Below are 72089 nucleotides of genomic sequence, written 5' to 3' on the forward strand. Positions count from 1 at the left end.
CGCAACACTATGCTCAGCAAAAGAACTTTATTCTGTGTTAAAAAGATTATAGGTAATGAAAATAAATGAAAAAAATTACAAAATTGTCTACAAGGTAGCCAGATGGGCAGCCTACTTAACATTCTCATTTGATCCTGCACATGAAAGAATTTTTATTTATGTCCTCTTGTATATCCTTTAAATCAAAACTTTAACAATGGTTTTTGGTCCTATTGTGTATGACAAATAATTCCCAAGGTAATTCTTTTTCCATCAAAGCATTAGTTTTTCACTGTGACTATACCCAGCTTAAAATTTAAACACCAAAGTCAGACATTGTTTCTGTTACCTAATTAAGTGTGAAATATTCTAAATTGAACACTAAAGGAATAACATCCCTAAGTGTTTTCTGTAAATCTTCTGGGATTCATAGTCTTCATCACAAATACATAAAGGCTATTAAAGAACTCTCATATGTTAAGTGTTCAAGACAAGACACTGTGAACTGAGATATCACTTCTGCCATATTTGCAAAAAATATTTATGTGTTTTATTCAAGTAATATTGTTTCTGGAACCGTAGCCAGATTTGGAAGTTGACACAAATTAGAAAGCTAAAAGCTACTGAACGCATAGAGAGTTCTGAGTGCACAGCTCTACTCCTCTCACCTCGTGAAATCAACTTTTTTTGTTCTCCAGTGCCAGAGAACTGCCATGTTGAAATAAACAGATGAGAACCTACTGTTTTTTACTCTTACTGACTACTGTATACAGTACTTTGCTTACAGTACCCTGAAATTCAGTACAATTCTTTAGCCTGGAACACAGTGAAGACTTCTCAGGCTGATTATCATGAGGTAAAACCTTACCTGCCAGTGCAGGACAATGTCAGACTCCTGGGAAATGGAACAGAATGCATGACTTCTCTCATCATCCATGGTCACTAGGAAAAAAAAAACATCAGATTTGGGTCTTTCTAAACAACTGATCCTATTTCCTGAACATTTATTTACATTATTTTTATTGCCACAAGCATTTTCTCTTCCCTTTTGACTGTCTCCCTGGATCATGGAGTTTTGTTTTCAGAAGGAAAACATAGAATAGAGGGAAGAGTGAAAATCTAAGCTCTATATAAAGTCTAGGTTTGGTCCTATTTTCCTCATCTGTCAAACCGTCTCTTCTGCTTTGTCAGGCATTCATGTGCATGATCCTGGTCTCAGTGCCATGAAATACATCTTTTACAAGGTAACTTAATGGAAATATTCAAGTATGTACAAAGGCAAATAAAGTCAGAATCTGACTTAGAGCTCATATTTTTTGTATTTATCTCATTTCAGTTCCAGACTTGTTTTTTGGTTTTTCTTCCCTACGACACTCCAAATAGAATTTTTGGATTAGAAACCTTCCCAATTTGAATGAATGTTTAAGTGAAAGAAACTTTTTGGCTGTATTCCAGCTGTATAAATAAGATCTTTACTGACTTGAAATTGTTTTTATGTATGTATTGCCTTTAACAGATGTCACAGAGATTGCTTTTATTCATGAAATTTATCATGCAAAGAATATATGCTTCAACTCAAACATTGTTACACAATTTAAAAAAATTGTATGTGAAAAATAGCTTTGCTTACATGCATTTAGATAAGAATATATTCCAAACTGAGGAAAAATAACCATCTCAACAAGTAAAAAAAGAAAAAAACATATTTTCATTTTTTGATCTCTCTACCTCACCCTATTTTTGGGGATACACATGGAAATGGGCAAAAATTGTTGGTTTTTTTCTCAGATGTCTTTTAAATGAGTGTTTCTAGTATTGGGTGGCTTCTTATCTATTTTTTTTTTTAATAGGATGAGGTCCAAATTGTATTTTCCTTCCTTGATGACTGATGTGTATAAATATTCATGAGTCAACACCTGGGGTTGGCTATTTTCTAAAATCTGTATAACTGTTATTGCAGCTTTATCTGTGGACTGTGATGTCTCATTTGAATTCATGAGACCTGCTATAAATTATAAATATATATATGAAGTGATATTAAAGTCTCATGAAGAACCAGAATCCCACCTGCTACCTGCAATTTAGTACTACCTCCATAAGAGGGAAATAAGAATCTAAGCAGTGAAGATGGAAACTTGATTGTTTATTAAAACTTCAGATTTGTTTTGATCATTCCTTCTAATCCCTGTTGATAAAAATCATGTTCCAAAATGGCTCCTTTCCAGATTTCTGTAGAGATCTTGGAGTTTTAAGCCACTAAAACTTTGGCAGAGCATCTAACTGCCATATTTTTTTGTTAAAGAAAAAAACTGCTTAAATTCCCTGAGAGGAGTCTATTTTATAGGCAACTTTGTTCACATATCAGACTCTCTTGTATGCTCTCTTATTTCTGTGATCTGCAAGACAAATTTTATTTACAGTTTTCAACTTACTTTTGTGTCATGAGAATTGCAAACCAATTTACTTGTGCATTCATACCACCTCAAAGATGCTAGATATTTGTCATGGTACCAAGCAGTATATTTATTCTTGCCTTTAAATTCTTTTCGGAACAATTTTTCTACCAAATTCCATCAAGAGTTATTTCTGAGCTCAGAAAAAGAGGAACATTCAGCTCTCCAAAGTGACCACAGAGAGGTTTGTGGGTATCAGGGCTTTAGAACATGATGGTATCCTTGGTAGGATCCTGGTATCCCCTGCCTAGGGAAAACAGGACATCATAAGATGCTTTTATAATGCATTTTTAATTGCTCTATAAGATTAGATTTGCGGTGAAGGGAGGCAAATTCAGCACTGAGAGCAGCGAGGCTGATGCTTCACAGTGTGGCATCCAGCCTAAAGAGAATAGAACAAACAAAGCATTTTCTTTGTGTGTGTCTAACCCCAAATCTGTCTGAAATCTGCTATCAGGTCTCTGTGTGAGAACAAGCTCGTTAATGGGCTGTGACTGGATCAGTTCATAATCATCACCATCTTCCCTGGAAAAGCATGGGAACACAGGGCTGAAGTCTGGTCTTTGGCTATTATCACAGTTCTTACACAATCATTTTCTGTGTTTTTCAAACCAAAGGAAAAGGGAAAAAGTACTTGAAAGATTTCTTTCTTTCCTTCTTTCTTTCTCTGACGAGCAGAAGAAGGAAACAAGCAGAAATATGTAATAAGGTTATAGAGTCGTGCAGAAAATCTGGGGTAAAAGGGAGTCAGACACAGACAATACAAAGGTAAATATTTATTTTTTTTTAATTTCAGATTGAAAGCAGAATATCATAATGAGCCAAAAGTGTTCCATTTTCCCTAGGTACATCAATCTCCTTTACTAAAGACAAAAAACTGACAATATTGGCCCCTTGTTCCAGCCTCCATCATGGACCATAATTAAAGAATTTCTGTCTCCATGTCACCAAAAAATATGAAATCAGCTGTAGTATTTCCATTGGCAGCCAGTTAAGTGCTCCAGTGGTGCCACGCACTGACTGCCACAAGTGACTTTCTCCCTACAGCAAGAGGAAGGATACACCTCTGCAGAGGTGGGAAGAAGCAGCAGCAAAGCTGACTTGTTCCAGCTCCTGCCACTTGAAGAGAAGAAAAATGTCTGCTGTGCTAATAGAAATCTGAGTGTTTTACAAATGGCACAACAGATGCTGTGCACTGATGGAAACAATATAGACAGTGATGCTGCAAAAACTCTTCAGGCAGAAACATGGTTCTCATGTACTGAACATCTCACATATGAATTGCCACAGCAATGATTTTTGGGAACGTTTGGCCATGCCCTAAGCTAAGCTCCTGCACTGTCTGAAATATTCCTTGGGGTCTCCATTTCCAGATGGAGGAACAATAGCTCTGAGTTCATCATGTCATGCTCAGGATGACATCTTCCTCAGCGAAACACCCCCTGTCACCAAAAGGCAGTGCCAAGTGTTGGGTGTGAGCCTAGTACATGAGGTGGAAATGGAAACCACAGCCTTCTGCTGCCGAGACAGCAGCCAAGAGTTGAGTCATCCCAAGACCTTCCCATAAATCCTTGCACACTGCTTTTAACATTAGAAAACTGATAAAAATATGTGCTGCCAGGATGAGGTTACTCAGGATGGGAGTAAGGAAAAAAAAACACAGAAATAAGAATCCAGGTAATTTTCTGGATTATGAGCACTGTTTATGCTCTTTGAGCATTCCTGGAAGCTTACAAGACCATGACAAATATTAATTAAAACTGAATACAAAATAATACTATTCAGAACTAGAAATAAAGATCAATACTACCTGCAAGATAAATCAAGACCTTTCTTTGGCAAATAGGTTGCCAGAGGAATGACTGGCCAAGAATTCATTCAGAGCTAACCTGTGCTAGACATACTGTTTAGCTGCATTTTCTGATGCTACTACCTCTTCTTCTGATTCAAGGTCTGCTTCATTTGTCAGGTCCTGTCCTTTAATCTCCAAACACAATGGCAAAGTGATTGCCAGTGATTTTATTCTTTTCTGTGCCCAGGACAATGGGACTGTTCAGCTGTCTGAAAGAGCTAATACATACTTTATGATGAGAAAGGAACAGCCAGAGCCACCAAGGAAAGGTGGGATTCTTTTCATCATTCTATAGCATCTTCAGCAGCAAATAGCATTTTTAATACTATAACTTTAAAGTGCCTGAGGTTTTCTTAAAGTAGAAAAGCGTGGCACATTGAGACAGAAAAATTCTCAGACATTTAATCCAGTTAAAATATTCAAGATTCATTCTAAGTTGTATTAGACCACTGTGATTCAAAATGTTAAATGCTTCATCAAACACTATCAGACAGAATGATTTCAGTAGCCATCTGTGACAATGAAAGCGAAGTAATTGCACAGTGGGCTTCTACAGCAGCATATAATCTCCTGAAGTCTTAAAGAGGGACCTGTTTGACACTTGCCTAGCTTTTTGCAGGCAGCCTCTGTGTCTGATATGTTGATGCCTTTCACATTCATTAGGAACTACATCATAGCTCACTATAATTGAAGTGAAGCCTTCTTACTGCAACAAGCTTCAAAAAGAAAAGAGTGCATTTGCAGAAAAAGATGTGAACTTGGAGAAAATTAAACCACTGTTTGCAGAGAGCACTAAAGACTGAGGCACAAACCTGCAGTGCACCTGCATCCACCGTCCTTCCAAGAGATACCTGCTGGTCAGTGATGTCTGAGGGACAGCTTTAGTAAACAAAATAGGAAAAACTTCTTATTCTTTGTCTTCTCTTTTGATTTCAAAAGCTGTAGAAATTAAGCAGTGAAGTGCACTACCATTAAAGCCAAAATAATACCTCCTGCTTATTTCAAAGTAAGCTTAATTTCACCTAGTGATTTCATGTGAGACACTCATGATATAGGGAATTGTCTTACTCTTAATTGCTCTTAGTCATAATCCATTACCATTACTTTCCACAACTCTCCCAGTATGGATTCTAGCCCATAGAAGTTTTGGCATCTTCACTATATTCACTGTGACAGTGAGCTTGATTTGTTTATATCAATGATGATCCAATCTAATCTTAATTATAAAGATTAGTAAGTTAAAGATTAGTTTAAGTAAGTTAAAGTAAAGATTAAAGATTAGTAAGAGATATGTGTCCTTAGTGTATTCTGGCAGGTGAAGAGAAATGAACAGTGCCATCAGAACTAAAATAAAACCCTGTCTGTTTGCTCATGTTTTATTGCTGTGCACCTGCATTGTTGGTACTTTTTCATAGTTCTCCTCTTCTGCCACTACTAACCTTGCATTTTCATAGCTGGAAAGCAAATCACTTCTGCTCTGGGAGGAGTTCACACAGTTTGCTGAGGATATTGAAGATCACGCTCAGCCACGCACAGAGGCTTCAAGACTTAAGTGAGGTGGGCATGGCCATGTAGTGGCATAGCCTGCACAGTCCTCAAACTGAAAATCCTGCAAAAGGCAGAAAATGAAGCAACTGACTGAACCCTGCAAGGCTCACAGGCCAAGATCAGCATCCACAGACCACTGTTCCACCTCCTGTGAGCACAGCCCACTTGCACAGCTCTGCTTTGGCTCCTGAGCTGTGGCACCTCACTGCTTACACCAGAAAGAAGAGAGCTTTCTACCAAATCATCACCAACCTGCAGTGCCAGTAGGAGAAACTCTAAAAGAAGACTTAAACTACTATAGGAAAAACTTAGAAAAATGTGATCACGTCACACAGGCATGTAGCTAGAGGCTCTATTTATAATTTATGATTTACAGATTTATAGTGTGAAATTGCAGTATTATGCAGTATGATTTACAGTGTGAAACTGCTTTTCATACTGTCAAGTATAAAAAAGCGAGTTTCCAGATCTTTTTTTTTTTTCCCATTAGACAATGAAGTTACATAAGTGTGAACAGCATCTTCTAAAGTGAAACTAACATTTTCAGTTTGAATATGGGAATATTTAATAAGAGATGAATATACTCACTGTAGCTAATGAGCAGCTCAGCCATATTCTGCTCCTAAAATATCAGCTTGAACCTCATCTCTACTGGGATCAAATCCCAAATTTCCCACTTAGGAAAAAACAAAATAGGGAGAAAAGTGAAGCAGAGAGCATCCAGATTAAAAAAACAACAACAAAAACAAAACAAAACCCTTAAAAAAATAAATTTAAAGACCGAAGAGTGAGGGAAAAAAAAAGAGGATGGAGTCACAGCATTTCACTGGAAAATACAATGTTTTCTCAAGCTGAAATCTGTTAGAGCTGATGCAAAGTCTTCTTTGTTGTACACAGGCTTTGCAGTGATCCCTGTAAAAATGTAGAGAGTGAATTTAAACTAGTCAGTGTTTTAGGATTCATCTTCCTCAGTACATGGCTGAAAAATGTGACTTTAAAATGAACTTCCCTTTGGCAGGGGAACCATAAAAGATAAAAAAAGAAAGAAGAGAAAGAAGGAGGAAGAATAACCCCTCCAGAAAATAAGAGGTTCAAGAGCTTCAGAGAGGTTTGCAAGTAATTCACAAAAACTCAGTTACCACAGAAGAAATTACATCTGAGCACAAACATCTCTAGAATGATTTTAAGAATTGCTAGCATCACAGTAAGATAGGTGTTCTTCCTTCTGCAGAACAGGGAAATCTGAAACTAAAATGTTCAGTTCTAATCACAGTTATCTCAGTGTTTGTGCCAAGGCAAAATAAAGTCAACTGAGCCTCCAATGTTTGGCTTCAAAATTCTGGTAAATTGCTTGAAAGTGTCCTGGCTTTCACCAGTGTCTGGACACAGTCAGCCACAATTCACAAAAGAGGAAGTGACATCAAAAAAACTCCCACAATTAAAGAAATGTTTCCTGTGATCACTTTTGCACATGAACATAGACGCTGCTGCTGTTCTAATAGCACAGCTGAGAGCCCACAGATAGGTCTTTCACATCAATGACTATTATTTTCACCTGCAAGAAGCATTGAAAGCACATGGATTTTAAACCATAAATCACTATAAATCAAATACCTCGTGTTCAAAGTGGACATCGTTCACTTCTCTTCCAATGAAATATCTGTTTTCTTGAGTATCTGTTTTTCCTGCTGTTCCTTCTACTGTTCTGTGATTGTAGGTATAGGTTTATTCACACTTGTGGTGCCAAATTTTAGGCAAACAGATCCAATAATGCTTGCTAAGAGAGTCTGGCCATGTAAGTGCACAGTGGGGGTGATCTCACATGGCTCAGATGATGGTGACATTTAGAATAGTGTCTAGAGGCTGTAAACAGAGTGATAGATATTTTTCCTCATAAATCACAGAAGAAACAAAACTATGTGGAACTCCAGAGTATCTGGAAGAAAGGGAGTAAATGGTTCATGGGGAGACATCACATTTGCAAGACCATGCTGTGAAACGAACTCACTTCCAGCAACATTCACAGAAATGTTGTTCTTGGCTTAACCTTAATCTGCACAGCGTGTTCATCTTTCTGCTCAGCCTAACACCAGACACACAGCCAAGACACACCAATTATCTCACACAGCAGATGCTGAGATCAGATTGTCTACACTATTCTGAGGCTCAGATCACAAATACTGTCACCTTAGCTTGGTCCTGGATTTACAGATCCTAAGCATTTGCACAAACACATTCCAGATTTGGGTAACTTGGAGTTCATGAAGAAACGGTCCTTAATGAGGAGGTAGCAAAAAGCAATTACAGCTGAGGAAGAGGGGAGGGAGCCAGCCCCTCCTGCCCACCACACCATGGCCACGGATCCATCCCCAGACTTAGTGGGTGCTAACTCCTCGATCATGGTTTCAGGTATCTCATGTTAGAGCTCCTCCATGGCCAGGTGAGGAATGCAGTGCAGCCACACAGTAATTTGGACATCCCCACTTTCACTTTCTGAGCAGCTGCCTGTTTTCTGCTTAGTCATTCCACACTGCCAACTTTTGGTCTGCTTGCACGGCCTGTTCCCGAGGCAGAAATAAAATGAAGAGTGAGGCTCACAGCTGTTGGCATCCTGTATCTCAAGATATCTGATATCTTCCTCCCACAGGCAGACTTTCCATGGTCCAACTACGTATGCCAAGTTTGTTTAAGCTCTGGAGGCAGGCTAAAAAGAGTCGGGAAAATTCTCTTAATCCCAAGTATAATGTGTTTTGCAGGACATAAACAGTCTCTGCCTTCCTAAGCAACTCACACCGTTTAGTCATCCCCTGATGGGAAGGTGCTCTGCACAAGCCCATGCAGAATAACTCTCCTGGGTCCAAGCCCCAGGCTGCAAGGTGGAGGAGGAGCTGCTGCTGCTGCAGGTGAGGCTCAGCATCTGGCAGGCTCTGAAAACAGCCAGGCCCTACAATCTTCAGACCCAGAAGCAGCAATGATCCTCTGCTTACTTCAGTCTCCCAGTCACTAATGGCAGCACAGAACAGAACAGAATTTTTTTTTTATCCTCTGAAAAGTAAAACCACTGCACCTACCAATCCCTGTGTACTGCTTATGAGACAATGATAAAATGCAACTCTGATCTGTGTTCTACAAATAAAGCTCCATGAGAATTATTTACTTCCCCCCCCTTCCAAAAATCTACTTTGAGCAATCGGCATTTCACATGCATTCTACATTTCACATACGTTTCCAACTATTGTGTTGATCAGCCAACACACAGACCCAAAGGAGGAGATGAATTGCAACAATACAATAAACAGTTCACAGGAATGGATACAAACATCAGTTTTGTAGCTTTCCTGTGATTTGGACGGATTCCTGGAAGTTTTTATTTAACAAACAAGTAGCATGAGTGGAGTGAGAAACTATACAAGCCTTAAATTATTTAACATCTTTCTGAAATATTAAGGCTACTCCAAATGCTTCCTTTTCCCCACTGTTTTTCCTTAGTGAGCAGATTTCCATCAGGTGGGTTACCTGGGTTAGCTGCGATTGTATTTCAACTGCTGTCAGCGAGAAGAGCAGAAAACGCCCAGGATGAAATTAGTGCACGAAAGAAGTGCTGAGACTACAATGCCCTCTCGTTGTAATGGCCCATTAGTGCCGAAACATTACCCTCTTCTGATGGCAATCAGCCTGTACCTGCTAATTACTGGCACATATGGGTGTCATCTTGGCTTCCCTATGGAGGGATCTTTCGAGGAAAACAGCAAAAGAGTAAATAAGGAAGTTTGCAAATATTATTTTTTTCTGTTACAGCTCATTGGCGCCACACAATTCTTGTGTCATATCAGAGGTGTAAAAATCTGAGAGGAACAAAATCGGAGAGGGACAAAAATATAAGCGAAGAACGGCTTAAACACAATAAAAAGGAGGAAAAAAATCATAGGAGTGAAAAATAGCTTTAGTTTCACTGTATTATGTCAGTTGTGCCAGCTTTCTTCCCTTCACAGGGTATCATTCATAGCTGTAAAAGTCTTTGGTGAATAGCCCTATATTTATATCACAGAGAACCTGTAAGACACAGCAACCCTGCCTCAATTTCACACATTTCCTGAACCATCAGTTGAAAAGAACAAAGCATTAAAAAAATGTGTGAATCCTACCACAATAAGAAAATATCACAGGACCTCTAACACCAAAATTATTACAGCTGCAACTCTTGCTGCTCTCTGTTTACATTTGCAACAGAAAAGGACAGTAAAAAGGAAGTTTTATGTGTTTTAGGTGCTGTTTAGATTTAGATGAAAGCTTTTCAGCTGTCATCTCTTTAGAAACAGCATGTCCTGAAGACTTTCACATTTCATTGGAATACAAGGCAGGCCAAGACTATTTATGCCCCTAAAGTGCCACAATGCCATGCTGAAAGTAAAGCCATGTAGAAACCATAATGTTAAATACATAAAATGCAGGAAATTTTTTGCATTTTATTATCTATACCTCTGAGGATTTCTACCAGAAACCTACTGCTAGGAAAAGAGAAAAAAACTTGCTGATATATCACAGCATTAGAATTGTGTTAGTTTGTGAAACGTGTTTGGTAACCATGGGTACTAAACAATTTCATAAGGATTTCACATAATCTAGGAACTATAAATAGACTTGGAAACAAAGAAGTAGCTTAATGCCATATCCACAGGTTGGGAAGCATAATATTCTTTGTAAGATAATTTATTTCTATGTGTTCCAACTAGCATTTTTAAGGCATTTCTGGCAATATCATAATTTCTTTTTTTTGTGCATATCTTCTTTTCTAGCTTATCCTGCCCATCACTTGTGACTGGATCAAATTGAGCCTGGGTGATAATGAACCAAGGAGTAATAATAAAGCCTTACTTGATTCATTTAAATTTTGGAGGAAAGTGTGCAGAATAATGTGTTTTAGCTGTGCTAATGAAATTTAGCCAGGTGAGAAAAACACATAAGAGAGTATTTGATTTGTTCCATGTTATAAGGTTTTTTTAACTCTTTGCACACTTACCTAAAAAAAAGAATTGAATTTGTCATGAAGACATACTGACAAATATAGTAGGTAGTTCAATATCTAAATTTTGGATGACTGAACATGAGGACAACTCAGTTAATCAAATAATTAAACTCATGATCTAAAGCATTTTACAACAAGGCTAACAATAAATTAGTCTCAGCATTGCAGCTCTTGAAGAGAGCTTAGAATGTCATGCTAATACAGAGAACTCTGCTTTAACAGAATAGTGGCTGCTATAATTATAACTTCTATTCATATTTTAGCATTCTCCTTTATCACCTTCACCTCTCCTTTCAATGTGTGTGCTTTGAGAAGAAAAAGCACTTGAAGATTTTTGGGGAGATTTTTCTAGTGTCAACAGATAAAAAGTAAAGCACCATCTTGTTTCAGGGTTACTCTGGCACCCCATAATGAAAAAGCTTCAGCCTCACAAGCAGAATCTGTCATCAGCTTTGTGAACATTTTTGGTGAGCTGCTTACTCACATCTTTATTCAGCCTTCTTTCACTGCAATACAGCAAAAGCTGTAGACATCTATATTTTCTATAGATGAGCTCCCATCCAATCACTGATACCTCAGACTTCATTTTAATGCATGCTTCAAGTCTGACCAAGCCAACCCAATGGGGTCTGTGGCATAATATTCAAACTCAGCTGAGAATCGAAGTACTAATGCAGTGCGACTTCAACCACAAGCCACAGTTCAGGTTCTCATAATTCATCATCTGTTAATCAAATCACTCAGGGCTCCAAGCCTGTGGCTAGGCTGGGTGAAATAGCTGACAGCAACACTTGCAGTGAAGACAAAGGCTGGGAACACGCAGAGCCAAATCCACGGAAATGCTCTAGCAATTCTTCCCTGTCAAACTAATTTGTGTGTTCTCAGTTTTTAATGAGAAATTCTTGATGAATTTAACACAAATGGCTATTTTCTAAAGGCTAGCTAGCATATGGATTTATACTTGTAAAGCTGGAACTAATTGTAGATGTTTTTTGGCTAAACTTGTCATTAAAGAGGAAAAATATGCATAATACAACATTAAGGCAAAGAAATGTTTTTCTCATCCTAGCAAGAAGTTTTAGTTATTAGATTTATTGTTTTAAAATAAAAGTCACCAACAATCTTTTCTAGCACTGGCTGGCCACCATCATTGGTATAATGTTTTAATTGTCCAAAGAGGATTTTCACTATTTTCCTGTTAGTATTTTAAAAGTTTGTATTTTTGAGGGTTTACTCAGACTGTGCACAGAGAGTGGCAGCCCAATTTACTCAGACTGTGCAGCCCAGTGGATGTCCCAGGGGACTTCAGGGTTCCAAGATACACGCTGGGGCCCTCCAACCTCAGTGTCTCAGCAGCCAGCCCAGCTGGCAGGGCTGCAGAGACCCTGCCAAACTGCCCCAAGAAATCCATTCCTGCTGGGCAAGCCTCTTCTGAGGGAGAGTGGGACTCTGCAAGGATTTCAGAGTGTGAAATCTGAGATACAGGAGAAGGCCAGGAGCACCACTGCCATCCCACTCCGGAGGTGACCAGGTCATTTCCCAGCAGCCTTAGTGCATCCCCAGATGTGCCTGGGAATGCATTTTGGATAACTAGCCAGAAATTGCTTTTTCGTGCAACCATATCTCTGTGATCATAAAAAGAAAACTTCTGAGAACAAAGGTGTTTAAACAAAACTTAATATTTCCTTATTTTATTCCAAACTTGTGCTTGGCTTTGTATTCATTAGTAAACATCCTCATCAAGGGTCAAGCCCATTTTTCAAGGTATTATTGTAGTCTAGTTCCAGGACAGAAGCCCAGTGCATAGAGGGCTAAAAAGAATTTTTCATAATTTTTCTCTCCCTCCACCTCCCTGATACTGGCAAAAGGAATTCTGTGCAAAGGACATGAGAAAGAGAAGAGTATTCTCTCATTGTGGATTTTGCCACTGACAGTCTCTTGGGTTTCACAGGCTAAGCCACTACTCCATGCCTCAGAAGTCCATTCCTGATAAAACAACAGAAGTGCAGATTTTAAGGCTGACTTCAAAATATGAATTACTATGAAACCCAAACACTGTTTAAAAGGAAGTACATAAATAGCACAGCTTCCAGTATAGTATCATGAAAATCTGCATTTCACAGAGCCAAACTAACAAATTGAAAAATGAAAAGAAAGAGTTTACTCGCTCAGTTCTTCCTTGGGAAGCCGTTTGACCAGGTACATACAAGACAGTAACTGTGTGGAAACTTAGGGTTCTCTACTAAAATTTTGTTTTCTATTAAAATTCAGACCCAGTGTTTTCTCTTCCTCATAATCATCCTTAGGGTCTGTTTTGACTTTTCCAAAGGACAAGCAAAGATTCCACCACTCCTCTATTGAATTCCTGTTGCAAGGATGAATAACTCAAAAGGCTAAAGCTGCCTGCTGTTACTGTGGTTACCAAAGTTTCCTACCCACTGAATCTGTATATCAGTTCTGTTCCAGTCTGCATATTTCAAGCTTCTGTTACTGATAAATTTTTTTTAAATTTTCTATTTGCTGTAATGTAAACAACAAAGTATTGTTTACCTTTAAAGCGGTCTTTGACTTCCATCCTCTGTGTAGCATCCCAGGTTGCGCCCACTTCTCAGCTGTTATCCATTTCAGGTGTTTCCATTGATTCCATCTGACTCCATGATTCCAAACCCTACAGAAAAAAATCTCACATCTCTTGCAGTGGAAGGAAATTAATTACACCAAGCAGAGGACATGAAACATCTTACAACCACACATCTCCAAGGATGTAAACTCTGCACTCTTGCAGGAATGACATAGCTGAGAAGTCTGATATACTGAGCCTGTACATATTAATTGTGCAAAACTTGTAGGGCTCATGCTTTAAAGAAGCACCAGATATTCTAAACATAGATAATTAACTGAAATGGGCACAACTTTTCTTCCTTCTTCTAAAAATCCTTTTGGAGAAGACCAGCACCAGCAGCAGGATAGCACTGCTCCTCTGCACTGTTTCAATAACAAAAATGGACATTGTTTTATAGAATTCAAATTGGCAGCTTTAATCCAGGACGAAAGTGTGGTTGGACCAAGGTACAAAGAAGTTATTGATGCAAAACCATATCATAAGGTCATTTCTAGGTTCCATTTCTCCACAGATGGTAGCAAAACCTGTAGAGCAAGATTTTGATGATATCAAATAGCACCTTTGATACTTTTATATTATATACAAATATACCTTTGATATATGCTTTGCAATTGCTCACCTTTGAAAAATGCACTGCCAGTCCCACTAGGAGACACGCACAAATATTCATCTAATGTAAAAGATGACAACAACATGAAGACATACAATGTTTGAACAGCAGTTCCTTGGCTGCATTCCCCCTGTATTTTTTCTCTGCAGTGCATATACAGTCTCTGAAGCACTTTCTTTGGTTCCTTTAAGATTACCAACAACTGTCTGGAGCTTTTAAAGCAAGGCAAATGCTCAAATCTTTAATCAGAAGTCATCTTACTTAATTTTAAAATACTGAGTTTTAATTTTCCATTTAAAGTAGTACTTTAAATTTAAGGTTTTCAACCCACAGTATTTTGTTTAAATATTTTGCACAAATTACTTCAAAGGGAAATTGCTTGACCTTCATTTTTTAATCTGGCAGAGAAAATTTTAACTGTCTTAATGTAAAACCTATGTAGATTAACTTTAGTACAATATGCAGAGCTCAGCAAAATGCACTTCTGACTTGGAACACAGATAAGACCTCCCCCCCGCTCCCCAAAAAACACAAACCAAAACAAAACAACCCCAAAAGAAGCCCCCCAAAAAGGGAACATATTTTCACCACAGAAGTAGGGGTCATTGAATATAAGCAAGTCAAAGAATTGCTGAAGACCTCTGTTTCCAGCACAGCTGCCACAATAGAGAATGAACTTAGCTGATAAACCCCCAGGAAACTTTGAGTGGATGAATTAGAGCCTTCAGGGTTCACACTATACATAAATTAACAGGGTGTATATGTTGTGATGGAAGCTTGGCCTCTGTTTCCCTTCTGTCAACTGACAGTGCTGTTTTCAGAAGCCATCGAGAAAACAAGCACATCAATGTTTTTAGGAACATATCATGATCCAGGAGCTTCAGAGTCCCTGCCAGGACATCAAATCAGGCCTTTCTCAAGCAGAGAGGAGTGAGAGGCCCCTTCAGTGACAATGCTGCTGCCCATGTGCCCACTGACAATCAGATTTATTTATTGCTTTGCAGTGCAGGTCCTCCAGACCACTGGGGCTTTTGAAAAGCTTGGCCTGGTGAATTCCTGGGAGCCTGTCCTTTCACACCATACACTGCCAGCCTTTTGATATCAAGTTGGAACAACATTGTCATTTCCCTGGAATACCTGATATTCTATATTGCAAGACCAAGATGATGGGTAAAAGACACAAGGTCCCAGGCAGTGAAAGCAGCTGAGTGGGACAATTACAGGGAACTACTGAACAGCAGTGGTGCAAACACAAAAGGGTATTTGAGGATTTCTAACTGCAAAGGCAATGAAACATGGAGATCTGATTTGGAAAATTATGCTGCTGTCATTTTGCTAGAAGATAAGATCATGGGATGCTCCTCCCACCTAGCTCCCAGCCCCCTGGAACATATAAACCTCTATAAATTTCAAAAAATATGTAGAATTAGCAAGAGTCAATAGTTATAAAGAACAGGACAGAACAAGCCCAGCTTTCCCAAATTTTCCTAATAAAGTCCTGATTAGATGTTCAGGTATTCAAAGAACTGTCTACTGAAAACTAACAATTTTTTATGTCTTATCTGCCACTGTATGTTATTTCACTGTTGATAAACCAGTGCATTTAGGGTGACATTAGCAGAAGACTGATTTTTAATTATTGTTTCAAAGAAAAATATGCAATTTTAATTCCATTTATTTTTGCAGTGCCTTTTTAGCTCAGCTCTGGCAGAAAGGAAATCAGACATTTGGATAAATGAGCTCGGTTGATTGAATATTGATAAGCCAATTTTTAATTTATCAAGGTTATCTAGAGGAGCTAACCCAATGCTGCATACTAACAAGAAATATCAGCATTCTAAGTGGTGTGTACAGTGAAATATTTCTTTGGGGAAAGAGCTCTGGAAGGACTGGGATTATTAAAATTAGAACCATACAATGGGGATAGGAAGGGACTTCCTAGGGGGAAATTAAAAGCAGGTGACAAGTGTGACAAAGGGACTGAGATGAATAGATGGCAATTTTTGCATTTTGCACTGACTGCAACACAAAAACCACAACAAATGACTCTGGATAAGAGAGACATCCTTTGAGAGGAGTACCTCTACTTTGTGTAAAGTAAAAGTAAAATGGTACAACTAATGATAATGTTTTACTCCTCCAAAATTTCACAGCAACCCAGGTTATTTTTGTTAATAAGGTTTACAGACTTTACAATACACACTCTACATTGTCAAAAACCTGCAAGGCCTGCCAGCCCCCTAAAAAAGACAGTGCCCAGACATCTGAGAAGCAAGTGAGCATTATTTTTCAGTCTGGGGACTCAAAAATGAGCAAAGTGTGCTGCAGCAAGCATAATGCCAGAGGAATATATAAGATTTTGGAAAAAAGTGCACCGATTCCTCTCTGGACTCATAGAAGAAATTCAATAAAATTACATTTTATAGCAGCACTGGACCAATAGCAGATGTTCACACTTGTTCATTGGAGTAAAATAATTAGAATCCTTCATTTCATAGATTTATCAATAATTTAAAAGCTAAGTGAGATTCAAGTGAACATCAGTGTGGGCAGGAAATCTAATAAATAAAGCTTTTTACAGGATTTCTTGCTCTTGTGAAACTAAGAGTACTGAAGCCTTACTTAAGAGAATTTTTAGCTTCTGGGGGCTCCCTGTGTCAGCAGCAAGCAGCAGAACTGTGGCACCTCACCCTGACCCTGTCTGACCCCAGCCAGGACAGGCCCAGCTGAGGTGTCTCCACCCTGACTGCTGGGAGCACCAAGCGGGATTTCTCTACCTCAGCTGCATTAAGATTTGATTTCACAGATGACTTGCCTTACTGCTGTCCTGCATAAGAGTGTCTGATGTAAATCTCCTTTGTTAATATTCATTTCTACATTTTTTCCAGCCTTGCAAGGCCTTACTTTCCACAGTCTTTCATCTGTACCCATGAGAGCACGTGGCAGTTGGGTATAGATCACATCCTCCAGATGTGGACCTTACAATTTATTCCTTTCAAAAATTCCTCTAATGCATTTCACTAACATTCTCTCAGTTTCATAGTGTTCAGCTGCTTCATGCTTCAGAGATAGGTGAAAAAACTGTTTTTAATATTTTTCCCCACATGGGAACGTCATTGGGCAGACTCAAGAGAATCTCTGGATCTCCCAATTCCAGCAGTGTGCTGTCCATGTTCTCACTGTCCCACGTGCTGCTGTCAGAGCTGCTCCCCAGTCATGCTTCATCCATGGTTGGTTTGATTCTTCACTGATCTCAAATAATGTCTCCATCCTTTATTAACTTTGTTTATCTCTCATTAGGGTTATCCCTAGTTCTTTTACACCTTGCACATTTGTCCTTGGCAAGTTTGGAATTGAGTTCTTTCATCCACAGCTTAACAAGCAGTTACAATTCAGCACAAGTGACATCTATCTAGTCATACATTGTCCTCCTTACAGGAGGATTTACCACCACCATCATCTGTAATATCTGCTCTTTTTATGCCCCTCTCCCTTGCATTTAGGGGATCCATCCAGTAGGACACAGTCTGATATATCAGAACAGGCCACTGAAAAGCTACTTTTTGATTCTATCTTAGCACCCAGCCACTATTTCCAAAACAAGTGACAATGGAGTTATAAATTTGCTACTATTTTTAAAAGCCTACCTTTAGATTTGCATACAGAAAAATTGCATTTCTTATTTTGTCTGAAAACACCGATATTTCAGAGGGTTACAAAGAAATAATATGGTGTGTTTCCTATCACAAAAACCCTGAGTCCACCCCAAAACTCCAAACCAAATATTCGCAATCAAATTCTCACATTTCAGCAAATAATTATCAAACAGATTATTAATGTAGAAGTTGCTAAAACTACAAATTTGAGACAGATTATAATTTGTTGCACTCAACGAATTGCAAATAGACCCATCATCAAAAAAATTACTTTATCAAAGTCATGATAAAGGAAAAAGACACTATTGTACTTTGATTCTGTAAACTATTTTATACTGGCATAATTTTTTTTTGTGCTTGTGTAGGATATATGTTTTTAACTTTTAAGCTGTGAGACTTCACTGATATAAATTTGCATTGTCTCATCCCTCTCAGACAAAATGCAATGAGCATAATGAAGCTGGAACTGACAGAGGCATAATCTGCATTTGATCTCTTCTGAATGACCCATAGTTCTGCTGTGGTTCAATTCCTCTTATCTCTTAGACCATATTAATTGGAAATAGAAATCTGAAATATTAAATTGATAACGCATGGCTTTTAATTTCCTTCAGCCATTATCATCCTGTATCAATGTGCACAGCTCTGAGGATCTGAGAATCTCTGTGTGAATTAATGATGCATCTCCATATCTGGAGAAAAAGATGGACGGCTGTGACAACGTTTACATCTGATACTATTAGAGCCTCTCCAATGATAATCATTAACAAGTCCATTAATGAGAGCATATTTCCCTCAGGCCCTATGGCCATTCAACGTTGTAATCTAAATCTATACTCTCCAGAAACTCTATTAGAAAGCAATGAAGTAAGTCCCTGAACTATACAAAGGTTATCAGCCACATTATCTCGCTGAGCAAAAAAAGATGAGGGAGGCTTCCATAAGTACTGGCAGTTTAGAAGATGAAAATGTACAACAGCATTACAAATACATGGGCTGAAAGCTGCATTCCAGGGGCTTCAAGCAACTCATACTCAAACCCTTAACTTGCAGAAGAGTGTATTCAACTGGAATAACAAAGTCCAGAAACTTATCATACTAATAAATATAATCACTTTATAATAATTTTAAAACCTCAATCTAGTTGACTTGAAGTCCGTATCATAACATATGTAGATTTGATTGAAATAAGAGCTACTGCAATATACGATTCCATAATTGCCAGTAGATAAAATTATAGTTCAAGAATAAGAATAATTACTTTCATTTCAAAATGATTCTATTATAAAAATATACTCATCAATCTGTTTTCTGTGAAGCTGGTGTCACCTCAGGCCTAACAGGGATAATCATTACCATACTACAGGCATCTGAGATGGCAGCTTCAGAGCAGTAAATATTGCAAACTGTTGTTCCCAAGTCCTAATTCCTAAGACAAGAATGAAATGAGAGGGCATCACTGCTCCAATATCTCCCTGATCTAATCTGGGAATAAGCACAATTTCAGACTCCTGGACCGTGTACTTGGTATCCTTCATCTGTGTTAAATCAAAAGTTTGCTGGAATCGACAAAATATGAAGTCCTAATGTAAACATGCTTTTGAGGAGGAATATTTTATTTTTTTAACTGCCAATAGCCCATACTTAACTATTCATTATTATAATTTAAAGGTTCTCCATGAAGACAAAATTTCCCAGAATGTCAGCATTATGCAAAGCAAAATAAACTATGCCCAAAATAAAAAGAAGTATGGTTGGATGTATTGAAGCCATGAGTAGACACTGCTGAGAAATAACCCTATACCCTTCAAGTTCATTACTAAACTGGCCTCATTTTACCACAAATCTGCCCTGGCCATGATGGATTTTGGTTTTGCAGAAAAGCCTGCATTTGTCTTAAGGCATTACAGAAGCTGAAACACAACTTTTATAAATTAAAAGTTTATAAATTACTTGCTCATGTTGCAATGAGCAATGTTGCTCATTGCAAAATGCATGTTGCATTTTGCAATGCAAATAAAAATACCTCAAGAATTATCACTGCTCATTCAGTGTTTTTAGGATTATGTCTTTTTTAGTCCCAGCAATAAAAATCTATTGATGTTTAGAAGCTGTTTGTATTGTTCACTTTATGTACCGTAAGAAGATCTGACAGAAGACTGTTAGCACAGGTATCAAATTCTATCACCTCTTCATATTTGCATCATAGCCATAACAAGCTCTGTGCTTCCTTAGCAAATTGAGAGAAGACATAAAATATAAGAATCTTTGATTTTTTTTTTAATGTAGCCTCTGTTAGAAACAGAAGAGTGAACTAGGTGAACCTTCAGTTCGACCCCATACAGGAATTTCTGTCTCTATAAATACTATCGAATTTAGAAAATCTTGAAAACCACTTCTGTTTCCTCTTAAGCCTCTCTCAGATGACCTGGGAGATTACACACAACACCTGTGTCTCTACTTAGTTTCCTTAGCCACGTTAAAATTTCAAGACTTCTTAGAGGGGAAAACATACTTTAAAAATCCACTCATTAAATACTGATCTAAGCTGGAGAAAAATCCTGTTTTGTAAACAGTCATGTTAAGAGCAGCTTAACTTTTGAGCTATTATTATTTTTTTTAGAATTTAACATTTAGGAACAGAACTTGAAATTTCACATAATATGTTATAATTTACTCAGCGATCATCAAGGTCACTCCTAAGCAACTGCTTGAGAAATTTTATATACAGAAATGTAAAGCAAGTTCTGTGTTATAAAATACAATGAAGCATTTTAAAATCCAAATCCCTTCCCTCCCTCCAAGGGAACAAATTATTTTTTCCTGGAAACCAGCATGCTGCTAGATTCAGCCTCTGTTTGCCAAATCTGAGTGAAAGCTTCACAGTGAAGAGATAATACCTTGGAAAGAGAAAACACACGTAACAAACCTGACAAGAACAGCAGTGCACACAGGGCTTAGCCATGGGAACAAGTACTGTGCCAGAATTAATCACATCCAGAAAAGTACAGCTCCTTCATGCTCATCTTTGCTTGCCAATGGTGCTGACAACTCCTAAGATGAAGCAGTATATTAAGAGCTTTTCTGAAAACCTGCAGAAAGATTAAAGGATGGTGATAAGTCTCCTCAGACACAGCTCAAGCAATAACTGGCAACGAATTTTCTGAAACACACTGAAAACCCTGTATCAGCACACAAAGGTACTCAATCCATATTTGTGATAATTCACATGAAAGCCTGAATTCTAAGTTCTCAGTGAAATGTATATTTCCTGCTATTTTCAATCACCTGCAGAGTTCTAACAGTGCCAGCTCATCCTTTATTGCACTGGCTGAGCAAAACATCAGGCAGAGCTCTGCACCAACACTTCTGCAAACCCAGTTGAATTCCAAGCCTTAACAAAACCATTTTTAAAAAACCCAGCAGAAACAACCCAGAAAAAAACTCCAAGTTACTCCATTTTTACTATGCATAGCATATAATTTTTTTCTCATAGATGGAGTGGTATTTGCTTCTTTTGGAAAATCAACTTTTTTTTTAGTGGCTTAGAGGAGCCCCTGCAAACTGCCTGAAGCAAGTTTTTCCTATGTATAAACATCAGTTTAGGATCTTCAAATCTAAAAAGATTTATTGAATCATCATTGCAAGATAATTTCTCTAGTATTTTACATGCACGAAGGATCACTGCCTTCCAGTTCTATTTCAAGAAAGGCATTGTCTGTTTTCAGGATCCATTACATTCTGCTCAGCAGTCTACTAATGCATGACTCATACTACTGAACCATCTCCTTGGGACTTGGCACCTTCTTAACAAGACAGTCCTTGGCAGGAACTTGGCTTTCATGGTAATAAAATAACAGAGAGGTTTCTAATTACCTCTGGACAGTTAACCTTCATTGATTGTTCCATGACTCCATCACGTCAGTGTTTCTGGAAATCACTCATCACAGACAACCTCTCCAAATAGCCTGACTCTGCAAGACAGGAAAGAAGTGTCTTAGTGACTTAGCAATAATAATGAGAATTACACAAAGTGCTGAAATGAAAAAGAAGAAAGAAATCGATATATAATTATATAAAGGTTTGGAAGAAGGAAAATAAGAGAGAACAGAGAAAGCTAAAGCAGAAAGGCAAAAGCAGGTAGAAAGCAGCAGAATGGGATAATTGTTTCTCTTGCTTCTCCATAAGCAGAACAGTAGCATGTCAAGTGTCTCAAACCAGATACACACACAAATACTGTACAGTATCCTGTTCTCTAGTCTTCAGGGTCACTTCAGCAGCCAGGATCAGGCTTTTCCAGACTGTAAACTGCAGAGGAAACTAGCTTCCATAGAGAATTGTTCCCTTAAATGTGTAGATTTTACCATAAAAGAAAAAAAAAAAAAACCAAAGCCAAACCCAAAATACTTAAATGCAGTTCTCTAGATTGGTCTTTCTGGAGCTTCACACACATTTTGTGCAAATCACTTGGCAGTCTATTTTGGCTAGAGGAGTTAGCTGGTTTTGGCAGCTCACAGTCTCAAAAAAGCTTTCAGTAACTTTTGTTAGCTCGTATGTGGTTACAAATGAACCTTTTCTCCTCTTCTAAAGTCCCAGCAGTATGGGGGGCACACAGAGCTTCAGACAGGATTATATCTATCAAGGCTGTTTGCTACAAATACTACTTTTGCAGTCTCAAATGTCATCTTAAAATCAAAACACCTGCAAGTGTCTGATATGGTTACATCAATTGCATTTCATTCAGACAATGATAAACTCTCAAATCTGTTGGGCTTGTGCTGTTTTCCCCTTATCTTTTGCTTTTTAGAATCTGTGACAGCTTTATGGGAATGCATTATTCCTTGGGAAATGTAAGATCTGCACAGTCTTTTCAGTGAAAGACAGTATTCACCTGTTCTATAAGCAGTGAAAAAAGGGCTGTAAATGGACTGAGCAATTTTCTTCCCGGTTTCAATGTAAATAACAGGTAACAGGAGACATGCAGGACTCGCTGCACATCCCCACATTTTGCTTCTGGCACACACTTGCTGCTTTGTACTGGGGAAATGAAAGTTGCATCATCTTGAGTGCCTGATGAAATCACGAGGCAAGAGTGAATTTTCTCTTTCCTGCTGGGCTTATTGCGATATCTTCCAGCCTGGTGGTGGTCTGAAGCTGCAGTTTCTGATAACCTCCTGGCCACTATGGAGTGCAGACAAACTTTTAAATCTCAGAGCTGCTGCTATGTTTAAGCAAGTATTCCAGTTAAAATATTTGCCTTCACAATTATTTTCAGTAATTTTCCAGGGAATTTCAGATATTAATGAGTGTGCACCTTTCCAGGTCTGACCAAAGAGAGATGTCAGACAACAGAAACCCCTCTTCCAGATGGTGAGCTAAGAAAACTTGTAACAATCATGGCTTCTGAACCACGAACCAAGCTGAGGTTTACTTTTGTCCAAAATTCAACCTCCATCGAATTCTAGAACTAAATGAAGTAAAAAGCCTATGTGAAAGTCTCCTGAGACTGTCCTGCAGTTCAGAAATCTATAACTCAAGAGGGCTTCAGAGAAGGATTAGAGTACTAATCTGGATCTCAGAAGCACACTCCAAATACAAAGCAAAATATTTCCCTGCAGGCAGATGGCAAATTTTTCCATTCTCTTCTAATTTTTAATTATAGAGTTGATGCAAGTACTGACTCTCAAACAGAACATAAACGTAGTCCTACACAAAAACATATTTTCTAAAACCACTTCTACCCTTTTTTGATGGAATTGGATTTCAGAGGATTTCTAAGGTGAGAACTGCTTTTTAAAAATGAGTTTAATTTTTTTTATTATAATTTTAAGGTTTTTTTTTTATTCAACATATATCTAGAATTACTTGAAAATTAATCTTCACCCTAGCAACCAATTACATCCCAAAAATAACTTACTAGATAGGTAGCTTCTAATATTTCAAAAGAACAACTTCAATGTTGGATAATTGCAAGGGATAGTTTGATAGTATACAGAATATAATAACATGGTATTTCATATCCAAGTCATCCCAGGAACAGAAATGGAAGGAAGCAATAAAAATTACTCAATCATGAGCTTAAAATATTCTAGCTAATAAATTTAAACAGCCAACAACACACTTAACATATATGTGCCACAGGCAGCTCTTGGTAAATTATGAAGCACCTGGCAAATACTGTTAATTCCCTTACACCTAAGTTAATTGCAGATTTCAGCAAGCAATCAGATATGATTAAATTACATTTTTTGGAAACTACCACATGGTTCAGGCTGAAGGAAGACAGCTTAAAATAGACCTTTGAAAGGTAGCACTAATTAGGCAAAGTCTTAATTCTACACCTCTCAGCTTCAAAATTGCAGGGACAAATTCTCCTTTCAGAACACTATGTGAAAAGCAGCTGTAATCACCAGGACTGTATAGGTATATTGAATGCAGGATTTTAACCTCCCATGGAAAATTTCTTTTGGCCTCATTTATGCTCCAGAATGAAATATTCCATAAACAAGAAATCAAGATTTTTAATTTTTTTTTTCTTTAAACTTGGTTTTCCCAGTCCCTTAGAACACCAATCCTAATTCCTTCAAAAGGCAGTAACAGAGTTAGGGAATGCTGGAATATTCTGAAAGAAAGAGGTCTAAGAAAGCAGCTAAGCAAGCAGCATTACTTGAGAAGGGATAACAAGAAGGGAGAGTAAGAAGACGGGAGGTCAGGAATCATTTGGGAAGTTGTTTTCAGTAACTCAAAATGCACGATGCTCTGTATCACCCATATCATCAATTACCTCACCTCTCTCTTTCTGACATCTCCTCTAACCAGGCCCATTTTCCATTTCAGTTGGAGTAACCTGTTCCTCACAAACTTTCTTAACACTCCTCTCACTCTTAGTCATGGAGCTGGCATACTTTGAATTTTTCGTTGTACCAAAGCATGCCTCCCTTGGTCACCTCAGACCTCCCTTCTATCTCCCATCTCCATTTCTAATCCCATTAGAGGCTCCAGTAAATGACTAAGCTCAAAAAAGGTGAGTTTTCACTGCAGGAACCTCATACTCAGCAAAGCCGACCCTGAACTTGAAGGACCTCTTCCTTCTCCTGCCTAAAAAACCTCAAACTTCTGTACACACAGCACCAGGAAACTGACTGGAAAAAGATCATAGAACAGAAAAAGCGGTTTTTATGTCACTGAAAAATCACAGAAGACAGCTTTGTAGACTCAAGCTAGACAGCATAACCACGCTGTAATTATTAATGACAGCAAACACATTTTATCCTGATTGGTGCTCTAGGTCACTAACATCCTACCTAAAGACAAGTGGCATGCACCTGAGGCAAAGAGAAATCTCAGTTCACACTCAGACTATATTTAATGACATGGGGTCTTTTGTCTTTTGTAATGGCCAGGAAACTAAAAGTATATTTTAAACCTTCAAAAAACGTAAAAATATATGTCATGATTAGCAGTACTGTGCACATGGTGAACATTGAAGAGTTATAGGAAAAGCCAGGTGTGTTTGTATTTTTAATAATGTACTGGTAATACCCTTCCCATTTTCCTCCTTCAATGGAATAAAAGTTTTGTCACACCAATACTTTGAGTAAGAGTTCATATAGTTTAACATAAAGAGCTGGGAAAAGTTAAGAAGAAACTGAAAATCTCTGGTTTTATGAGTTGTTCTAGGAGCTCAGACACTTGGAGAGCAGCAGCAACCAACTCATTAACTTCATATTATATTTTCCCTCTTGCAGCATATAATTTCTTCATCAAATTTGTATTACTGAGCCCCAGAGTGGAATATTTCAGATGAAGACAGAAAGGACAAAGTGTGGGTGGATAGACACCAAGTGCTTGTACATGCCAGACTGCCTGAACAGTAAAAAGGAATTACTCATAAATGGGACTTCTGAGACAAATATTAGGCACAACTGTGCTTCCAAGCCCTGTAAAAAGAGAGACAGCCTCCACTCCATTCCAGGTAAAACTAACCTAAGTAGCACATTAATTTTTTTCTGATTTCCATGACTCATCTAGCACTAGTAGAGGGCCTGATCTTGCAAGATATATCTTTAGCAGCTGTGAACTTCATCCTGACAGGTCACATGAAAAAGCACTGATACTCCTACATTAAGCAAGATCAGTTACTTAATGTAATTGATATGCTAGAGGGGGATCTAGAGGAACTCCCACAGGTCCCTCATGAAAAGTTATCCATCAGACCAAGGGGAGAATGGATGGTGTCCTTGACTTTGGGAGAATCAATTTCCTTTGGACACTCCTGAATCTTTTCAGTATGAAGAATTTGTAAATCCCGTGGGTAAAAAAGTAAAGGTAAAAAAAGGGCTTGCTATTTGGGGTTTTTTAATGAACTGATATCAAATGCCACTATTTAGAAACCAAGTGCCAGGAGAGAAAGACCTAAATCCAACAGGAAAATATTTCACCCTATACCTGCCTTATCTGTTAGAGGTTTAACTTCTGATTAGACCAAATTTTGATACTAATAAGTTTCCCTACTCAAGCATGAATGTATATATTACTACAAGTATATATTGATAGGGTCAATATACATTGATATATGTTAGTTGCCCTTCTTTAAAGGAAATATATAAACAGACACACAAGAAATGGTTACACACATGTAAAGATACAAATAAATAGAAGCAAATAGAGGGTCTCCTACAGTGACATCACCTCTTTTTCAGTCTCTCAATCATTCTCACTTAACTCCTTGGCTAAACACTGAGGAAGTATTTTGAGCTTTGAAAGATGTCCTGAAAAGAACAGCAACAGATGTGCAGTGACATAAACACCACCACCAAAGAAATTAATCAGAGTCTGAGCAATAAAACTGATGAAGATATTTATTCAAATTACCTCTTCTCTTTTAAGAGAAGTACCTTCTTTCTACCTCCATAAGAAGTACAGCATTTATCTATCTGCACATGCAAAAGGGTGGAAGGATAAAGCATTCACATTTCTTTCTTGTTTAAATAAAAATCCCCATTTTTAAAGATTTCCAAGTATTACATAACTTGACTGTGATGTCTTCCAGAAGCAGCACTTTCTGTCAGTTTACATGCACAAAACACTATGGAAACTCAAAGAAATAGAGAATGTTGCAGCTGCCCCATGAACAGGCATGGGTGATGTGTGTGCCCCTTTTCTCAACGAACTAAGCCACAGGAACATTACAGGAAGCGTTTGCTGTTCTTAAGCAAGAGTTTCTTCAAGGGACTAAAGAGACTGAAAAGTTGTACAGCTGAACCATCAGTACAAATGTAGATGACATTGACCAATGGAATTTGGTTACCAGGACATTAAGGAAGCTGTGAGTCAGTCCCACACACCTGCAGACTGGAAGTATTTGTGCCTGAAACCAGTGTGCTTGCATTGCCAGAGAGGCCAATAATTGGACAGGAATGAGGAACAGCTATTCTCATACTTGAGTCTTTTCCTTTAACTTTATTTACAAAGAACACAGACACAACAAAGAGGAAAAACTTGAAAGGTTGGCTCCTACTTTAAATCAGGTTGTGCAACAAAGCCTGCAAAATTGCTATTCCAGTGACTTTCCTGAACACTGAATCCTTGCTTTGAAAGTTAAGATCAGTATCTGTAGCTTGTAGCTTTTTTTGCAATTTGTATTCAATAGAGCTACCAAAACCCACTCCCTTGAACAATACCTGGTCTTAAAAAAGAGGATAATTCATTTGACACTGGGCTATTCAAAAATTCTTCAGTCCATCACAGGGTTAGTCTACCTTATTATACAACATTATACATGAATGATAAATTAGGTTATACTAATTAAAAAATAAATTAGCAAAAATTCCATTTAAATCTAATGTTAAAAAAGAAAATGTAACAGAAAGTCAGACTTTAATCATTATTTAGTCAAATACAACCTCCTCTCAGCAATTATTTTATTTATGTTGGCTTAGTACCATTTATTATGGACAGAGTACCAAATATCACAAAACTGAAACCAATCATTTGATTAAAATCGTGGCAAAGAGAATTCTAAACTCGACTTGTGTGCTTTCATTTAGAAGCACTTTATCCCTATAAAACAGGGGAATATTATCAGTAGAGCTCTTTGCTTAGGTAAAGACCATTATTTTCCTTGAAGTTTGTTCAGGAACACCCCTGAATACAGGTACATGGAGTTAGAGAAAGGCTTTTAAGTAAACAAGAGTGCAAGAAAGGACTGGCTGGTGTTCCATGGCAGGAAGGTGTTTTAACCCATGGAACTGAATTACAGAGCACATGTCCTTTCCTTGATGCGTCACTGAAAAATGACTTAACAAAACCAAGTTTTTTTACCTCTTAAAGGAAAAAAAAGCAACAAAATCACTTCACCTCCATTCCATCAATGTAAAAAATTAGACTTCTGTAGGGAGTTCATTTTTTTTTATAATTCACTTTAAAAACCCCAATCCAAGGCACTCCCTTAGAAAGCTGCCACCAGCAACTTTGTCGGAGCATGACAAGAAACAAATAAAAATATTAATCAGTATCAGACACTGACTTATTTATGCAGCATCATACCAAAAAAGAATGGATTCCCTAATATACACATGGTGCTTTCTGAATTCCTCCTTATTTGTACTGCCAAACAACAGATAAAACCAGCTGTTTGAATCTATGCCATGGCATAGGGAACTAGGTTTAGATCTGTGTTTTCTTTCTAAAATATGTGCATTTTTGTCCCAGTGTCCTTTATGTTATCCAATTAACCAACAACAATTTATCCAGCCACCAGAAACTGATGCTGAGAAAAAGAACTTCATATTTAGAATAAGCCCTTAAGACATTTTCTAGCTAGATAGTAGAGTGACATGACAACCCACAACCAAAATTGTGAGCATTTTCAAGTTCAAAAACTGAATTAATTTCAGAGCAATGAAAACTTCAGTGGTGAAGGACATTACAAAAGGCAGAAAATCCTGAAGAGTTTGTTTTAACCCCAAAATATTTATCTTGCCTAGAATCAAAGCTAAACAAAAGATTTATTGCCATATCCCACCATCCAGAATTTGCTTTCTCCACATGGCAGCCCCAAACTCAGGACAAAAAGCTCGATGTAAATGTGGTTAGCAAATCAGCTGGCAGACAGAGCCTATGAAGCACACAGCCTGCTAGGCTGGATGTCAGGAAGGTGTAAATCCATTCAGCACCCCAGGCAGCCTCAGGACCCTGGCACCAGGCAGAAAGGTCTGGTGGTGCAGAGCACGGCTGAGCCAGCAGCGCACGCAGGGCTGACACCAGCCCCAGGAAGGGCAAGCACCCTGGCACCTGATGGTGGCCTGGGCTTTTAACCTGTCCATCTGGCACGTTTCCCACGTGAAAACTGTCTGCTGCCTCCACCAGCTCAGCTGCTATCCATGAATATTTAAACTCTCATAAAAAATACATTGCCTCTACCCTGCACTCCTGACTTTGCAGGGCTGCCTGAGGAATGTTTACAAGCTACCTAATTTCTGTAAAGAACTGCAAGAAACACTGATTTTGGACTGACCTATTTGGGTCTTTTAGTAAGCATTTTCTGGGTGCACTTGGTCATTCACAGAACAATAATGATGAACTGTATCTGCCCCAAATTTTTTGTAATGACATCACTTCCTGGTGCCTTGCCATCTTTTCCTTCTGGAGAACAGGAACTAAGAGTGATTCTTCCCCAATTTCTATTCCAAACTCAGCTATCTCAGACTTCAACAATACTTTGGAAAAAGGAAACCAGCTTAATCTCTGACCTAGGACAAAAGTTCTTTAAAGCATTTCTCATTCTCCACATCATCATTGTCACCACTTTCATTCACTCCAGCACATCTCCTGCACTATCACTGGTTCCCAAGGCTGGCTCCTGGATTTATCAAACCTTTAGTTGCTTTCCTCAGCCACCTTGTACACCTTCTTGACATAGTGTCATTATTCCCTGCCCCTTAGTTCAAAGGTTCTTGGGCTCTCTGCCTAGCAAACTCCTGTATATATATAACTGTCATTTTTATGCAAACCATACATGCTGAATTATCAGAAAGAAAAATTTTGATGTACACTATAAACTATTAATGGCAGCTGCATTGTTTATTAAGTCACTTATAATGGTTTTCTTCAGAGATGAAAGTTAAGTGCATAACTTCATATCAGAAAAAATTTAGTAGTGAACACTATAAGAAAGATATCTTATGCTGTATTAGGAAGATGACATACATCCTCTAAGTTTAATATACTAATTCTAAAATGCTGGAGATTGTGTAAGACTTATTGAACAGCTCAACAGTTGGAATGTGCTATTAACATAGGAAAATTCCATTAAGAAAATAAATCAGAATCTTCATTAAAAAATATGTATGATACCACTTTTTTTTCCATTCCTTCACTTTTACATTAGCATCTACCCAATCGCTTCACCTCCCAAGACAGACAGAGGGTCAGATATTGTACAAGTGAAAGCAATCTAATTCCAAAAGTGTCTGCCATTCCCTTATGATTTGTGATTTCTCTTTTAGTCTTCTGGGCAGATAATTAAAACAGCTTCATGCAAATAACTGGCAGTCACCATGCACAACCAAAAATAAATCACCTTTTTTATATCCTAACATATTATAAGGCCACAACTAGTATGAAAATAGACCAAAGCCATAGCATAGAAACAACTGACTGAACTCTACCCTGTTCTTCAGTTGATTTTTTTATCCAGGAATACACTTTACATTATTAAGCCATCCTACTGCTTTCTTTAGAGGTTTAATGCTTGTTCTTAAGCATCCTCACATGGAATGAATTCTATAAAATATCACTGGTCTTGACTTTTCATTAACTTTGGTTCACAACCCCTGCTTTCTAGGACTGATAAACTCAACTTGTACTGCAGTCCAACCTGTGTAATAGCTCCACTTTTGTTTTCCACAACTAGTTTGACTTTTGTTCTGCTTCTAGAGGAACATATGTTTTTTCTAAAAATAACTCATAAAAAATCATCAAACAAGAAATAATTTTAATTTAACAAACAATGAAAAGAACAAGCTGTTATAACTGGTTGTATCTAAATTGTTTAAAAATAAAGAAGTGGGGAAACCGTAATAAAAAATGCAATATATCAAGTGGAAAAGGAACATGCTGAAGAAACACTTACATGAGTTGACTCACAACAGAAAAAGATTTTTGTCTTTTCCATCACCACACCCTTTAAAACACATTCCTGTCCTTTCCAGCTTCGTTCTCTTCTTAAATGATTTCCTCCTTCACTGTGGCAGCTATGGACTGCTGTGGGGGGTGAGGTGTATTTTATTTCTTCACTAAGATCAGCAGGCTACAGAGGAAAATGAAGAGGAAAGTGGACTCCTCTCTTAAAAATGGTGAGGAATAGTTTCTCTCTGGCTGCAAGTCAAGGAAATAAAGCAGGTAGATTTAGATTGTTCTTACAGCAAGGTCCCAGCTGCTGACATCAAACTATAAAGGTAGGACCACTGAGGGAGCTGTGATCACTCCAAATTGTGGGAGTGGAGAAGACAGGGGCAAGAATGCCATGGGCAACACAGGAATTTGTTTCCTAGGAAGAAGAAGAAACATTCATAACCTACTGACCTCTCCTCCTTCAGCCCATGGAAGGTGTTTACCCAGTTAAATGCCAACAGCCCCGGACTCGCTTTGTGGTTCAGTGGAGCACTCATGTCAATACCTGGATTCCAAGTGTGGGAGAAATGTGTGCTCCTTAATAAGCCTGACTTTTCACAGCTGACCTACTGCAAGGTCCCAGAGTGCTGTGCCCATTAGTCTGCAGACAACATGTTCACAACACTTCTGCTGCCAGCAGAGCGCTCACAAATTTCCATACAGTAATTTCAAAAGCAAAACATTTATTCCTTGAAGCCAGCTGACAACATCTAATGCTTTGACCTCCAGAAAGCATGCAGCAAAAATTACTCCATAAACATGGAATAACTAGAAAGATGTTGCTAGAAAACTCATGTCTCAGCTGCAGGGACAGAATGACTCTCATCCCCTTGTTTCTCATGGAACTGCCTATGCTGTCCCTCTGCCCTCAGATGGCAAAGTGACAACTACGTGTCTGCTTGTTCAAAATTGCAGTCCCTGTGGCAACCATTGCTTCCTATTGTATCACAGAAAAATCATTAAAAAATATGATAACTAGGAAAGGCAGCAGGTTAAAGAGGTTACAGTATTTTCAACAAAACAGCTTCAAACTGTAGCATAAATACATAGACTAGAGTGTAAATAGTACAATGGATAATGGAAGATCTACTGCAGGGCAGCAGCAGCAAGGAAAAGGCTGTTAGACACTTAGGCATGACCAACACACCTCATGGTTTATTCATGCTTTTTGCCCCAGTGTCAAATGGGCAGGTATCCACATCCCCAAATTTCTAACAACTGTTACTCAAATGCCTCCTCCTGAGCAGAATTAGGAATACAGCCAAAAACTAGATGAGCAGGAGGGAAAACAAAGCTACATTTCTGCTGCCAGAGGGGATCCACAGAAGCACAAGGGTGATTTGGGAACTCGGGCGAGCGGAAGCAGAGGAGCAGAGCAGGTGCTGCCCTGCACACCAGCTGACAGCCACCCCCCAGGGCCTGGCACCTCCAACAAGCACCAAAGGCTGCTGCTCAGAAATAATGACCACTGGACCATGAGGCTTCTCCAGCATGCTGAAGCCCTTTTTCATGGTACCCATTCCCAATGTGGGCAGCTAGGATTGCCTCAGGCTCCCAGCCTTGGCGAGCTGGCAGCCCTGGACCCCACGCCTGCTTCCTTCACATCAAGGTTTTTGAGAAATACTGACAAGAGAAGTTTGATGGACATCTACCACATTAGCCTTGTGTTGTGAACGTTGGGTGTTGGAAAAAGGAGGAAGGAAAAAATACAAAGTTCCAAAGACTTCTTCTATGCAGATCTCTTTTTTTTTATAACTTTTAATGAGTTTTAAATAAACCTGTTATCAACAGGCATATTGTACATGAATGAATGCAGAGCATTAGAATTAAATGCAAAATGTGTTTGAAAAGATAAAACAGGGCAGCACTATTGGCTGTCACTTGTTTCACTGAAATACAGCACTCCTTCCACAGTACCATCAAAGCTCATCTTCTCATTACCTTTTATTTGCTTTACTTCCCTATAATACATTTACATAAAGAATAAAATGTCATAGCTTCACACATTGTAAATGGGATCTGGATAAGAAGGAAGGGAGAGTACCTTTGCACTTCATAAAGGAGAGCTCAAAAAAGATTCCTCTGAAGAGGGAAGTTCATTGTTGCATAAATTCATCAAATACAGTGAAAACAGTATCACATCTCATAGGAAGTGGGCAGTTCTGGAACATTTGTTGGGCTCTGGGCCAGATTTTATCTTGTTCACTCTGATGAAATCCACAGCAAATCTATTTAACTCATTTTGGTCACCTTACCCACAATGAAAATTTTGTTCAGAGGTGCAAGTTCCCCATGAAAATATATTAATTTCTTTCCCCTGAGATGTGACCTACCAAAGATGACACTAGATACAGCTGTCAAGTCCAGTACAATGCTCAAGTATATCACCAAACAGGCATCCAATTCAAATTCCTTCTCAAAGGAAGATCCTCTCATTCTCTTCTTAAGACTCTACTGATAGACCAGAATGAGGTGCAATACACCAAGTACACAGAATTTTAACACTTATTTATCAACAGTTTTAAATAACACTGTAGAGCATCAGTCATATCTTCATTTATAATTTTACATGACAGTGAAAATAACAGTGCCGCCACTGTCAATGCAAGACCACTGATCAATCCTCAGGTACCAGTCAGTGTCTTGGTTTGATGCTGCACATGAAATACAATGGTACAAGTGGTCACAACCCAGTTTATGGATCAGTAATTCAGTTATTCATTGAACAAAAAAAAAGTATATCCACCTGAATTATTCAGCTTCCTTCCTGTAGGACAAGGATGTCCATTCTGGAAAGACAGGAAGCCAAATGCTTCTTTACAGTCTTAGCCACAAGGAAATAAACAAACACTGATATGTTTTATTGAACAACAGCATAAATCCTTAAAAACTCCACTGCCTCCAGCTGTAGAAAAGTGACTTGTAACAGAATCTTTCTAGCTTTTTACAGAGCCTGAGTGTCAGAGGTCTTCAAAGATTAAAAGGGTTGAATTTTGTTACTACTTAGCTTGCACAGTCTCTGTGCACAGCACTGCCCTCTGCATCAGAAGGGACCTTGAGAAAAGCCTCCTCAATTTGAAGAGTTGTGTGTAGTAGATAAATTACACACTAATTAACATGGTGACAGATGACACACACGTGAGCTTCACTTGGCTTTTCCCACTTGTTCCTAAAAGCCACAATTAGCCACATGTCAAAACAGAGCAGTATTAGATGGTACAATGTACTAGAGTGCAATCGATGTACAGAGATCAGCTCTCACCTGTGTTTCTAGATTTGATATTTCAGGCATAGCTGTTTGGAGCCCTTCTTTTTCCCCATGGAGAGATCAGAACAGTAAATAATTTTCAGTTTGGATTAGCAACTAGACTTATAAAATGATATCCATACTTTCCATATATGCTAGAAGATCATTTGCATTCACATGCTTTGAGGACAAAATACTCTTTTTCTACCTGTGAAGCCATGCATGTCCTGAACTGAGCTGCACACAGGAAAAATTTCTCAGAACCTGCAACTTTTTCCTTTTTTTGTTTCTTCTTCCCTTGGCTAGCCAAGCTGTCAGTGTTGACTGTCTTGTCAGACAATGAGCAATGGCTGTCTTTCTGAAGAGAACAATTATTTTGACCCAAGTTCACAGAAGTCAGAGGCCTAGGCTTACAATACAGAAAAATGAAGTGAATTCTCTCATAAATCTTGTGGGCTTCAAAACCTTCCCTATTCATGAGATAAAGTGTGGGCAGGCAAATACACATAGACCTACTTCATATGGCAATTTATATGTTTTAATTAATTTGTGGCCACAGCTCTGTAGACCCATTTGGTAAAAGAAATTAAAACCAAATTCCTGTTTAGACAAAATTCCGTTATGCAAACCCTAAGTACAATTTTTTTATTTTTTTGTTATACCATAAAGGTAATAAATGTCAGAAGACTAAAAGTTCTACAGAATAGAACTGTCTTCAGGCCAATATATGTATCTATGCCAGCAAATGCAAGAGGAGGAGATGAGATTAAAACAGTTCGAGCCTTGATTATCCAAACTGCAGGAAAATGAGTTGATATGACTGGTATATTAAGCACTTTGTTAAAAATATCTTCCTGAACAAACACATTTGTAATTTTCAAGGCCACATTCTCAGAAGCTTTGCTCATTTTCTCCTACTCTTGCTCCTTTAATTTCCAGCTAGCATAGACATTTTGTACCTACCACAACGCAAAGGTTCAATTCACTAATGAGAATTCAGCTTTAATGCATTACCCTTTGTGCACCATTGCTGGGATTTAAATCCCAGCTGGATGTTCATATTAATGATGAGATTGCAATTCCTGGATCTCTGCTGCCCTAACACCAGAACTTCACTTTAAACAATAAGCAAAGGGATTGCAAATTCTCTCTATGAGCATTTGAGATAGTAAAGCTCCAAAAGAATTGTAATGGCTTGTCATGCCTAGGATCAAGAACTCTGCACTCACTTCTGAAAGATGTATATCAAGGATGTACACAGGATTTCCTGGGGCTTTTATAATTAATATTCAGGTGAAGAACTTTCCTATATGCAACTCATTGTATGTAATATTTTGTAGGAATATTGCTTTCCAATGAAATTTCTACATCATGAGCTTGCCTGGGTGGCAATGAGACAAAGATTCTTTCAAAGTCTTGGTAAATCCTACAGCTTTAAATCTTATAGATTTACCATTATCCATAAGGAGAGTTACTGCAGTTACTCGGGCTGATGGCTTTTAAGCTACTAATGTATCAAAGCTGTGTTTTAATTTTCAGACCTCTCAAACTTAAATGTAACTATAAATTATAATTGGTAAATATTGAAATTTGGATGATTTATTAGACTAAGATTCTCAGGCTGAAGAACTGAGCTTGGACCTCTGTGTCTAAATTATGTTAATGCTATGCCCTTTCTTCTTAAAAGAGCTAAAGAAGCCTAAAATTAATTATTATGTGAACAAACTTCCCAAATACCACATATTTGTAATCATCCTGCATAAACTGAAGTCTGTAAAGAATCTGCTTTAATTATGCATCCAGCAGTCACTGGTAACTAGCTTTTAATCTGAGATGTGAGTGCCATTTTTTTTTGTACCTGATCTTTAATGAGCTACCTTATTATATGTCATTCCCCTACTCAGTTAATACTTCAAATTTACATTTTCATTTTGAGGCTATAACACTCTTTATACCAAGTGTCTTTATGTCTCATTTTACAGGGAGAATCACAGACTGGATTTGTTACATGTGATGAAAAATTTTGACATTTGTGCATCATTATAATATCCTTGCCAGAAAAGCAGATCTGGGAGCAGAAGTAGCCCAGCTATAAAAACACAGAGTAAATTCAGGGAGGGCAGCAGCAATTACTATGCATAACACAAGAGCCAGTATCTTGCCAGAGCCACGGATGTAGGTGATAAATTACATTAGCAAAGGGTTGAAAAATTGCCTTTTTAAAATACAGTAGTAGCTAAAAAGGGAACTGATTCTAACTAGATTAGATCCAAACACAACACTCTTCCTCAAATTAATGATTATGGTACAACACAATTTTACACCCACCATGTGGACCTTACTAGAAATTAAAACTTTCTGTCTTCCTGCTCTTTAAAATCAACAGCTACAATATGTATTTGATTTTCTCTGCCTAATATTTGCCTGGGTGACAGCCTCTTCAATGTACTAGGGAGCAGAGAGCTTGCATCTGAGCTTGTTTCATCTTCCTCTTCCAAAGCTTCAGTTACAGAACACCCCGCTTTTCTCCTTCTTGTCTCATCAAGATGCCACTGGACCCTGCTGGGTTTGATAGGTTGATTCTCCTTCTTGTTAGACAACCACCTGCCCTTCTGTCCTGATTTTTTTAATACAGAACTGGGATTTGCATTTTGGGCTGGTTACCAGGGTGATTCAGCAGAACATTTCTGCAGAATGTCCCCAGGTCTATTATATGAACTGATGTAATTTCCCATATATCCTTCTCAGCAGAATCACCTGACAGCTCCAAGATGGGAAAATGCTGCTCAGACATCACTGTGGAGAGATGTCACCTTACAGAGACAGACAGGACCAAGCCAGAGTCCCAAAGTGCCTGGTGGAAAACACTGTAGAACTGCAGTGTGTGACCATTCCTAGCTCAGACATGACTTCAGCAAGTGCATTATTTTCTGACCAAGGAAATCTGAAATTGGTTGCCAAAAAGCTGTTTGCAACCTTTCAGGAATAGAAGTTCAGTACCACTATCACTCTATGAATAATAGGAAATGGATAACATTGATTTTTTAAAAATTATTTTTACCACTGCAAGCTTAGTGCAAAGCACTGAATTTTCTTGGCAAATGTAGAGAATTAGCATTACAGAGAGACATTACTGTTAAATTGTCAAGGAGAAAAAAATGTCTCCCAAATTCTGCTAACCCTTCAAATTCCACCCAGTAGGTACCTAAAACAAACAAAGGGCTAAAAAATAGGATGTTCATATATGTCCTCACGGCTACACAGCCTCCTTCCCTCCTCTGCCATCCTCAGCTAACACAAATCTGCCTGTTGATGTGAAATTACATTATCATTTGCTGAAAGCAAATCAAAGTAACAGTCAAACTATTTCCATTGTGGTCTGTGTGTGGATAGGGAGGTTCCTTTTGACACCAAGCTACACAGTAGGTCAGACTTCTAAAATACTGTATTTTTTCTTGGTCTTCTGGAGTTCTGTTTCTGTGTTCTGCACACTAATTCAACCTTCCAGCCTCAAAGTATTGCAAAGCAAGTGAATAATATACCATATTAAAGGGACATTCCCCAGCTTAAAATACACACTACAAAATGTCCTGAAAATAGAAATGGCCATAACTTCTATTTTTCTTAATTTTCACTAGGAAAGTCAACTATTCCTAAACAAAACTCTCCCAAGTACTGAAATGGAGGGTGTAGAGCACTGCGACCCTAATACAGTGAACAAAGTTTACAGAGACAGTTGTGATAAATTATATGAATTATAGCAGACATAGGAAGCAATGAATCATTCAGTATCATGAATCTTATTTTCCCTGTAGTCCTCTTTGCTATACACTTGTGAGATCCCAGTCCAGAAAATTATGTGGACAGTCCTAACTCTCCAATAAAACCTTTTTTTCAGCATTCATTATTTCCAATTCCTGCTGCTTAATTAATTGTCCTGAAAAACTGTATCAAATCAGAGAGCTTTGACAGTCTTGACAACATGTGCAGTTTAGCCACAGCATGGTTAGACCAGCAAAACCCAAACGATTTTAGAGCCACACTAAAACATGCAAACTAGTTTTAAAGAGAACAATCTCAACTATCTATTAAACCAAACAAACAAATCAGTGCTTAAATGGCACAGGGAATAAACAAATCAGACTCCTATGTATGATGAAGCATATTCCAACAGAAAAAAAATGTAATGCAGAAAATGAGGTCACTCAAATCACTCTTACACGCCCTCCCTACCACACAGGGTGAAAGAGACACAAATAAGAGCTGCATTGGTTCTTTAAACTCTCACCATCCTCAAAAATATCAGGGAGTTGAGACAAAGTTTGGCAAAAAAGGGCATATTTGGGACTTGTAGGCCCCCATTTGTGCAGAGCAAGACGAGTGGTTTTGGGAAATGAAACAGCTGCTGCCAAGTCTCATGGTCCATGAGCTGATGGCCCACTTGAGTTGGGTTACACCTTTTAGTTCAGCTTCATCCCAGAGAAATACCAAATTGGGGTTTGTGACTGCTCTGTGGTATGAATTAAAGCAAGGGGAGGGGACATTCACCTTAAAATCCTCAATATTCATCTCAACTACTAATGCTGCCATACCTGCAGTGGTATAAAGAGGAAAATCTTTTGCAGTTAGGGTGGAATCAAACAACAGCAAATTCTGCTACAGAGCTTCCTTCTCCCATTACAGTCTGGCAATAAATCTGCCCAGATAAATTCCACCCAAAGATGCAGTTTTCTCAAGGACAGGAGACACCCACCTGATTTCCTTTCACAGTGGACAGCTATTTAGAATTGGTAACAAGGAACTGCAAAGCATTAAAATATAACAATTATATATATATATATATATATATAACAAAGAAAACCAATCACTCCTAATGAAAATTGGAAAAAAACCAAGCCTCTGCATAAATATTATCAATATTTTGGCTGTGAACAAATACATGCAAAGAGAGGAAAAAGACAAATCTTCCAATGCAGATAACCTCAAATAACTTTGCATTTCCTTAATATTTTTGATTTTGTGAGGGGGGGTAAGCTCTGAGCGCCTCCAATTTTGTCATGAATATTTCACACATTTCTAAGACTAACAACACTTACATACATCAGAGGGGTGCTATGAAACTTAGTGTTTGCAAATCACTGTGAGACACAGATGAAAGGTGCTACAAAACAGCAATATCTGGTTGGTAAAACTTTCAAGCACAAATCTTCAGCTGGTGTTAATTGTCTGTTCCACTCTAAAGTCAATGAAGCGATATTATTTATAAGCACCTGCTCCTCAAATCAAATGAGCTTTGTATGAGGACAAATACCATTCTGATTAGAAAGATATCTGCAGAATAAAAGACCAGTTTATCAATATTGGTATATTACCGACTCTGAATTTTAAGATATGCTTCACTTTTGAGAGGTGACTTTCTTAAACTGCAATCAAGGTCTTTATGTTTGTTTTTTAACAAGTGCCTGACAGCCTTAAAGATGTAATACTGCAGTCACTGACAGGTTCTGTCTTGTTTTCCTGTATTTCAAGCCTAGACAGGGTGATCACTACCCAGGACAGTGCAAGGGCAGTGAAGGAGACGGACCCTTGGTTGGTGCACCGGCACCCTGCGCTGGGACACAGCGGGAGCAGCTGCCCGTGGCCGTGCCCACCCAGCAGCTGAAATGGCAAAACAAAGCTTTTCTTTATTCTCTGTGGCTTTGTTGATGAAGAATTTCTGATGCTCAGAAGGCTACAAAAAAAAAAGAAAAATCGCCCTCCAACTCCTCATCTCTTATGAGTCATTCTTGCAGGTGCAAGCGGTTACCAGGGTGACACATTCACAGGCTCCAGGCTCAGAATCCTGTGCGATTTCTTACCACATCTTGTGACAAGCTGCTGCACCAGAAGCCAGGATTCCTTCTGTGAGAGCTCAAGCAATTAACCCAGGAGACATGCACTGAGAGAGCTTATAATGGGAGTAAAGTATCAGAACCATGTTGGTTCCCTGCCTGTGTGTTTAATACCATCTGTCAGTATTGGCTATTATGGCTGTTTTCTGAGGCCAGAGTGCTTTTAAAAAGTTGCAATTTTCTGAACAACAGGGAGCACTTCTTGCTAAGCTAATATGAGGATTTTTGTAACAGCCAGCTTTGTAGCATCTCACAAGTATTTCTTGAAAACAGTTTTTATGTTCAGCCTCCCTCTCTCACCTGCCCCTCCACAAGCCAACAAAAACACAAGCTTTCTTTCAAGTAGTTACTTTTCAAGCTTAAAAATCAAATATAACCCAAAGTGCATTTAAGACTAAAATACCAATCCTTGCACATTAAAAGATCAAAGAGCAAATGTAAGAAACCAGGTGAACAAAGCAGACCAGCTTGCCAAATTCATTCCTAAAGCTCTTTGAAGACCCTGTGCATCACTCCTTGGGGACTATATTTGAAATTCTGTCACAGATTTTCTGTGATAGCTATCACTACACCTGCAACCCTAAATTTTTCCCAATTCCCTTAGAACTGAAAATGATACAGGTTCAAAATCTGTATCATTTATACTGCTATTTAGAAAAATGTATCTGTAATTTTATGACACCTAAATGCTTCTAAAATGACTGAATTTAGCAACACTCATGCACTTCAAAAGATTAAAGTGATGAAAGAATAAATAATCACATTTATACACACCCTTCCTTAGGGGATCCCCAAGCACTTAGGGAAAATATGGTTTAACCTCATTGTGCCTCTCTGAAGCGACATTATTCCTATTTTATCACAGGGGAAAATGTGAAAGAAGAGTAAGGGCATTCCCTAAGGTCACTCAACTAGTCAGCTGCAGCACAGGGAGTTTAATTTATATCTGAATTCTAGTCAACAGTTCTGCTCCCTGAAATAACTAAACTCTCCAAGTTACACAGCACTATATGTTCCTACACCGCCTTGTACTTTTCACTTTTGTGCCATTTGGGAAAATACCATATATACATTTTTGACTCATTGCACACTGTTCTCAACTTCAAAGAATTTTGAGCATAATTAAGAAGTTTTCTTATAACGAAGGTGACTGCAATAAAATGCAGTGCAGCTGAGAGCCACGGAACAAAGGTCTGATGCCATTCTGTGGAGATTCTGCAGATTAAGAGACACACACAAAATCACGATCCTAAATGCAACTAATTAAAAAGAAAAGTACATTTGCATTTGTTTCAAAAGACCATTATGCTAGAGGGACTGTCCTTTTGTGGAAGTCGTCTTACCACCTGATTCTTTTTCCCTTAAGACACAAATGATAAAAAACACACTCATTTCATAGATTAGATGATGCACAAGATGTAAAATACATAATCAATAAGCTCAATTATCACCAAAATAAATGCCTCCCCACCCTCTAATTTACTAGCAGGAAACATGCTTTTAAAGCCTAGGAAAAAAAAAAAATCAGGATAAGATAGCTGCATTTTAATTTAGACTTTGACAAGTCTTAGCACAAATTGCTTGAATGATTCCTTCTGCTGAACAGGGACATATGCTGGCCAAGAGTCAGAGTGCCAAAATACAGCCCTGAGAGGAGCAGACTTAGACATTCTTGCTCTGCATCATTCAAACCTGCAGTCTGTTTCTTTTCCTTGTAGTCTTAAGCTCCTGTTTGCAATCCTGGCTTCTTACAAGAAGTAAAAAGATTAGTGCTGTTGTTGTGACACACTGGGCTGAGGGGAATGGGAAGGCTTCAGAGAACCTGTTCTACTCTGCCATATGAACAGCTAGAAAGGTTTAGACATACCCAATACCACAAATATAAAATCCCATTTGGAGAGGGGAAACCAATAAGCCTTACCTAATGAATTCCAGATCAGCAAGGCTGCTTGAATTCACCTTTCATCACAAAAAGATGGAAGTCAAGACAGTCAAGATGGACAGGGGAGCATCTTTCAGGAAATCTGGGCAGATTTCCTAAAAAGTTGTTTTTTGGTTTTTGTTTTGTTTTTTTTTTAGCTTGGAACATATCTTAGCCAAGTTTTGAGCATCCTGGGGCCAGGCTGTAGCCTAAGATTGGAAACACACAGTACTGGAGAATTAGGTAAACTTCTACTAGGAAAGGTTTCTGTGAAAAAGTAAAAGCATCATCAGGATGCAATTTTTTTTCTGTACAGCTCCCATAGAGTTGAAAGAGATGACCTGTTTTATAAGAAGCCACAAAAACAAGGTCAGACTTTTAGGCAAACAGATGCCAGCTTCTTTTGACTTAAAAATTTCTTAGCATGTTCCAGTTGTGCTGGACTCCTGCATGATAGTCTTTGAGCCTACAGACAATAAGCTTCACATTTTCCTTTAGGCTTCTTTACCCTCTTAAATATAGTCTGTGGATCTGGAAGCAGTCTGCATGTTAAGATCAAAAATGCCACCAAAGAAATTTAACAAACTCTTGTCTCTTGAGAAGGAAACAAAGCAAAACATGAAGAAGGGAATTTGGCCTTAGAATTGAAAAGAGAACTCAGTTGGGTACTTTACATTGTCACTCAACAGGGCAGTGATTTCACCTCTTGCATATAAAATTTTGCAGAACACTAACCAGTAAAGAATGGCATAAATGGTGCCAATCTCCTAAACAGGATGGCATTGATGAATCCTGTACACAACACAAATGGAGTATAGGACATAAAACATCCCACCCAACAGAACAGAAGTTAAATCCCTAATCACAAATCAGGTAACATCTCTAATATGGCCTTGGTTTTGCAAATCACCTGGTGCACATAACCTAACTTTGAATTATGAAATTGAAAAATTAAATTAACATATTAAATCTATTAAGATCTTAACTTGCTGAAGCACTTTGGTAGACATAGGGCTTTATTGTGATTTATGAGGGCCTTTTCATTTTTGTTTTTCATAAATACATTTAGTATCAGTGTTAGGGAGAAAAAAACCCAAAACTCAAATTCACAAACCAGAAGAAGTTTGCAGGAGAAACCTAGTGAGATCTACCACATAGTTTGTAGGTTGTCCTACCAATACATTTTTTTATTTCTCATCAAAATACGAAGTCAAGCTTTTGCACAGTAAATACTTTATCTGTAAACAAATGGTTTGACATGTTTTGGAAAGAAACACAATTTTTTCAAATTCTGGTTTTGTTAAAAAACAGATCACTGTTGAAATTATGCAAGATTTGCCTCCAACATCTGCTGTTACTGATAACTTGAAGGGCTTGTTTAACAACCTTGTTGCCTGTGTAGCATGACCTCCTCGTTTGTTCTACGTTCAGATTGCTTTTTACTGAAGCTAAAAGTTAGAACTGAATGTTCTAAAAGCTTCAAGGAAAGTTGGGGTTCCTCCACAGGTTCAGGAGCTTTATTGCTTTTCAAATGAAAAGGCAATAAAGACTGTCCTTTTTAAACAGCATGACCTCATACTACCGGTTGACTTTCCACATCTTGTTTTCTAGTTCTGTATGATGTATTGTGCCAGGCACTCTTCACACAAATGAGAGAAAAGGGACTTTTGTTACTCTGATTACATCTTTCAGGTTTGATTTTCCTTGTTGCTGTAGCAGTCATTTGAGTTATTTTTACAAGTGCAGAGGCCAAAGCAGGGATGTTTTAAGCTCTGTGGGGACAGCCCTCCTACACCAAGTTCTGCTGTTTACACACCACAACACTGCAGTGCATGGCACCATCGACTCACACAGTCAAGTTCAATTTGATGCTCACTCCTAACTGCACCTTCCCTCCCATCAATTCTTCACTTCCATCCCCTAATCAACTCTCTCTGAGTTTGTATTTATACATTTGATTAACTGCTCCCAAAGGGATCACTGTGGCATTTACTCTTTCTCAGCCTCACTCATCTGATTTCCCTACTGCTCTCTATGTTTTCTAGGCCTCTTTGTCTGCCTCAAAATTAAATATTCCTCCCATTATTTTTGTCACCAGTATATTTCAGCAGATTTCCCTGGAAAACTGCACAACACTGGATTAAGGACCATTGAGCTGAAGTTAGAATTTTGCTCCTCTCAAAAAAATTTCCAGGTTTTTATTCAAGGTTTTCCTTTTTCCTCTCAACCAAAGAGAATTCCTCTGTCAGAGGAAGCCAAACATCAAAATTTGGCTAACTTCTGTTATGTGAAAAAAGATTTGCAGAGTCTCTTCCTTCTTCCCCGAGAAGAGGAAGCCTCTTTTTCCATTATGAAACCACAACTCACGAGAAATGGTTTCCCATGAATAATACAGGACTATTAAAAACATTGAATGGCCACTTAGGAGGGCAGTATTTTTCCCAGAAGGATCACTTTTCATAAGGGAAAATTGTTTACTTCCTTGCTACTGAAAGTAATTGTTTCTGTATACATAGTCCTAAATTTTCAACAACTCAGGATATACTGCAAGTGTAAATGGGTTTATACAGGGATCTTTGATTTATCAGTGATATTTACCACAATTAGACATTATTTTTTGTCTTTCAATAGCAAAGCTACCAGAATTTTCAATTAAAATTGATCCATCTCTCTCTGCCTATTGCTGCTATTGTTTTTTTCCTCCTGCTTACAGACAGGAAATGGGTACAGTTACAGTAAATTGCAATATTTTGCCCCATTAGACAGATTACAAAGCATGCCAATTTAGTCAGTTTTACTACTCCCCAGTGGTTTACCCACTTCTATCACCCACAGCTATCTGTACCTGAATTTTTCATGGCAGGAGTTTGAAATTCAGCAGCAATCTATATAGAACAGGTCTGTGTCTGACAGCGAGCACTCCTCCCAAAATCAAGAACAAAGATGTTTTGATGCCTAAAATGTGCCTTGGAATGTTCTCAGCATAAAGACACCAGCTAAGAGAATAAGCAAACCATGTAGAACACTGCTGTCTGGCTCTGCCTGAGAAGGAAAGCAGAATTTTGAGATTATATGTCCATTTGATGTATAATCTCAGAGGAGGAGCATTAGTAATCACAGCATATCCTACCACCTTCCACCCAGTGCTCCCCCTTCCTACCTAAGGAGGACCTGAACTTCCTCATCAAACCTTAATGGTGCAGAAATTTCCCCAACTACAGCAGTCCAGAGCACACTTTAATTTATTGCGTTTAGGACTATAAACCCATGTTTTACTACTGGAATTAATTGTGCCTGACACTTCCATCACATTAACACACATTAGGCACCGTGACCTTTGGATGATCAAGGAAGACCTAATTTAATAATTTAGAAACAGCATGATGTCTGAGTAGGCCCCAAAGGGGAAAGAAAAGTGCTATGAAAAATGATCCTATTTCACTAGTGAGGATGTTTGCTTACCAAACCCCCCAGATGAACTTTGGCTGCTACTTTACCATTTTCTCTGTGGGTCACATACAGCACTCTACGTTCTCACAGTGCTGTATGCTCCTTCTGATGCTGGTCACATAATCCTCCATCAAATACCCTCTAAATTCTTAGATGAACAATACATTTTTGCCTGCAAGACTGCAAACTCACAACAGGAGTTTTTTAAACAGCAGCTGGAATAGCAAACAGCCTAACAACTGCAATTAAATGAAGGCAGCTATAATTCACTTTGGGCTTACAGTACAAATTTGGCATCTTTAAAGAAATTATTTTGTCATAAACAGCTAAACCAAACATGGTCATCAATTATAGATGATTGATTCTAATCAGTGTAACTCAATCTTCATGTGAAGGCAGATATAATTCAGTATGAATAGGCAAGTTGAAGAAAGAATGAGTGACTAAGAGATGAGCAGACAAGACAGGCAATGTGACCAATCCCATTCCATTTCAAAATCTTGAGACCCCAGAAAAGCATTTCCTTACAGGAAAATACTCATTTTCCACAGGGTATGGGGAGATAAAGGGTCAGACCCTAAAGTCATGGACATTTACACATAGTATTTGAAGCAAAATGCTCTACAGTTCTAGAGCTTGAGTGACCTCCAAAATCAGACTGCCAGTACTCTGCAAGGCAAACTGGAAATCTACCTGCCTTCCACATTCCATTTTTAATAATTTCAATATTATTTCTTTATTATACTGCTTTTAAAAATCCTATATTCAAGTATTATTTTAAAAGTAGTATGAGAATTATAATATGGTAAATCCTTAACAGTCTTTTTACTGAATATTTAACAAGCATCTAATAGAGGGCAAAACTTAATCTCTATGACTAGAAAAAGAAAACAGTCACAAAATAATTTGCTACAATAAAATTTAATACTCGAAAACATGTGTCAGATTAAACAGAAAATGAGATCATTTATAATGATCTTATTTATAGACCTGAGATCTGAGGCCACACAACTGTCACCAGACTGCATCTACAAAACAGTTCTTCCTTGTTTCTTAATTCTGTTCAGCTTTTTTTTTTTTCATACCTGGGCAATAATTTTTAAAAATCTCATCACAGCACAAATGTTAAGTGTCACTTGTACTCAACTAGTCAGCTCCTGGGGTCTGAGGAACTGCAGCTCTTACCTGTGGCCCAAGAGGCAGCAGCTCCTCTTGCCAAAAGGGCAACTGGGTTTCATTGCTCCTGCCCTGCCTGCCAGAAACCAGAATTTAAAATTGGTGCCTCAGCTCCTCCTACCACGAGCTGATTTTCACAGCTGTTAATTGCCAAGCAGACACCAGAAAGGAATCATAGATCTGTAAGTGTGAGAGTAGTTTGTCTAACTCTTTTGCCATGAGGATTTTAGATGTGAAATTAATAAAGTCCAGAGCAAAATCATTTTCTTGGTATATAACAAAGAGATCTTTTAGTGATTTATATGTAAACTAGTACAGGGGAACAACAATAAAAACACAGTCTATTTTCTCCCTTTGCAGTGAAGTCAACCTTTGTGGGCTGCAATAAAGAAAACATGCTTCAAAAAAATCTATATAAAAAGGTAAGATTGCGCTTCCTCAGCTGGCATCATCTGCTATTAATCCACTTCATCTGGGTTGGGACAAGAGGGGGAAAATACACAAACAGGTAAAACACAAGGCTAATTTAACTTCTGACTACCTTAATGGAGTTAATGAACCACAAACATCTTGATAAATATATAAATAACAGAGCCTGAGATATATATATAAATATATAGCCTGAGGAGAGTAACTTGTTGATACAAGATACAATTTACCATATAAAATGAACAGCAAACATAGATTAATTTTCTTTCTTTTTGAGAGAATTAAAGTTTCATTCTCAGGTACTAACAGTCATGTATTTACTTTCTGCCACAGTTGCAACATCAAGGCTCCTCTGAAGCAATTAGCAAAATGACAAGAAAGCACTTACATTCACTTTACAAGCAGTGATGGCATTTATATTTATGTCATTCTCACACCTTCGAGCAGAGTATCCCAGTTTTCCAATTTTCTTGCCTCTCCACACTATTTACAATTGTGTCATGCTTCTCCCTCTTCAATGCAAGAAGTTTTGGTTTTGACACAGATTTACAGCCCTCGGCATTCAGAATACTTTCACAAACAATTTCTGTGCTGCTTAGACTCAAATTTCACACAATTTCCTTGTAAACAAGCCATCTTAGCTCATGGTGTTTAAGAGCTGCTAAGAAATCTTCATTCCTAAGCAGTAGTGTGCAACACCATGAGGTGATCCATTGTCATCCTGCTTCTGAACCCACCACAGGCCTGGAGAACGAACAACGTCTTCACAGGCAGAGGGTTTATTTGTTACACGTCATTTTGGACAAGTCATTTATTTCCCTTCCCTAATTCTGCTTTTTCCCAGCTGGGTGGGCATCATTTTACTATTTTTTCACACACTCAAACCTTGTAGAAAGAAAACAACTCTAAATTAAGATTTCTACTTTCTATATTCTATTCTCTATCATGCTATGTCCACCACCCTCCTGTTGTGAGACCCTCTGATATATAAAGGCTACTGGGGAAGAAGAGGCATGGATGTGCAGCACCCCATTTCTTTTCATATTTCTTTTTCATCTTTTTCATACATTTCTTTCATATTAACTATTCCTGTTTTTACACATCAGAGGACAAGAGAAAGAGCTGCTGCTCTTAGAAAGCAGCTTCTACAACCACAGACACTGCAGTAGCTGATTTTTATGCATCCAGATCCTTGGCTGGCAGGGTGAAACATGATGCTGTGGAATGATAAAAATACAGACAAAATAGCAATTTACTTCTGTTATAAAAGTTTAGTAAAGGATTTAATTTAAAAACCCATTCTTTTGTCTCTCTTCCCTGCTGTTCTGCTGGGAATTATATCATCAATTCAAACAAACAGTTTTTCTGTCATGTAAATTTCTGCTTGGAATGCAAATATTTATCAAAGTGAAGCATAAGGCTTCTCTGTGATACAAACTTCTGTTGTAGGCATCTTTTTTGTGCCTCTTCTCTGTTTTTTTCTAATGGATACCTAATGGGAAAGGTGACAAAAGCCTTATTCTTATCTTCTTTATTCATCCCACTAGAGGTGCTTCTATTAATTTTTTGCATCTAAGAACTCATCTCGTCTTTACTGAACAAAAATTCAGAACTGAATTTTTCAGATTTGGAGAGGAGAACTTTACTGAATTCAAAATTCAGTCAGCTGTATTGAATTATGAGCTGTATCCCAACCCACTTTGTGATGAGTTTAAGAAAGCACATTAATGTGCTGAAACCTAAGTCAAAGGGGATGCTCCCTTTTCAGATGGTTAATCAGGTTTCTTTCAACATAACAATACAACATTTACACCCGTGCAAAAACACGTAGCAAAATTCCATTGATAGCCATTATATCACTGGTGTTGATTAGTGGGAGCACAGCAGCTGCCCCAGTGTCTGCTCCACTCTTTGCTTCCCTTTTGGGTTTAGATCTCCCCAGTGTGGGGCCTTTGCTTTATCAGAGGGAAGTGATAAGACAGGGAGCACACTTTGAATCTGTGCAAAGTGCTCTTTGCTGCACAAGCACTCCCTGCCCCTGGATACAAGGGGATTAAAAAATGTGTTGTTAAAATTACGGAGCTTGCCAAGACCAAAAGAGAATTTTCATATATTTTAGTGAAAAACCTGTTTGCCTTAGCCAGAAGTTATCAATATATAGCCACTTCTGTTGGAGAGAAAAGAGGAAATAAATTATAGCCTAAAATTTCAAGACCTACCTCTTGAAGGGAAAATTTAATCTGTAATTTAGACAAACCACTGAACAGAACAGTATCCTTCCTTGGAATTATTTTCACGTGCTCTAGTGCCTCACCTGCTTTTGATGTGATAACTGAGCTGACAAGTGCTGACTATCCATCTAGAAAGCAATGGAGAAACTTTAATTCTGCATATGTTACGCAGAACAATTTGGAGAGGAGAACAAAACTGGGTGTGACACTTGGGACCATTTGGTATATTTGCAATAGCAGACAAAAATATCTCAAGGAAATTCTTCATATAAAATTGTCCAACATGAATTCTGGCTACGTTCACCAAACACTAACTAACTGGGCTCTAAAAATGCTGATATCAAGCACTTGGGTGAGGAACCAGGGAGAGGGAGAAAAGAGTATGGGGAACAGAAAGGAAGGGTAATAAAATTGGAAGCCAAACCTTTTCCATAAATTCATCATTTCGGATTATTCCTTAAGATTTAATACAGCTAAAAATAGACCAGAAAGCAATTCTGTCCTGCAGTACTACACAGCTCTTAGAACATAAAAGCATCCTGTCTTGAAAAGATGCCAGCCAGCATAAACCCCTGAAAAAACAGGTAAAACCAAGTGTGAGCAGCACTGTGCCTTTCATCCATTCCTCTCATAAACACTTTTGTCTTCCAGGAGTACTGGCAAGACAGTTTCTGCAAGACATTGCACCTTCACCACATCAAGTGTTTTTAGAAATTCTTTACCATTGATATATACAGATTTAATTTTATTTCACATTATTATCTTGTGATATGGATGGTAATGAGAGATCTACACAGAGCATTAAGACTTGACACTGGAAATTCAGAAAGAAAAAAATGCTGTTCCATTTTCCAACCTCCCTCTTTCAGAGTTCTCATAAGGTAAAAATTTATACACAGCTGTCTTGGAACAAAAAAAATGTTGCAAATTTGAATTTCATTTATTGTAATAATATAGAATATCAAAAGAAGCATCATTTGTGCAAATATTTTCATTTTTCTCCCACCTCTGAAAAGCATCTCCAGAACAGAAAAGCATTATGTTTGTCCTTGGGAAACAAGAATAAAGGGTCAGTCATGAAATAAGTATAAGCCCTTAAGGTTTCCTTGATTTCAGCATGCAGTACAGGGCTGAGTCAGGTGTGAGTAGGCAGGAGGGATTCCTCCCACCATGGGACAAATTTCTTTATCAAATAAAAACCTGAGGTTGAAGAAATTACCTTGTCCATAAGAGAAATCCTATGGAATTTCTCACTCTGGATTCCTTGGTGTGTTATTTACACACATCTGTACTAATCAAATAGGCAGTCACAAAATTGTGAGGTTTTTATTGAGTGAAGTGGAAAATCAGAAAGTTCAGCAGGTTGAGGCAGAGCCAAGGTTTGCCATCATTGGAAAAGGTTGCCTAAGAAACCATCATGACCAGTTTTATGGAGACACTTGTGTGAAATTCTTTTTCCTCTGAGGCTTCTGGGCCTCCCAGACTTCTTCATATCAGATATGGTCCCACAGAAAACATCTGAATTTCACGGCAGAGATAATGCTTTGAGTAAATATACAATCACATCGAGGACAAGAAAACCCTTTTCCAGAATGACTAAAGAATGCAGGTGCATGAAATATGTTGTCAAGGAAATACTGTATGCCACAAACCACCCGAGCTGCCCTGTTGTATATTAGAAGTCAAAAAGAGTACATGATAAAATTTAGATTTCAGTGTGAAATTCTTGAATCTAAGTCAGATGTACACCTAGCTCCTCTCCCTTTCTTATCACCCTCTACAGATCCTCTCCTTGCTCTGTCCCCTTTTTTCTGTCTTTGATTCAATTTGCAGAAGAATTTCACAGACTCATTTTAAACAATTACACTTCCTCTGTCAATGCTACTCATTTTTTTGGTAGCTTTCCAAGATGTTTCCAAACGTTCTAGTCATGTATTGGGGAGAACTGAAAGGAAAACAAGATAGAGGAGGAAAGAGGTTCTCTTTTAGATGTTTGGAGTGACAGACAAGGGCAGGTGAAGACAAAGCAAGGCTGAACAGGGAGCAGGGAAGAGCAGGGAGAAGGAATTCTCTTCCTGGGAAATATCTGGGAGTGGTGAAGAGGAGAGGACCACACCAAAGCCAGCCCAGCATGAACAAGAGGAGGTTTTCCCTATTTAATATTTTATAGTAATGCTTTGCTGCAGCACTGCTCTTACACAAACATGCCCATGTAATCCTATTTAGCTTCTGTACCCACAGGAGCCTGAAGCTCACAACAGTTTTCTGGAATTTTCTGCAGTTTCTCAGTGGCTTTAATCACCAAGCACATGCCTGAACTATTGTCCCTCCAGAGCCAAACTGGTTTTGAGCTGGATCTGCTGCATTTCAGTCACTGCACTCTGGACCAGCCCTTAGAAACTCCCCTGTGCAGAGCATGAGGGACACATCAGGGCTCTCTGTCAACTCACACAGCTTTGCTCTCACAAGCTACTTCCTTGGACTAAGCCATGTCCTATGACTGTAACTAGATCTGTTGGAAGTCCTACAAATAGATCTGTTGAAATAGATCTGTTAAAAGTCCTACAAATGAAAGGAAAGCTTGGAGCTAATATCAAATCAAGTACTTTCATTGCCTTCCAAGTCCTTCAGCAACTGAAAGATAAGGAGAGTGACACCACCAGAGAGTGACACCTGCATACATCAGTAACATAGAAAATAAACCAAAATAAAAACGAACTAGGGGACTTTCAGCTTTACCTGTTTTTTTGGGGGCTTTTTTTGGTAATTTTTGGGGTTGGGGGGGGCTTGTTTGTTTGTTTTCTTTTTTAAACAGAAACTGTCAGGTTTTTTTTTTTCAAATTCATGACTTATTAAAAGTTTAAGATTTCAACGAAGCCTTTCATGTGAGAAACTTCTCAGGACTCAGCTCCTGGGGGTGTGCACTGCAGTTTGCTGACTGCTTTCATGTTCCAAGTATTTCTCAAGCTGGAACTCCTAGATTTCACTAAGAAACTTACAGGCTTTATTCTGGGAAAATTTGATCCTCTGAAGACATCTGGAAATACAAAATCTTCTCTGACTCAGAAATGTTGGTCCATTTATGATACCTCAGAATATTCTGAGAAAAATTTTCTTCATGTGAGCTCTCATACCATTTGAGCAGTTTAATTTCTGCCACAGAATCTATTAGTTCAGTAAAACTAATTACAAGCCTAAAATGAAAAATACCAAAGGCTTTAGAAGTCTTAAAATCCATGACATGAATTTATACTGAACTGAACAAAGCATATAAGCTCCTCAAAATTTGGCTAGTTACTAGTACTATGGAAGACTTACAAAACAAATATGTAGGAACAATTCTGAAAGTTTACTCCATGTTCACACCACCAAGAAAACAAGAACACCTCCAGAATAACTACAACCTTGAAAAGGCTGAAAAAAGTTAATAAATACCCCATTTAGAAATAAGTACCTACCAAAGAGCTCACAGAATGACCTTGTTTAAAAGGATACGATTAACCTTGCTCAGTACTAAAAGTTTTGCAAAACCAGACCCCAAAGATGTTTCTGATCTTGGGAAAGTCAGCAGTGTTTATTAAAAATGCTGTATTTTGGTATTGGCATAAAATGCATTGTTGGATTTGAAGTTGTTTTAAGGGAAATTCAGCTCATGGCACAGAGTCCAGGCTTAAAGAATTACTAATTCTCACGGGAAGGTCTTTTATGAGATAAACAGCCATTTGAATTTTTTTTTTTCCTGGCTGGAATACACACCCTCTGGTTTCCTTCGCTTTCCACTTCACATATGTAGTTTTGTTTGCTTTGGTGCTACATATAATGTGAATTTCCCAGAGTTTGCCTCCTAATGTAGTCAAGAGCATCAGCAGCCCAAGTAACAGAGAAGGCAGCTCACACACGCTTTACCACACTCTCAAAACCAAGCAAGAAAAAACACAACCCACAAAGTTGTGTGGTACATAACTTTGTTTTTAAGGCACCCTGAACTGCTCCTGCACCAGACAGTTTAATGGAAAGTTGTGGCAATCTGCCTGGCTCAGCTCTGCTATTCAGATTTTACCTGGCATCTTGTGAGTAGCTGACAAACCACGAAAGGCAGAGGTGCAGAGAGGGCACTGTCCTCCCCAGAGCCACAGCAGGTGTGGTACCTGTGTGCCCCTGACAGATGTCCCAGCCCTGCCTGTGAGCAGCAAGCCCATGCTTTCCTAAGAGGATCAAGTTTACTTCAGGGCTCATTTGGCAAGCCCTGAGAAAGCCTTGCTGTGTTTTGCAGAATCTCATGTTTTCGTGCTCCACGTTAAGAGAAACGATCTAGAAAGTGGCACTAACCACAGACCTTCAACAAGGTTTAGAAGCTGGCAGTCCATTGCACAGAGTCACTGCCATGCAAGGAGCAGTGCACAGCTCCCTCCTGCTCATTGCCACTGCAGCTCATCCCAGGCACAGCGAGAGAAAGGCGGCTGATCCTCATGGACCACGCTGCACACTGGAGTTTATGCCCATGAGCAAAAGCACACATAGCTGTGGCTTTTCCATCAGAAAACTATCAGTTTATTTGCTATGGAGAAACTTAAGGGATGAAGTAAGTTCAGTTTTGAAACAGGAAAAAGGAATGTCAAGACATAAATTAAAATCTGTATTACTGTCAATTACCCACCAGGAGAAAAATCCCTGAGGCTTCCCTTTGGTATTAATGTAACTATTAAAATATTCATTGTTCTTTTCATATACAGCATGTTTTCTTTTGTACTTTTCTTCAAAAGAGTCACTGAGATAATTACTTAATTACATAAGCAAGAACTTTAAATTCATAAGGGCTCTATTCTTGCAGTGTTAATGCGAGAGATAATCTCTACTCTTTTGTCATAATATGTCAGTATTTACTTATAAGCAGCTATTTTTAATCAATTAATCAAGTTATTTTAATCTGTCACATCATTGGCTTACACTGGTTAATAAAATTCCCCATCACAGATCAACTAGTCACAGAGCTCAAATGAGGAATCACAGCAACAAAACTTAATCCTTCTATATAGTCAGCAAAGCTAGAAATGTTATTAATGTAATCATAAGCAGAAAGTAAAATTTCCAGAAATGACTGCATTACAGTCACTCACTTGAAGAAATTCCATTTATTCAAACAGACTCAAAAAATGGTTGTAATCTTAAATGGGAAAAAAATTACATTTTCACCAGTAAAGCAGTTTTCAAAAAAATTAAATTTTAACATTGCTAAAATTTTGAACTTTTACCAGATAAAGGACTTTTCCTAATACTTATTCATGTAAGACCAATCCAATTAAATTTTTAAATAAAATCCAATTTACCACTATGTGATTGATTGGGTGTATGAAGTGCTTCAAAAGATGCACAGCAGGATGGCATAAAATGTGCACCATCTTTACTGCAACATTTAGCACAATAAAAACAAGTCTGCTTTCCCCTCCATATCTATCCCAAGTAATGGTTGTCTCAATCCAAACACCACACTGCAAACACCTCTGTCCCCCAGTGAGGTTCATCAGTATGCACCAGATTATTACCCTGTAAATCCAGCAAGCTCAGAAGGCATCACCAAACTGCAAGCCTGGTAATTGGATGTCTACTTAGAGGAGATTTGCTTCGTCCTAATATATCCTGGTAATGGGACAGAGAAAAGTCAAATAAAGGCAGGTTAGATCTTTGAATTGGGTAATAAGGTCCCTGGTTTTTACAGGCACACTCTAGGAGCTGTCTTCAGGACAGACACTGTGGCTGGATGGCAAAGATGGTACAATTACCAGTTGCAAACCATCTAACCTGAAAAGAGGGCTCTTTTCAGTTCATGAGTAATCACCTACAGACTTTTGCACCTGTGCAGAATCTTGGTGGCTACCAACACAACCAGGTCACACCTGATGGGCTCTTCCATCTCTCACCCTCAGTACAGGTTGTACTGAGCATAATTTACTTCTTAATTGCAGTTTGATTGCTACAGCACCAAGCCAGTACAGCTAGCACCAGGTTGCTGTTCCTGCCCTTGGAATGCTAACTGATGAGATGCAGACATTTCACTAACCAGCTTCAGTAACACTGTTAAATATCCTTATTTTCATATTTTATATATCTTGCTTTATTTAAAGTTGTACATCTGAGATAAAGGTAACTGCAAGGCAATAGCAGCTTCATTTAAAAGTGGGAGTGGTGATAAGGAAAAGCAAGTTCCTAGGAAAAGCTAGAGTGCCCAGAACAATGCTAACAGGTGCTAGGAAGGAATGACAAGGAAATTCAAGTATTATAAATGTAAATTATTTTTGAGGTGTCTAATGATACCTGTGGGAGATGTTTTTGATCATGCTCTCAGATCAAAAACATCTTTTTTAAGGCTGATCAACCCCTTTATCCCAAGGTAACAGAAACACTTTGAGAGAAGAGAGGGGGAAAGGAAAAAAGCAAACCCTGAAGTGTTGTAACTCTGGCAAATATTCCACTGCCAAAAATAATACAGACTTAATTTTTCATCAACAAAAAGAGCACTATCTTCCCAAATCTCACCTTTTTTTTTTTTTTTTTTTTAAGAAAAAACTGCAAACCAGACAGAGATGGAATGACATATGAGCATTTAGATAAATGAAGCAGTAGAGGAGATTTAGTGGTGGAACTCACTGGCAACAAAAGACTGCAAATAAAAACAGAAACAAACCAAACCAATCAGGGGAAAATATTTGAATGGACCTTATTTGCAAAATCAGGCCTTGAGTCATGGATCCCTATCCATGGGAACACAGGCAGTGCTGGAATGCTGTCTTGCATAGAGGTGTTCTTCAAAATGTGTTGTGCAAAAGCAGCCCTTTTCAGGTCTTCCACCCTTACTTCCAGAGGTGGCAGTGCAAACAGCATTTCCCAGTGACACTACTGACCTGGCAGCAAAGTCACCAAATTACTTCCCTGTACAGAGAAGAAGGGAAGGAAGATAAAATGTAGATGTGGACAGGCTTAAAAAATTGGCAAGTGAGGATGAATAGATTAGACAATAACAGAATATGTTCTCTGCTCCATTAAAGCACACCAATCCACAGATGATTATTTCAAGCTGAAATATTCAAATAGCAGTTGGAAGCCATGGTAATATCTTGACTTTAGTATCAGATACTGATTAAATTTCAGTAATATTGCACTATTTAGAAAGACTGCAAGATCTAACAATCCAAAGAGACAATGCTTCAATTCTTCTCACCCTAGCAGTCCAAGGGCAACTGATTTTATCATGGGAGGGAGGAATGTGACTATATGCCCTGAGGGAATGGTCCAAAATAGCACAGAATATTTCTTTCAGAATCACATGGGCTGGAGAGGAACAGAAGTTAGGATATTTTAGCTTAAATGGATAACTGCAAATTAGTGAACTGAATTTAATGTAGTTTAATGTGCTGTTTGGGCTCCAAAGATAAAGCCACCACAGACTGGTGCAGCTTTGTATGTATCCTGTATTTTTGATCTCCCCAGGATAGAAGTCAGACACAAACATACCTATGTGTTGATTTTTCTTATTCAAACAGTGGCACAATATTGGAGCAGAATGCCAAATTGGATTATAATTTCTTTCAGTATCAATAGCAGCTTCTGAAAACCAAATTACCGTTCTAACTCTCTAACAGAGCTGCCCTTAGTGTGTGCCTTGCTGCTGCAATGGTACATTCTGCTGGCAACACACTGCCACATCATTACTAAGCATGTAATTTGAAGCCATTACAGTTCATCAAGCATTGTATCGAAACATTATTAACACCTGAACGGGTAAATCGTTATCACCAAGGCTTCTCTAGTTCACCTAACTCAAGGTCTGCTTATGCAGGGCTGGCAGTCACACATTTCATTTTAATGACCATTTAGGGTGGATAATAACAATGGACTGAGGGGACAAGCACACCAGCTGAATTTGCAGGTATTCAGGAGGATTCTCCTCTTTCCAGGATTCATCTTTCCTCTCAAAATGCTTGTACCTAATGATAAGAAAAACATTCTATCTTTCATCAGGCCTTAGAGAAAATCCTTTTTTGAGTGCTCATGGAAAGCCTTAAAAATCGTGTTCTCCTCTTAAGAGTAAGGCTTCTGCTGTGTACTCTATTTTAAAACACTGCATTCTTGAAAATGTTTGCTTCTTGTTACAATATTCCAGATTCAGTGAACTACCAGGCCTCATCCTTTTATACCACAGAACTGCTCAGAAGGAGACATAAAGCAGTGAAAATCTGGTACATAAAGTGTTCTATTTGTAACTGATGGGATGTTATTTAATTACTAGAAATATAAGAGAATTATGATTAAATTAGAATATTCTTCAGGGTGGGAATACCATATCATAGGGGAGATCATGTTTTACATCACAATAAATCAGGATGTATTCTGTCATTTTGAATTAAAATTGATAGGCTTTTTATTAACTCCTGTATCTCTCATAGCTCCAAGAGAGATATTGCTGGTGTATCAACCTAGAAGTTTTATTAAAGGTGAAAGTGTGTGAATATTATAAATCTCATTTTTATTTCCAAAACATAATCAACTCGTTCCCCTGCTAAAAAATTAATTGGAGAACTACATGTAGAGAAAAGAGATTATATTGATGAAAAACAGATTCTTCCTTTATATCCTATCAATGTACACAGTAGCTCTGTTTCAATACATTTCAGTCAGCAACAAACTCCTCTCTAAATTATTTTCACAAAGTTCCATTAAATTTTTTTTTGTATTTTAAGGGAAGTGGAGAGAAAGCCCTCCATAGATGAGGCACAACTTCCTCCTTGCAAAATTGTGAAAGGCAAGATAAGCCACTATTATTCCATCTCTGACTTCACTATTCCAATTCTTTTCTGTCTCCTGAGCAATCACAGTCCTGATCTACTGATCAGGAAGGGGTTTAGTGCACAATTATTTGCTTTGGCCTACATCCTTGGGCACAGTGTCTCCATTCTCACATTAATGTACGTTAGGATTTCACTGCAGAAGAGAGAATAGAAAAAACATAGAGCAATCTAGATGGTTAATGACTTCTCCTTAATATGCAGGCTATGTATCTCTAGTGGCAAACACTGATAATTCACTTAGGAGAAGTGTGACAAGATGTAGGATGATTTAAGTCCAATACAACAATACAAATTGTCCTTGCTGTTAATCATCCAGCATCTTAATTCCTTACCCATCCTCACACCGGTATTTCAGCAGCTCAGTGAGATTGGCTGCAGGCAACCAGCATTTGCAGTCATCCCAAATATCCTTCCCACTGCTACAAATCTGTCTAAACACCCTCAACAAGAGATGTGCCTCCTTTTATTAAAATATTTCAGTATTTCATTGATCTGATGTTTTAGATCGTGAGTAACAAAACCATGACAGACCAGAATACCACGAAAGCAAACTCCACAGCAGGTTTTTCTGCCTGGTCTTTCAAGAAAAGTGCTCACAGCAAATCTAGCTTTCAACACACCACTGACCATCCTTCATTTTGAAGTGTTAACTGAACAGATTTTTCAAAAATGAACACAGATTATCACTAATATCAAAAGACCCTCCACAGTATAATTACAACCGCTATAGGTGTAAAAACAGCCTGCCACTCTAAATTCAGACCAGACTCCCTCCTTTTCACAGGAGCTTCACTTAGTACAAAAAAATAACCAAACATCTATTTTGAAAAACCACTTTGAGTCTCTTCAAGGAGCAAAGAAAATGCAGAAATTTCTGAAAACTTAGTTTTTTAAAACATTCTTTTCTATGACACGTGAGATGAAAGAAACCATGTTCACCAAACACTTTTTAAATCCTTGCCCTTGAACATACGAAGAGTCAGTACCATGAAAATTATTCCACAGTCACAATCCAAACTAAAATTCTCTACTGCTGTGATGAAGCTACTGCCTTTGTCAGCTTGCTGTGGTGAAATTTGGTTCAATTTCTAATGAAGGTCATTGTCTACTGGCAGGACTTCACACAGCAATGTGCATGGGACTTCCCCCAAGACGTGCACAGCATCCTACTGAAAAATCAAAGCTCAGACCTGCTGGATTGAGATCTTCCATCTCAAATCTCAGCAACATAAACAAGTCCATGTAGGAATGCATGCAATTGAATATTGTTCCTGAATAAATACATATTATTTGACTTCCAGTACCACAAACCTTATATCTTTTATGAGGTAGAAAGTTATAAAAAGAGACATCTCTCATGTCTAAGCAAAGAGGAAATACTCAAAGATTGGCATAGTATATTGATAGGATTATTTTCTCCTGAGATTATTTTTTGAAATTCATCCGGCCTACAGCACAGTGCCTTCAAAGTTCTCCACTTCTTTTTAGAACATCATCCATTCTAAAGCATGTTTGCCCTGTAACCTGATATGTGCCCTCAAGCTAAAGAGTCAGAAAGTATTTCATCTAAAATATTATTCTCAGTCACTTTTTCCTGCCAAATTGCACAATGTCTGGCTTTAGCATGACTCACATACCCAGCACTCTGCAGTCTGGGTTGTACTGTTGCTGCTAAGACAATTACAGAGCTGCAATATTTTGGATGGAACCATGCTAAGGTCAGGAAAGCAAACTTCTCTAGTGTTACCCACTAGAAAACACTTGTAAATAGCCCAAAGATTTTTCTAAGACAGTAGATGAGAAAGGAAAGCATTTTCCTGCTCCAAGCATCACCTCTCAATATTGCAAAACAATTTGCTTTTTCTCAGACTCCACTATAGTATAGGGAATTGGACAAATCAGGGAGATTAGGACATTAGAAATCTGAATAGAAAGATTTGTGTAATGTTAAATACTGATTTAAATGGCATAATTTAAACAGCCTAGTCAAAAAGAAGCTAAAAAAATCAATCAACTGGATAGCAAAACTTATTAATCAGCTATTGTTATTAAACCAATGGTGGATCACAAAAGGCTTTGGCATCTATGATTGTTTTTTTGTTTCTCCCCCATCCCATGGTGGGAAAACAACTTATCTCAGTGACATGACATTAATTCCTCTGGTTCAATTTAGGCTTCACTATGTCTGTCCAAACACTGGCTCTGCAGCACCTTTTGAATGGTTTTCAAATTCCCTGCTCTGGTTTAATAGGACTCATTAATTCTCACTGGTTTAATAGAAATCATTATGATCATCGGAGACCATAGAAACCCTTCTGATAACAGCTGCACTGAAAGAAATGGGACAAGTTTTGAAGTTACAGAGAAATGTTGGAAGAGGAGATGAAAGTGACAATTGGTTTGGCCTTGTCCCTTGTGGCCAACACATTTATACAGCAATTGGCAGTAGCCTGGCTGCATGAGTGTTGGTTTTTGAGTTATGGGGAGGGTTCAAGGGTTTTTTTCCAAAACATTCCCTTATGTCATCCTGAAAGGAAATTTAATTATATATTGAAGGACAAACAATATCATCTGTTTAGTTTCCCTGAACTACCATCCTATATATTTGCAAGTAATAAAGAGATTTATAGCTTCTTAATTTGAAGAATTTAGGATGGAGGAGATCTAATCTCTCCACATAGAAATAAGGGAGAGTGTTTGGACATATGTCATCTGAGGACCAAAACTTGTCTGAAAATTCTCAGGCTGAGGTACTGCTACCCTCAGATTCCACACATAAAACCAGAGAGCCACAACTGGCTTACATAAAGATGATGAAGGCAATAATCATTAATAAATAAATGACAATGCACCAATAAATCTGAATATAAAATGAAAATTAATATGAAAACTTAGACTAGCATGTTTTGTTAGAAAGGTAGGGATATCTAAGAAATACTTAAGAGCTAAATTGCAAAGTCATTATTTACAAGAAAGACAATGAATTCTCCTTTTCCATCCAATGCCTGAACCAAGAAAACCCAGTTTCACTAGGGCATATCCTCAGCTGCAGTAAGTTAAAACAGCTAGGGGAGCATAGACAAGGATTCAAAATAATTTTAATTTTTCCCATCTTGAGAATTCTGAATACTCAAAACTCATCCCTCTGTACCCATTACTAAAAGGCTTCCCACCAGTGCTCTTTGGAGCATGCATAGCACTAACATTTAATTCCTAAAGTTCTTCCAGCCCATTCTGCAAAGGAAGCAGGAGCGTGAGGGGCTTTCTTGAGTCCTGAGGTCTCTGAAAGAGCTTTCAGTCACCCAAGGAAGCAAAACTGGTCTAAGTGAATGCCAAGAGCACCCTGATGGGGCTGATAGAGCATAAAGGATCAATCCCTGACTGGGAAAGAAGAAGATCTGCACAAAGAGCATCTAAACCCAGGCAAACATGACTTAACATTCTGAGGCCAAAGCACTGAGGTCTGCAGACAGCCAAGTGGAGCTCCTGAGGGCCACAGAGAAAGCTGTAAATGCACACACCTGCAAGTCTCCTCTGCCTCTGCAGCAGAAGAACTTTCCACCAAGCCCTCCTCTCAGGGCTTAGTGGAAAAGGACACTGCTTCTGAATAAACAGCAACTCTTCCTCTTCTTAATTGCTGACATTTGTTAGCATGGTTACAAGAGTTATATTTGACCACAGGGTTTTAAATGGCTACGATTTTTCATTTGAAAAATAGCGCAGTAATGCTTCCCAAGAGCTGCAAAAAATAGAGCTCAAATTTTAAAGGAAAGTCAACTTCATGGATTTCTTGAGTATTTCCCTCACACGACAATTACAGCAAAGCAGAAAGCTGCTTGCGTCTTTAAGCAAACTGCTGCGGGGGAGGAAGGGAAGAGGAAATCATGTAAACACTCTTTAAATGTTAATTCCAGAGTTTAATTGTAGCTCACTGCAAGCCTATTAAACCCTGACTAAGTGCACCTGACAGACTGACAACAGCATAATGCTAATGCATGCCAGTGAAGAGCAGTAATTAGCTTCTTTAAAGGGGTGAGATTTGGGGGAAACTGCTCACAGAACAAAAGAAAACGGGGGGAGGGAGAAGGGAAGGAACGAGTTGTTCTTACACCTTTCTGTGTCTTATGTAAATCCCTGCAGAACTCGGGCTCCTCTCAGAACTCTGAAAGCTTCTGAAATGGCAAGAAGATCTCCAAACTGCTGGGAACAAGACAAGGGCTATTTAGTTTCTATATAATGATTTTTTTGCATGGACTGTGTGAAGAAGCTAAGGTAACAGTGAAAGTGATGTTAAAAAATGCTCAGAAAGAGGGTAACTGGCTAATGTGACATTTCTACCAACTCCAGAGCTCTGGAAACTTACTTTTAATCTTCTAAGGGGTAGTCTTTCTTTCTTGCTAGCTCTCCTGCCTAAATATCAAGACAGAACTCCTTCAGCAGAATGGGTTCATGTCAATCAATTAATATCTCATTTTAGGTCATCTCCTTTCTTTAAGTAGTTGCAATACATTTAATTGGACATCCAACTTAAAAGCCAGTAACTGTGCTTTACAGTACAAGCTGATTTGTTTAATTCTAACCAAAGATCAGAGATTTTCTCCAAGAAAAAGCTCCAAAGGCTTAGAGTACCCAAAATTTAGAGGGTTAAGTGTAGGTTTTCAAAGCTATGCAGAAGTATTTATCTCTTGTTACCTGTACATTGCATCCAGCTTACTGTAACATTGAAAACATGGCAAATTCTAGAAAGAGCCTGAGCTAATCTTGCTAAATTTTACATTTTATTAAAACCTTTCACTCTGTGTTTTTATTTCAAAACATGAATGGAGAATTTCATATTAGATGTATGTTATTTCTTTCAGACTGGCCATTGCTGCCTCCTTCCTATTGAATACACTCTCAGGATGTTTAATAACTAACAAAAAGTCCTATAAAAATTCACACCACTTCCAAAATTCCAAATACAAGAAGTATTCCTGGCCCTGAGACAGTTTAAGGCCACAACAATTCTTTCTCAAATCAGTATGTGAATGGTCTAATAAAGGCATCGTCCTATTTTGACAAAAAGCTGTGTCAGAAATCTGTGACAGTGAGGAAATTCCAGAAAGTCAACAAGCTGAGACCAATGAGAACATAACTAATCTTCCATTTACAGCAAACATTTCATTAAGACCCAGGAGAACATTTATGAAAAGCAGTTCCAGTATCTTAAACCACAATATTCCCAAACCTGATTCCCCACTGCAGGAACATTTTTGTGCATTTGCTTCCTTATTAAACTACCTTAGTGGAATAAACTTAAACCATATTTAAACTAAAGAAATTAGACCCCATGAACATTCCTGCTTTTATTAACCTTGCTCTGAATTCTTGCACATATTAAAGCAAACTGCCAATAAAACTTGAGTATCTCAAGCTACCTCTCTTCTAGACCATTGTCTTTTCCCTGGCACTGAGGTTCAGAAGCAGAATGAAAGCAATTAGCTTGCATTTCCTTGGAAGAAATTTTGTGCACCTGGTGGGAGACCTGTCTCTTAAATGGCTGCCCCAGGAAAGGGGGCAAGTCCAAGAATTAAAGTGCCTCAGTAGCAATAACTGCACAAGCTGTTCCATTGGCTCTGTGCTTGCTCTTTGTTAGATACAGCCTTGCAAAAGAGCAGAAAGCAGCAGAACCCTAAGAGGTTAAAAATAGTAAGGAAATAAAGATCTAGATTGCATTCTACAAGAGGGGATAGTGAAAGCTCTTGAAGAGTGTTTTCTGTTTGTTTTTTTTTTTTTCAATATCCCACTCCCTGCTTCAATTTTTTTTAATTCACTGTAGGATACAAATGCTGCACTGGAGCATCACTTTCTTAATTTGAGAATTCTTATACCAGATAATACATTTATAGTTTGCTATGAGATGCGCTGAACACTGGAAGATGCTGAGATTTGGTGGATCCATATGCCTCTCTCTCTCTGATTGGTGGTAAAGCACATCTATAAGCAGGAATCAGAAGACTTCTGTTGTTGTAAGGAAATTTCCTCTAAAACGGCTCTTTTTACTGTTGGACTCATTTTGTGTCTTTAATGACACACTAAAAATTGGAAACTTTTGTTCCCAGCTGCCTCTGTCCCTGAATCTGTATCTCTTCCACCACCTCAAATGAGTGTATTCAATAAGATATTCACCTCAGATAGCTTGCAGGGGGCTGTGGTAATTCATTTGATCATGCCAACTTCCTTGCTGTGTTACCATGTGTCCATGGCAGAGCAGCCACTTTGCAGGCCTGGGGTTTCTCTCGCAGTTACCACTTGAGCCACGTGGCAAATTGGCAGAAAGAGACATTTAGACTTAGGAGAATCTCCCAGTGTCAGGTGCTCTTTGGCACTGGTCACCTTCCTAACAAAAGTGTGTTTAGCTGTCCTGGGGAACTGACAGGCTCCCTAGAAACAGGTAGAGGAATTAATTTCAAGTGGGATGGGAAGGCTGCACACTGCTCCTTTTGTCCCTTGCTATTATTCCTAGGCATGATTGCCATAATCCTCTCCAGATAGCAGTGTTCAGTGCTCCATCCAAAGAGCCAGCAACCAGCTTCTATTTGTCACAGCTAGAGGCTCTGATCAGCAGGGGCACCTGATAGATCCAAATGGGATCTCTGCAGTAAATCACAGATCACTGCACTAGACACAGCCATCCTGCCAGATTTGTGAACATAACTCCTGATCAAGTCAGCTGACTTTCACCCACCATGTGCTGTACTCTCACTCAAAGCACCAAGCTGAGAAGTCTCACAATCTCTCATTTTCTGTTTTATTTTCCCCTGACACCTGGGAGGACAGCCAGAGAAATCTAGCCAAATTACTAGAACTGTACAGGAATAGCACTGAGGAGTACTGCAGTTCTCCAAAACATGTCTAAGGACAACATGTTACAGTTTTCTGAGCATGAAGAACTTAGGAAGCTTTGTCTTTTCTCTTCCTCTTGAAGAATTTTCCCATTTCCTTTTAAATAGCATCACCCTTTTAAATAAGCTGTGACTTCTAGCCTTAATATTGTAATGAGACAAATCTCTTGCCAGGTTTTCCTATGTACACCACATATTTATTCAACTTTGTGCTTTAGAGACCAAGGAAGAATGCCATTAACAAGAAAAAATGCACCAATCTGAAAATGAAGGCTATTATCCTTTTTAAGTATGAGATTTGATTTCTGATATCACAAAGTGTGATATCCTCTGGGGACAACAGACAAGGTGGTTGATGAGAACATAGTCAGTTTAGGGAAAAATGTCTTCTAGAAATTTTTTAATGAGCTCTGCCTTTTTAAAAATATCTTTATAATGCTCTGGTGCAATTTGCAGACAATACTAAATCAGAAAGAGTTGTGAATATCAGTCAGAGCTGAGAAATGCTGGTGACAGAGCCAGAGGCACTAGTGGGCAGAAAATGACAGCATGAGTTTGAATTTATAAAAGTGCTCATAAAAAACACCTAGGGACATAGAAATCAACGTGTGGCTGGCTATTCACTGAGTAGAAGAAATCTAGAAAATACAACAAAAGAGAAGTGTGGGTGATAGAAACTCCCACATTGCAGAAATACCAAGAAACAACACAGGATTAGTGCAGTTGCAGACTAAAATCCATGAGGACAATGCATTGCAGAAATTATAATTGTCTGACCTTTGGCTGGTTTTTGGCATGAACACACTACAAAGAATTAATTCAGTGCAGGAAATAATGTTAGCTGTAAGACTGACAAATTGCAGTGCGTTAAGAAAAGACCAGCAGAACAGATTAGGGCATGGAAGAAATGATTTATGACGGAAAATTTATATAATTAAATATTTATCAACCTGGGTAGCTGAAAATGGAGGCAGGATGGGAAGACATAACAGTCTGAAAGGGTATTAACAATGAAAAGAGAAGATGAGTTACACACTCCCATGTCTGCAGTATGCTGGCATGTGGGATTGGGTTCTAGGATGTTTTAAATGCTGAGCCCTAGGCTGTTACTTAGTGAGGCAAAGAATCCCTCATTCCTTGAACTCACACCATTTTTTCCCCCCATCTCATTCCTCAAACACATTCTGTCCCTAGTTATTTTACTCTCCCTCAACTCCTTTGCTCCCCAGTTCCCCAAGCCTGACACCATCTCTATGGTCTGGGATGGGGTGGAGGATTAGACCCTTCTCACTCAAATTTTGTTCTGTTGAAACTGCAGAGCAAACTTCTGTAACTTCAGTCTTGTCCAGATGGGATAAGTCCCTCCATAACCAAATGAAAGAAGGACATGAACATTTTCCTGTCTCCAAAAGATGACCCAGCAGAGCCCACCTGTAGATGGGGGAAGGCAGCTGTGCCCCGTGTCAGGTGAAAGCCCTGTGACAGGATGATTTACAGCAGATTATTCAGTGTTGTGGACGCAAATTATTGGCCCCAGCAGGCAGTGCAAATATGACACAACTACATACTTCTACCTCCTCTGATAAACCTTTAACCAACTGATGGAGAAACTAGGAAAGTTAACCATGCCATGAAACCTTCACCAGGTACATCATTAAACATACCAAGGCTGCTCGAATTGGATATTTCTGATAGTACACTCCAATATTTCAAATTTTCAATCATTCCTACACTTAGTACTTTTCTGTGGTGATTCAGATGTATGTTCTCAAGGTATGAGATATATGGCAATAACTTTCTAGGCTTCAGCTGAGAATCCCCTGCATTTACACATATATCTTGGAGGTGTCCTAAAAGAATTAGGTTTATTGAAGAATCTATCCAGGCCTGATAATATTTGCTCAAGATTTACAAAAATTTCTGGGAAACTTATATTCAGTGTCTGAGAAAATTGATGAGTGATGATGCTATCTTGAGAAGGAGATTTATTTTATATATAAGAATTACAAAAATCCTTGCACAACCCCAAGAATTCTTATAACGTTTACAATTGCAAGTAACAAGGCTTCTAAAAATGTATAAAGTACTTTTGATTGTCTTGCTCACCACATATAGGATAAATAATGCCCTAGATTGTCATTTCCATTTCTCAAAGGCTCCCCACAGACATATTCCTTGGCCATCTGTTCTCTGGACCTGCAGTAAATGGATGTCTGCATTTCAGCCCCACCTGCTGGGACAGACAGCTACCCATGGCTCCATGGCACTGTACTTGCCTCCCAAGAAGGGCATTTCCCAGGGAATTAATGACTGGGAACTGTCAGACAAAGCTATAAAATTATGAATACCAAGAAAGCAAGTGGGAAATTAGTATTTACTACTTCCCATCATACATGACACACAGGCAAATCAGTGTTATTGTGAGGCAGCTTGCTAAAACAAGCTAAGGAATGTACAAAACACGAATGCTTTGAAGCTCCTTATTCAGATAGCACCAAGACCCAAAACACACAGTGATCAAAAATGGAAAGAGAATAACTAATGGAGAACACATCCAACAACATCCATAAAAAATTATTCATGTGCAGCTTCTGAGTTGAGATATCCCAAAAGTACTTCCCAGGAGGAAGAAAAAATATCCCAAAGACAGGTTTTCATAGACATGTAATGTTTCTTACCTTCACGGGTTGCTGAACAAGGAGAACTTTTAATCAAACCCAGGATCCCAGCAATTATATTTTGTTTTCAAAATTCCATACTTCAGAATGAAATACTTTAACTATCACTCCATCACCTCTCTAAAAAAACCTTCCTCTATCCTAGGAGTTAAAGTGCTCTACCGTACAAGTACAGAATCACCAAACAGAACCACTCTATTTAGCCTATTTTTGAACCGTTTTACTGATAGTATTTGACTGATTTACTCCCTTTTCAAGCATAACACCAAGGAGCTCTTTCTTAGTCACACAGGCCACATTAATTACAATGTCTTCACCTGGATTCACAGCTGAATACAATTCAGAACTACATCACTATTCCCATACCTTCTCTACCTCTTGTTTCTCAGATTTTGAGCGTGTCTTAGTCCACTTTTGATGCACCACTTCCCTCTTTCCTTTAGCACATGAACCCTTTCCACATTTAAGAATTTTTCTTTTGTTTAAGTTGAATACCTTGAAATTACCCATTCCCAAGTTCAATCACCTTCTCCTTTATGCTTTCACCCTGCTGTTCCTTATGCTTTAAAGAAATTTGGCCACCAGACAAATCAGACTACTGAGGCTAAGAAGTGAAAAGAATATTAATTTGGCAGAAAATACCATCCTGTAAATATAGTTGTCACTTGATAAAAATCATCTGGGAAAAAAAAAAAGCTGAAAACACCTTATTTTTTTTCTAACAATACAAAGATTAATCCAAAGGATGATACCTACTGCAATTTATGAATTAGTATTATGTCAATCTACAGTCAGGAATTACTTTTGAAGAATACAATTTTTATTAATTATCTTTTCAAAAATACTGTACATGTACTAATTATTAATTACTATGCATTACTATGCTATATTAAAATGACAACACAATCTCTTCAAAACAAAGGTCAAATTCTGTTTCTTGCCTACTATTAAAATTATATTTTGCTTCACATACAGAGCTGTAAGAAAAAATCCTAAATTATGTGTTCCCATTAGCTGCAGATGCTGATAGATTAGCACCATCAAAACAAGAAATAAAGATGTCAGTGTTGCTAGACAACCACTTCTCTTTTTAACCCTACCAATGATGCAAGCTGTAAGAGCAGAGAGAAAAATTTGCTGTCATGCTTTAGGAACCTCTGCAGTTGTATTTATGGTGAGACTATCTCTTCTACTTTTTAAAAATATAAAAACAAATATTCGTGGTCAGCTTAAGTGACACCTCAGATTTGGCACTTCCCAATAAAAACATTATAAGTAAGGTTTCTGTGCTACAACAAATTTATTATAGTATTAAATTGATGCAATACCAGTTAAAAAGTATGGGGCTTAAAAGTCAGTTTAAATCTATTTTTATTAAAACATATGGATGGGACTTGAAAACATGTATCCTTCCTGTGCTATTTCTGGTTATCTAGCTGATAGTAAACTACTGATTTTGCTAGAAGCCTCTCTTAGTAGATAAGAAAGTATGATGGATTCATAGGTAAACAGAAATCCTGATGCTCCCCTAGGTCATCATATCTATTTCTAGATCCCCTAATAAAAAAACCCTTTAATGGAGAAAGCAAATATTCAAGAGCCAAGGAATGTTAAAATCCCATTATAATAATTCTTTTAACTCATCCCTGCTTGGGCAAAATTGCTACTGGTGATCATTTAAACAGTGGTAAATATGTTGAGTAAACAGAGGGTCAGCCTTAGAGAGAATGTTATGTGTGATATATTACCACAGAAGATTCAAGTGCAGGTATTCTTGGTCTGTAGTTTAGCTTTTTGTACATCACTAAAAATTGTCAAGAATTTTCCTTTTTGCTCCTTTTTGTTTCTATCAGCAGAGACATGTTCAAAAAAGGTGTCCTAGATCACTAAACTTGTTTCCCTACTCCTCTTCCAGATTTACATTGATCAATAACAATAGGTATTGAAAAAAAAAAATGTACAAACACTCCTTCTCTCCCACGTGGACACACAGTAAAAATAATTATTTAGGTAACTCAAATGCTAATGTGGCCCAAGTTCTAAAAACAGAATAAGCAAAGCATTCAAAATCAAGTGATGCAGCAAATGTGTTACCAAGCTTGAAATTCTGTATTTCAGGCATTTGTGATGGGAACAGATGTTTTCGACCTTTGAGTAAATGTGAGGGCAGAGAGAATTGCCAAAAATTGGCAATTTAAGTGATCATAGGGAAATACTATTCAAATCCCCCATTACTATTGCTGGTTGGAACAATCTAGTTAGAAGGAGGCACAGAAGGATGATGAGCTCAGTTTCAGAGGAGGTTCTGATGCCTCAGATGAGCCCAGCACCCAGCCATGCTCAGGTAAATTACACAGAACCCACACTTTGGCTTTTTCAGCTGCATCACAGAGAGACTCAGAGCAGTACTGAAAAAATGGAAGAAGTTCCATTGGTTTCCTCACACCCCAGCATTTGGGGTCAGTGCAGTGCACATTCCAGAGTTTCCAAAAGGGAAGATGAAATGCAGTGCTACGTGGAGCCTATGAAAAACTTTAAACTCTGTGCTTGTGTTTTGTCTTGCACATATTTTTTTCCCAGTTTCATTTTTGCATTGAGATTGGGTTAATTTGGTGCAGGCCAAGTTGTTAAAGCAAGATTTTATCATCTTGCTGCTCATCCATCTCATGAAAATACTGAACATTTACCTCTCCTGCTGCAGTATGTGAAATGACCTCAATAAACAGTTTAGAAAAAACAGATAAAAGTACATTTTTGTCTTGAAACTGGCCAAGAAAAATCAATTCTGCATAGATCATGTTTATTAGACACAGGGAAACTGATAGCCTGTGGGTTTAATCTATGAAATTATACACACTCAAACATTCATCTCAGACAGTGAAACAACCCAGCCAGGGTTCACAGTGACATTTTAAAGTTCTGTGTTCATATCTTCTTCCATAATATCAATGAAAAAAAGAAGTTTTCAAATTATAATCCAAAAACCTATCAGTTTTATTGCAGTTTCCAGCCCATATTCCAGAGCTGTGGAAGCTTTTTCACAAGATCAACTAGCTGGGTTTCACCTTCTTTAGTGAAGAACTACATGTTCAGTCCTAATGAGTATAAAAAGATTCAAAAATTTCATCCAGCTGAGACAGGCATACTAAAAAAAGAGGTAATCAGAATTTTCTAATAAAATAGTTCATCTATTAAATTACCAGGGTTATTTTTCCTTGTGGAAATAGAAGTGAAATTTTTATTTCTCAGCACATAATTCTGAGATGCCTGTTCTCCACCTATATTTTGGTTCTGTGAGGTCACTGCAAGCATTGCCAACATCTTTAATAAAAGAAGGTTGTCACATTTCATGTGTAAACTGATGTAATAGTGATAGCTAATAAGGGTCATTTATTCAACTGCATGACTGGAAAAATGAACATTATGGTCTGTAGAAGGCTTAATCTCCTAAACATCATATACAATTTTCTCACATATAAATTGTCCTTTCAGTTTCAAGAAAAGATTTAGATGCTGATTACTCACCTCAATATTTTTCTTAAATCACAAAGCAAAAATCATTACAGAACACAAATTCCCAAATAACAGGAAGATTTAATGCAGTTTACATATATATATGTATCTTTTTTAAACATCATGTGTTCATAAAACTGATTTTGAAACAAAATGAAATTGATAAATAACTACACCAAAACTATTGTTATTTGCTGATATTATTAAAAATAAATCAAGTATTCAGATATTTGAAAAGAAGCAGACACCAAAAGAGAAATAATGTAATGGGGATTCTTGAAACCTCTGATTCAAACAGGGAAAGAATATTGAAACAGAAAAAAAATAAATTACAAAAACCTCCCAGCCAAACTTGCTAATCAGTTAATTGAGAAATACTCACAGGAAACAAATTATTCCTTCTAATCAAACATCATTTGCAGAAGAAATGAAATCACATTTAACTGAAAAATGGCACAAAACCTGGTGAACAAAAAGATAAATTTGAGATAATTGAAAAGATAACTGCAAAGTCAGGGAACAGAACACGGATTTGAGGTCTAATCAGTTCCTTGGATGTTTTGAAGCATGGAAGAGTTAGTTCAACAAATTAACATGCTAAGGGGGACACATGGAGACTAAGACTGGTAAATTTTATATCAATGTATTTTAAAGTTTCACATATTTTAAATTCATGCAGGTCCTATTTGGAAGAATAGGAATTTTTATTGCACAGGAAAATATGACCATATTCCCCCTTTTTCTTTAGAAAGCCTGTGTCTTTGAAGTCTCAAATGCTGATATTGTAAAATAAATATTAATGACATGTTTCATTTACAAAACAAATTTTCTTTTAAGTAAAGAGATTAAAACTTTCATTGTATGCTGAAGAAATATTAGCTAGTTGGGGAATAAAAAAATAAT

General features: G+C 38.0%; 1 long non-coding RNA gene across 1 annotated transcript; it reads right to left on the reverse strand.

The window, feature by feature from the left end:
- Positions 1-847: 847 nt before the first annotated feature.
- LOC107207157 lies at positions 848-20833 on the reverse strand. Its single transcript, XR_001522632.2, has 3 exons — positions 20677-20833; positions 13409-13526; positions 848-921 (listed from the first exon to the last, which is right to left on the reverse strand). It is a non-coding gene; the product is annotated as an uncharacterized LOC107207157 (long non-coding RNA).
- Between the last annotated feature and the right edge of the window lie 51256 nt (positions 20834-72089).

The sequence above is a fragment of the Parus major genome, chromosome 6 (assembly GCF_001522545.3).
Source record: "Parus major isolate Abel chromosome 6, Parus_major1.1, whole genome shotgun sequence".
NCBI lineage: Eukaryota > Metazoa > Chordata > Aves > Passeriformes > Paridae > Parus > Parus major.